Source organism: Somniosus microcephalus, chromosome 4, assembly GCF_052327205.1.
Source record: "Somniosus microcephalus isolate GS21.2 chromosome 4, FLI_Smic_1.0, whole genome shotgun sequence".
In the NCBI taxonomy this organism is placed as follows: Eukaryota; Metazoa; Chordata; class Chondrichthyes; order Squaliformes; family Somniosidae; genus Somniosus; species Somniosus microcephalus.
The window spans coordinates 122378640-122450578 of record NC_140990.1 but is presented as its reverse complement, the minus strand read 5'-3'; the positions used below and the strand labels follow the sequence as shown (position 1 = coordinate 122450578).

Below are 71939 nucleotides of genomic sequence, written 5' to 3'. Positions count from 1 at the left end.
TGTACTGTATCCAAGTTTGCTAATGATACAAAGCTAGGTGGGGCAGTAAGCTGTGAGGACACAAAGAGTCTGCAAAGGGATATAGATAGACTAAGTGAGTGGGCAGTAAGGTGGCAGATGCAGTATAATGTGAGGAAACATGAGGTTATTCACTGGTCGGAACTATAGAAAAACAGAATATATTTTAAATGGTAAGAAACTTTCAAATGTTGGTGTGCAGAGAGATTTGGGTGTCCTTGTGCAAGAAACACAGAAATCTAGCATGCAGGTACAGCAAGCAATAAGGAAGGCAAATGGCATGTTGGCCTTTATTGCAAGGGGGTTGGAGTATAAGAGTAAGGAAGTCTTGCTACAATTGTACAGGGCCTTGGTGAGACCACACCTGGAGTACTGGGCACAGTTTTGGTCTCCTTATCTAAGGAAGGATATACTTGCCTTGGAGGCGGTGCAACGAAGGTTGACTAGATTGATTCCTGGGATGAGAGGGCTGTCCTACGATGAGAGGTTGTGTAGAATGGGCCTATACTCTCTGGAGTTTAGAAGAATGAGAGGTGATCTCATTGAAACATACAAGATTCTGAAGGGGATTGACAGGGTAGATGCTGAGAGGTTGTTTCCCCTGCTGGAGTGTCGAGAACTAGGAGGCATAGTCTCAGGATAAGGGGTAGGCCATTTAAGACTGAGATGAGGAGGAATTTCTTCACTCAGAGGGTGGTGAATCTTTAGAATTCTCTGCCCCAGAGGGCTGTGAATGCTGAGTCGTTGAGTATATTCAAGGCTAAGATAGATTTTTGGACTCTAAGGGAATCAAGGGATATGGAAATCCGGCAGGAAAGTGGAGTTGAGGTGGATGATCAGCCATGATCATATTGAATGGCGGAGCAGGGCCGTATGGCCCACTCCTGCTCTTATTTCCTATGTTCTTCTCTGCTGGGTTTTGACAGGAATCGAGGAAAAAACAGCTGGAAATTCCCTGATCTGCGATTTACAAGGACACTTTCCCTGGTGCATAAGAAATAGGAGCTGGAGTAGGCCATTCGGCACCTTGAGCCTGCTCTGCCATTCAATAAGATCATGGCTGATCTGATCTTGGCAGTGATGCGCCATCAATAACTCCAGAAGACTAAGAGTTAAACTTATAACAAGTAGGCTTTTATTAACAAAAGAATACGAGCATGCCTCTGCTGGTAGATCGATCCTTAAAGCCAGGGGGACTGGAGGTCAATCACCTTTATACCTGGGCTTAGGGGTGGAGCCAGGGGCGGAGCGAGCTGAGGCATGCCCAGACATGTTCTGTACAGGCAGATTAGTGGTTTACCACATTCACCCCTTGTTTAAAATGAGTCCGGCGGGGTGAAGTGTCTCAGAAGTTCGTATAGGCAAGTCTCTCCGGGGGTCTTGTCTGCTGTAGTGATAGTCGTGGTGCCGGCTGCGGCGGTTCTTTTCCCGCGGCCGTTTCCCGCGTGGGCCGGAGCACCGGCGTGTCGTCTTCGTGGGTGCGGGGTCGGTGGGTGTATAAGGGTGGGTCACAGGGCCCTGGCATGCCGTCTACTTGGGTTAGATGTGGATTCCCTTCTAGGGGTGTGTAGTGGGTAATGGTGTTTTCGGTGGCACCTGAGGGTGCGAGGTCTCGTATGGAGACCGTGTCCTCCCGCCCGTCAGGATACGCCACGTATGCATATTGTGGGTTGGCGTGGAGGAGGTGGACCCTTTCGACCAGGGGGTCTGTTTTATGGCTCCTCACGTGCTTCCTGAGCAAGACGGGCCCTGGAGACATCAGCCATGGCGGTAGCGATGTCCCCGAGGTGGATTTCCTAGGGAAGACAAACATTTTCTCATGAGGGGTGGCATTCGTGGCAGTACAGAGTAGTGACCGTATGGAGTGAAGCGCATCGGGGAGGACTTCTTGCCAGCGGGAGGTTGGGAGGCCTCTGGACTTTAAGGCTAGCATGGCGGTTTTCCACACTGTCGCGTTCTCCCTTTCTACTTGTCCGTTACCCCGGGGGTTGTAGCTGGTGGTCCTGCTCGTGGCTATCCCTTTTTCGAGCAGGTACTGGCGCAGCTCGTCGCTCATGAACGACGAGCCCCTGTCACTATGGATGTAGCTGGGAAAACCGAATATGGCGAAGAGGTCATTGAGACATTTGATGACTGTGGCGCTGGTCATGTCCGGGCAGGGGATAGCGAACGGGAGTACTCGTCAATGATGTTGAGGAAGTACGTGTTGCGGTCAGAGGAGGGGAGGGGCCCTTTAAAATCTACGCTTAGGCGCTCGAAGGGGCGGGTGGCTTTTATCAGGTCTATCTGGCCTATAAAAGTGCGGTTTGCATTCGGCACAGACTTGGCAGTTCCTGGTCATGGTCCTGACCTCCTCGATGGAGTAAGGCAGGTTGCGGGCCTTAATGAAGTGGAAAAACCTGGTGACCCCCGGGTGGCAGAGATCGTTGTGGAAGGCCCGTAGCCTATCGACCTGTGCGTTGGCACATGTTCCACGGGATAGGGTGTCCGGGGGCTCATTAAGTTTCCCGGGCCGGTATAAGATATCATAATTGTAGGTGGATAATTCGATCCTCCACCGCAATATCTTGTCGTTTTTGATTTTGCCCCTCTGCTTGTTATTGAACATAAATGCTACTGATCGTTGGTCAGTGAGCAGGGTGAAGCATTTACCGGCCAGGTAATGCCTCCAATGCCGTACAGCCTCCACTATAGCCTGGGCCTCCTTTTCGACTGAGGAGTGTCTAATTTCGGGGCCCTGGAGGGTTCGTGAAAAGAAGGCCACGGGTCTCCCCGCCTGGTTAAGGGTTGCGGCCAGGGCGAAGTCAGACGCATCGCTCTCCACTTGGAAAGGGATGGACTCGTCCACGGCGTGCATTGTAGCCTTTGCAATGTCCTCTTTTATGCGGGTGAAGGCTGCACGGGCCTCTGCCGCCAGGGGGAAGGAGGTTGACTTGATAAGGGGCCGGGCTTTGTCCGCGTAATTGGGCACCCATTGGGCGTAATAAGAGAAAAACCCCAGACATCTCTTCAGGGCTTTGAGGCAGTGAGGCAGGGGTAGTTCCAGAAGGGGGCGCATTCAGTCGGGGTCGGGGCCGATGACTCCGTTTTCCACTACACAGCCAAGGATAGCGAGGCGGGTGGTGCGAAACATACACTTTTCTTTGTTGTATGTCAAATTTAAGCGCTGGGCTGTTCGGAGGAATTTTTCTAGATTGGCGTCATGGCCCTGCTGGTCATGGCCGCAGATGGTGACATTGTCCAGGTAGGGAAAAGTGGCCTGCAGCGCGTTCTGGTCAACCATCCGGTCCATCTCCCTTTGGAAGACTGAGACCCCGTTGGTAACGCCGAAGGGGACTCTGAGGAAGTGGTAGAGGCGGCCGTTTGCCTCGAAGGCAGTATACTGGCGGTCTTCAGGCCTGATAGGGAGTTGGTGGTATGCCGACTTCAGGTCAATGGTAGAGAATACCCGGTACTGTGCAATCTGATTGACCATATCAGATATGCGGGGAAGGGGGTATGCGTCTAATTGGGTATACCTATTGATTGTTTGACTGTAGTCAATGACCAGGCGCTGTTTCTCGCCGGTCTTCACGACCACTACTTGGGCTCGCCATGGGCTGGTGCTGCCCTCGATAATCCCCTCCCGCAGAAGTCTCTCTACTTCTATTTTAATGAAGCTTTTATCCCCGGCACTGTACCGCCTGCTTTTTGTTGCGATGGGCTTGCAGTCGTGGGCAAGATTAGCAAACAACGGGGGGGGGGGCTGACTTTCAGGATGGATAGGCTGCATATTGTGCGCGGCGGTTGTTTTAAATTTTGCCGGCTGCAGACTGTAAGTGGGGGCAGGGGCCTGCCGTACGCCATAGTGACACTCTCTAGGTGGCACTGGAAATCCAGTCCCAGTAGCACAGCAGCGCAGAGCTGTGGCAGGACAAGGAGTTTAAAGTCTTTGTACTCTGTGCCCATTACTGTCAGGGTCGCTACACAGTAGCCGCCGACGTCCGCCGTATGGGACTTGGAGGCCATAGAGACCCGGTGGCGCGTGGGCATGACTGATAGGGAGTAGCGTCGCACCGTGTCGGGGTGGATAAAGCTCTCCGTGCTCCCGCAGTCAAATAGGCAGTTTGTTGCGTGACCGTTTACCTTGATGTCCATCGTGGACCTGGCCAGTTGGTGAGGCCTGGATTGGTCCAGGATGATGGAGGCCATCGTTGAGGTCGGTGGGTTGCTGTTGTACTCGCGCGAGGCAGTGGGGGAGTCAGGGGCCTGGTCCCAAAGTGACGTCCAAGATGGCGGCCCGCACCGCTCACACGCGGCTGGTGATGTCCAAGATGGCGGCCCGCACAGCTCACACGCGGCTGGTGGTGTCCAAGATGGCGACCTGCACGGCTCACACGCGGCGCTGCTGGAGTTGGTCGGTTTCGCCCTGCACACTTTGGCATAGTGCCCCTTCTTTCCGCATTTGGAGCAGATCGCGTCCTTCGCCGGGCAGTGTTGTCTGGGGTGCTTGGCCTGGCCACAGAAATAGCACTTTGAGCCTCTGGACATCGCAGCTGTAGTTGGGCTGCAGGTGGGCCGTGGTGGCGTGGCGCAGGCCTGTGGCCTTACCATGTCCCAAGATGGCGGCCCCTGCGACATCCACGGGGTGGGGAGGGCCGTATGGTCAGGGGGGTAGGCATCCATGTTTTGGAGGGCCACGTCCAGCGAGTTAGCAAGGGCCACAGCCTTCTGCAGGTTAAGCCCACTTTGCTCTAGCAGTCTCTGTCGAGTGTAGCTGGACCTGATGCCGGCGACGTAGGCGTCTCTGATTAGGTCATCAGTATTTTCCGCGGCCGTCACCGATTTGCACTTGCAGTCCCGGCTGAGGACTCTCAGTGCCCGTAGGTATTCATCACCCGATTCCCCGGGTCGCTGTTTGCGGGTAGCCGGGAGGTGTCTAGCGTAGACCTCGTTGACTGGCTTAGTATATTGTTCTTTTAGTATTGTGATAGCGGCCGTGTAGGATACAGCGTCTCGGATAATCGAATATACTTGATGGCTCACCCGTGAGTTCAGTACTAACAGTTTGTCGACTTCGGTCCTGACGGTAGTGCTGGAGGCCTGCAGGAATGCTTCGAAGCAGCTCAGCCAGTGCTCGAAGTTATTTGATGCATCCGCCGTTTGAGGGTCCAGTTCCAGGCGTTCGGGTTTCAGGATTTGCTCCATTTCAAAACCTTTTGTTAATAAAATTGATGCGCCATCAATAACTCCAGAAGACTAAGAGTTAAACTTATAACAAGTAGGCTTTTATTAACAAAAGAATACGAGCATGCCTCTGCTGGTAGACCGATCCTTAAAGCCAGGGGGACTGGAGGTCAATCACCTTTATACCTGGGCTTAGGGGTGGAGCCAGGGGCGGAGCCAGCTGAGGCATGCCCAGACATGTTCTGTACAGGCAGATTAGTGGTTTACCACAGGCCTCAACTCCACTTTCCTGCCCCGCTCCCCATAACCCTCGATTCCCCTGTTTTTCAAAAATCTGTCTATCTCTGCCTTAAATATAATCAATGACCCAGCCTCCACAGCTCTCGGGTAGAGAATTCAAAAGATTCACGACCCTCAGAGAAGAAATTCCTCCTCATCTCCATTTTAAATGGGTGACCCCTTATTCTGAAACTATACCCCCTCGTTCTAGATTCCCTCACGAGGGGAAACATCCTCTCAGCATCTACCTTGTCGAGCCCCCTCAGAATCTTATGTTTCAATAAGATCACCTCTCATTCTTCTGAACTCCAATGAGTATAGGCCCAACCTGCTCAACCTTTCCTCATAAGACAACCCTCTCAACTGAAGAATCAACCAAGTGAAGCTTCTCTGAACTGCCTCCAATGCAAGTATATCCCTCCTTAAATAAGGAGAGCGAAACTGTCCGCAGTACTCCAGGTGTGGTCTCACTAACGCCCTGTACAGTTGTACCCAGCAGTTACTTTTCTTCAGTAATGTTCTCTATCACTAAACTGCCCTGCCTGCTGTTAATGATGTTGTCTCTTATAGTTTCACAATTATAGGTATAAACATCACACGTTATAATGTAATCTATTTTATTACTCACTCTAGTTTAAGCTTATATTGTGGTTCGTAACAGACAAACCCGGTTCTTTCCCCGGATCTGATTACAGTTCCCAACCAGTTGATTCAGTGAATGGAATGTTTTATCTGTGTTGCCATGGCGACCTGTCTTTAAACAGTGAAATGCCTGTTTGAGTTTCTAACTCAGACTAAACTTCTCTCTCCCATAATACACATTATATCAGATATTTAATTCAATGTATTTTAGCCATGTTATCTTAATATCTCTAAAACCTACAGGGAGATCAGATACACAAATCTTTAAAAGTTGGAGGACAAGTTTATAAAGTGGTTTAAAAATGTTACCCGAGGTTTTTTATAAATGGGGAGTAGAAAACAAAATCATCGGTTCGGCTACAGTTAGAATAAGTTTTGGGCATCTTACACTAGGAAGGATGTCGGGGCCACAGAGAGGCTGCAGAATAAATTCACTGAGGTTATACCACGGATGAGAGGCTTTAGTTATCAGAGAATCAGAGAATGATACAGCACAAAAGGTGGCCATTCGGCCCATCATGTTTGTGCCAGCTCTTTGGGAGAGCTATCCAATTAGATCCACTCCCCTGCTCTTTCCCCATATCCCGGTAAATGTTTTCCCTTCAAATATTTATCCAATTCTCTTTTGAAAGTTACTATTGAATCTGCTTCCGCCACCCTTTCAGGCAGTGCATTTCTGATCATAATAACTCGCTGGGTAAAGAAATGTTTCCTCATGATGGCCTGTCTGCAGTGAAGCGTCTGTTTGAGTTTCTAACTGAGGCGAACTTCTCTTTCCCAGGAGGAGAGACGAGAGAAACTGGGGCACTTCTCATTGGAACAAAGCAGGGTGAGAGGAGATGTGAGCAAGGTGTTTAAACTTGTTCAAGGACACCGACCAAAATATCAGAGACACTCCCTGTCCCTCAGGACCTGTGTCCAGGGGAGAAGCCGATGGGTTTATCAGATTATCTTTGGGCTAAATGTTGTGCTCATGGAGCTGAGCCCCTAGTGTCAGCATCAAACACTCTCCAGTCGGGTACAGCACGGATTAGATACAGAATAAACCCATCAGCCGCTCCCCGACACAGATACCGAGGGACAGGGAGTGTCCGGGACAATGATATTTCTCAACAAGGTATAAATTGATCCTGTACCTCTCACCATGAATCCTGGGCTCCACACGGGGTGAATCCTGCTCCTGTTTCCCTTCATGTAACAGCACTGAGCTAAACCCATCCCATAATGAGCAGGGCTCAGGGAGGTTGGTTGCTAGGCACTGCAGTGATGTCATAAAGCAGGGCCATTCAGCCCAGCTGGTCGTCTCCTTGTCCCTTTAAAAGAGGAGAGCGGGGACACCCTGTCTCCAAACACATCCCACCTGTTCACACTGAGAATCCCCGGGCACGGCCCAAGGCCCAGAGTGTGGAACACAACCAAGGGGGAAAGAGGAGGAGAGCGGGGACACCCTGTCTCCAAACACATCCCACCTGTTCACGCTGAGAATCCCCGGGCAAGGCCCAAGGCCCAGAGTGTGGAACACAACCAAGGGGGAAAAGAGGAGAGCGGGGGCACCCTGTCTCCAAACACACCCCACCTGTTCATACTGAGAATCCCCAGACAGGGCCCAAGGCCCAGAGTGTGGAACACAACCAAGGGCAAAAGAGGAGAGCGGGGGCACCCTGTCTCCAAACACATCCCACCTGTTCACACTGAGAATCCCCGGGCAAGGCCCAAGGCCCAGAGTGTGGAACACAACCAAGGGGGAAAAGAGGAGAGCGGGGACACCCTGTCTCCAAACACACCCCACCTGTTCATACTGAGAATCCCCAGGCAGGGCCCAAGGCCCAGAGTGTGGAACACAACCAAGGGCAAAAGAGGAGAGTGGGGACACCCTGTCTCCAAACACATCCCACCTGTTCATACTGAGAATCCCCGGGCACGGCCCAAGGCCCAGAGTGTGGAACACAACCAAGGGGGAAAGAGGAGGAGAGCGGGGACACCCTGTCTCCAAACACATCCCACCTGTTCACGCTGAGAATCCCCGGGCAAGGCCCAAGGCCCAGAGTGTCGAACACAACCAAGGGGGAAAAGAGGAGAGCGGGGGCACCCTGTCTCCAAACACACCCCACCTGTTCATACTGAGAATCCCCAGACAGGGCCCAAGGCCCAGAGTGTGGAACACAACCAAGGGCAAAAGAGGAGAGCGGGGGCACCCTGTCTCCAAACACATCCCACCTGTTCACACTGAGAATCCCCGGGCAAGGCCCAAGGCCCAGAGTGTGGAACACAACCAAGGGGGAAAAGAGGAGAGCGGGGACACCCTGTCTCCAAACACACCCCACCTGTTCATACTGAGAATCCCCAGGCAGGGCCCAAGGCCCAGAGTGTGGAACACAACCAAGGGCAAAAGAGGAGAGTGGGGACACCCTGTCTCCAAACACATCCCACCTGTTCATACTGAGAATCCCCGGGCACAGCCCAAGGCCCAGAGTGTGGAACACAACCAAGGGGGAAAAGAGGAGAGCGGGGACACCCTGTCTCCAAACACACCCCACCTGTTCATACTGAGAATCCCCAGGCAGGGCCCAAGGCCCAGAGTGTGGAACACAACCAAGGGCAAAAGAGGAGAGCGGGGGCACCCTGTCTCCAAACACATCCCACCTGTTCATACTGAGAATCCCCGGGCACAGCCCAAGGCCCAGAGTGTGGAACACAACCAAGGGGGAAAAGAGGAGAGCGGGGACACCCTGTCTCCAAACACACCCCACCTGTTCACACTGAGAATCCCCGGGCAAGGCCTAAGGCCCAGAGTGTGGACACACCCCGGGGAGAAATGGTGCAGTGTGGGGGGTGAGGCAGGAGTCTGCTCATTCCCGTGGGAAGATCAGACAAAGTGCTTTAAGTGGTGGGTCCAGCAGTGAAACTGAAACCAAACCAAAGTGAACAAATGAAGATCCAATCCAAGGGAACAAGCAACGGGACAATGGGGAGAAACCACAACCGGCCCAAAGTTATTCACTGAGCGAGCATTGACTGCTTATTGTGGGAGAGTTCCACACTCCTACCATCCTGTGTGTGGAGAAGTGTTTCCAGCTTCTCTCCTGAAGGGCCTGGCTCGGATTTTAAGGTTCTGGCCCCTCGTCCTAGACTCCTCACCAGCGGGAAATGTTTCTCTCTATCTACCCCAGCAATTGCTTCCAAAATCCTCAAAACCTCAACTTTCTACAATCCATGGAATACAAGCTCAATTGATGTAAACTCTCAATAGTTTAACCCTTGGGGCCCTGGTAACATGCTGGTGAATCTGCGCTGCGCTCCTTCCAAGGTCAATATATTCTTTCTAAGATGCGGGGCCCAGAACTGTGCACAGTGCTCCAGATGTGGTCTAACCAGGGCTTTGTATAGCTGTAGCAAAACTTCCTCCCCTCTATATGCTAGACCTCTAGTCATAGGATTAACACTTCATTAAAATAAGTATAAACAAAAAGGCTAAAAACTCCCAGGGCAGTACAGCACAGGTTAGATACAGCGTAAAGCTCCCTCTACACTGTCCCATCAAACACTCCTAGAGCAGGTACAGCATGGGTTAGATACAGAGTAAAGCTCCCTCTACACTGTCCCATCAAACACTCCCAGGGCAGGTACAGCATGGGTTAGATACAGAGTAAAGCTCCCTCTACACTGTCCCATCAAACACTCCCAGGGCAGGTACAGCATGAGTTAGATACAGAGTAAAGCTCCCTCTACACTGTCCCATCAAACACTCCCAGGGCAGGTACAGCATGGGTTAGATACAGAGTAAAGCTCCCTCTGCACTGTCCCATCAAACACTCCCAGGGCAGATACAGCACGGGTTAGATACAGAGTAAAGCTCCCTCTGCACTGTCCCATCAAACATTCCCAGGGCAGGTACAGCACGGGGTAGATAGAGTAAAGCTCCTTCTACACTGTCCCATCAAACACTCCCAGGGCAGGTACAGCACGGGTGAGATACAGATTAAAGCTCCCTCTACACTGTCCCATCAAACACTCCCAGGGCAGGTACAGCACGGGTTAGTTACAGAGTAAAGCTCCTTCTACACTGTCCCATCAAACACTCCCAGGGCAGGTACAGCACGGGTCAGATACAGATCACAGCTCCCTCTACATTGTCCCATCAAACACTCCCAGGGCAGTTACAGCACAGGTTAGATAGAGTAAAGCTCCCTCTACACTGTCCGAACAAACACTCGCAGGGCAGATACAGCACGGGTTAGGTACAGTGTAAAGCTCCCTCTACACTGTCCCATCAAACACTCCAGGGCAGATACAGCACGGGTTACATACAGAGTAAAGCTCCCTCTACACTGCCCCATCAAACACTCCCAGAGCAGGTAGAGCATGGGTTAGATACAGAGTAAAGCTCCCTCTACACTGTCCCATCAAACACTGCCAGCCCATAATGAGCAAGACTCAGGGAGGTTGGTTGCTAAGCACTGCAGTGATGTCATTAAGCCGGGCCATTCAGCCCAGCTGGTCCTCCTTGTCCCTTTAAAGGAGGAGAGCGGGGACACCCTGTCTCAAAACACATCCCACCTGTTCATACTGAGAATCCCCGGGCAAGGCCCAAGGCCCAGAGTGTGGAACACAACCAAGGGGAAAAGAGGAGGAGAGAAGGGGAGGAGTCGGGACTGAGGGTCACCAAGCTTCAGTTTTAGAGCCTGTAGACATCAGGAGGGAAGACTGAGTTCAGTAGTTTTAGGATCCAGGGAGAGAACAAGGAGCAGATGGGGAGACTGGTTTGGATTCCAGCACAGTGAGGATGTAGGGGGAGGGAGATTGTGTCGGGCCATGTATTAGGGGTGTAGGAGGGACAAGAGAGGAAAGGTCAGAGGAGCAATTACTGCAGCAGTGTCCATGAATAGTGAGAGAGAGAGAAGGTGGGGGGTTAGAGTGGACCATGGGCAGTCTGTTAAACTGTCTGTTTGCTGTGACTACATAGGATTACACAGGATATACGGCACAGAAACAGGCCATTCGGCCCAACCAGTCCATGCCGGCGTTTATGCCCCACTCGAGCCTCCTCCCGTCTTTCCCCATCTAACTCTATCAGCATAACCCTCTGTTCCCTTCTCCCTCATAGGCTTGTCTAGCCTCCCCTTAAGTGTATCTATACTATTCGCCTCAACCACTCCCTGTGGTAGCGAGTTCCACATTCTCACCACTCTCTGGGTAAAGAAGTTTCTCCTGAATTCCCTATTGGATTTCTTGGTGACTATCTTATATTGATGGGCTCTAGTTATGATCTTCCCCACAAGTGGAAACACTCTCTCTGTATCTAATCTATCAAAACCTTTCATGAACTTAAAGACCTTTCATGAAATTAGGTCACCCCTCAGCCTTCTTTTTTCAAGAGAAAAGAGACCCAGCCTGTCCATCCTTTCCTGACAGGTGTACCCTCGTATTTCTGGTATTACCCTTGTAGATCTTCTGTGCACCCTCTCCAGTGCCTCTATATCCCTTTTATAATATGGTGACCAGAATCGCTTCCCTTCTGTGAAACAATCGCTTCCTGTGGCCCATTGACACAAGCAGCCCATTAAACTCCACCAATGGCCTTTATTGCAGGGGGTTGGAGGACAAGTCTGAGGAAGTCTTGCTTTCTTGCTTTCTAACTAATGAAGAATTGTTTGTCTGACTGGAGGGAAGTGTGCAGTGGGGTCCCCCAGGGGTGGGTATTAGGACCAATGCCTTTCCTGTTATATAGAAATAACCTGGAAGGGTATCAGGAGGACAATTCAACATTTGCGGATGATACAAAACTTGGCCACATAGTGTGAGCAGGATAGCAGCAGACTTCAGGAGGACTTCGAGTGGTTGGTGAAATGGGCGGACACATGGCAGATGCAGTTTAATCTGGATCATGGTGAAGAGATGCACTGTGGGAGAACATCATCGAGGGGCAGGAAAATCGAAATGGTTCGACACTGAGGGGAAATATTCACAAATCTGTGAAGGTGGCAAGGCAAGTTGATAAGGCTGTTAAGAAAGCTTATGGGCTACTTGACTTTATACACAGAGGCATTGAGTACACAAACAAGGAAGTCAGACTAAACCTTCGAATTATAGAATCTTACCGCACAGAAAAAGACCATTCAGCCGCTGTGCTTGTGTTGGCCTTTTAATGTCTCCAGGTTTGCTGACGATACAAAGCTAGGTGGGACAGTAAGCTGTGAGGAGGACAGAAAGAGTCTGTAAAGGGATATAGACAGGTTAAGTGAGTGGGCAAGAAGGTGGCAGATGGAGTATAATGTGGAGAAATGTGAGGTTATTCACTGGTAGGAAGAATAGAAAAACAGCATATTTTTTAAATGGTGAGAAATTATTAAATGTTGTTGTTCAGTGGGATTTGGGTTTCCTCGAACACAAATCACAGAGAGTTAGCCTGCAGGTACAGCAAGTAATTAGGAAGGCAAATGGCATGTTGGCCTTTATTGCAAGGGTGTTGGAATAGAAGAGTAAGGAAGTCTTACTACAATTGTACGGGGCTTTGGTGAGACCACACCTGGAGTTCTGTGGACAGTTTTGGTCTCTGTACCTAAGGAAGGATATACAGGCCTTAGAGAGGGTGCAACGAAGGTTGACTAGATTGATTCTGGGATGAGAGGGTTGTCCTATGATGAGAGATTGTCTAGAATGCGCCTAGACTCTCTGGAGTTTAGAAGAATGAGAGGTGATCTCATTGAAACATATACGATTCTGAGAGGGCTTGACAGGGTAAATGCTGAGAGGCTGCTTCCCCTGGCTGGAGAGTCTAGAACTAGGGAGCATAGTCTCAGGATAAGGGTAGGTCATTTAGGACTGAGATGAGAGGGTTGTGAATCTTTGGAATTCTCTACCCCAGAAGGCCGTGGATGCTCAGTCGTTGAGTATATTCATGGCTGAGATCAATAGATTTTTGGATATTAAGGGAATCAAGGGATATGCGGAGCGGGTGGGAAAGTGGAGTTGAGTTCAAAGATCAGCCATGATCTTATTGAATGGTGGAGCAGGATCAAGGGGCCGTATGGCCTACTCCTGCTCCTATCCTGTGTAGTCCCACACTCCAGCTTTTTCCCATATCATTGCAAATTAGTCCTCTTCAAGAATGTGAAAATAGAATGAGAGTAAACTAGCAAGAAATATGAAAACAGATTGTAAGTGCTTCTACAAGTATGTAAAAAGGAAGAGAGAAGCAAAAGTAAACATTGGTCCCTTAGGGGCTGAGACAAGAGAAATTATATTGGGAAACAAGAAAATGGCAGAGATTTTAAACAAATATTGTATATCTGTCTTCATAGTGGAAGACACAAAAAGCAGACCCAAAATAGTGGGGAACCAAGGGGCTAATAAGAGTGAGGAACTTAAAGTAATTAATATCAGTAGAGAAAAAGTACTTGAGAAACTAATGGAACTAAAATCCGACAAATCCCAATGACCTGACGGCCTACATCTGAGGGTTCTAAAAGAGGTGGCTGCAGAGATAGTGGATGCATTGGTTGTGATCTTCTGAAATTCCCCACATTCTAGAACAGCCCCAGTGGATTGGAAGGTAGCAAATGTAACATCGCTATTCAAGAAAGGAGGGAGAGAGAAAACAGGGAACTACAGGCCAGCTAACCTGACATCAGTCATTGGGAAAATGCTGGAATCCACTGTTAAGGAAGTGGTAACAGGACACTGAGAAAATAATAACATGATTAGGCAGAGTCAACATGGTTTTATAAGGTAAATCGTGTTTAATAAATTTATTAGAGTTTTTTGAGGATGTAACTAGCAGGGTAGATAAAGGGGACCCAGTAGATGTAGTATATTTGGATTTCCAAAAGGCATTCGATAAGGTGCCACAAAAAGGGTTCCTATGCAAGATATGGGCTCATGGGCTTGGGGGTAATATATTAGCATGGATAGAGGATTGGTTAATGGGCAGAAATCAGGAAGTGGGGATAAATGGGCCATTTTCCGTTTGGCAGGCTGTAACTAGTGGGGTGCTGCAAGGTTCAGTGCTTGGGCCTCAGCTATTTACAATCTGTATCAATGACTTTGATGAAGGGACCGAGTGCAATGTATCCAAGTTTGCTGATGATACAAAGCTAGGTGGGACAGTAAGCTGTGAGGAGGACACAAAGAGCCTGCAAAGCGATATTGTGTGCAGTTTGGGTCGCCTTATCTGAGGCAGGATGTTCTTGCCATAGAGGGAGTTCAGCGAAGATTCACCAGGCTGATACCTGGGATGGCAGGAATGATGTATGAGGAGAGATTGGGTCTATTGGGCTTATACTCGCTGGAGTTTAGAAGAATGAGAGGGGATCTAATTGAAACTTATAAAATTCTGACAGGACTGGACAGACTAGATGCAGGAAGGATGTTCCCGATGGTCGGGGAGTCCAGAACCAGGGGTCACAGTCTAAGGATAATGGGTAAGCCATTTAGGACAGAAATGAGGAGGAATTTCTTCATAAGAACATAAGAACATAAGAAATAGGAGCAGGAGTAGGCCATACGGCCCCTCGGGCCTGCTCCGCCATTCAATAGGATCATGGCTGATCTGAATCTAGACTCACGTCCACTTCCCTGCCCTCTCCCCGTAACCCCTAATTCCCTTATCTGCTAGGAAAATGTCTATCTCCATTTTAAATTTATTTAATGTTGCAGCTTCCACAGTTCTCTGGGGTAGCAAATTCCATAGATTTACTACCCTCTGAGTGAAGAAGTTTCTCCTCATCTCAGTTTTGAAAGGGCAGCCCCTTATTCTAAGATTATGCCCCCTAGTTCTAGTCTCACCCATCAGTGGAAACATCCTCACCGCATCCACCTGATCAAACCCCCTCACAATCTTATATGTTTCGATAAGATCGCTTTTCATTCTTCTGAACTCCAATGAGTAGAGTCCCAACCTACTCAACCTTTCCTCATACATCAACCCCCTCATCTCTGGAATCAACCGAATGAACCTTCTCTGAACCGCCTCGAGAGCAAGTATATCTTTTCGTAAATATGGAAACCAAAAGTGCACGCAGTATTCCAGGTGTGGCCTCACCAATACCCTGTATAACTGCAGCAAGACTTCCCTGTTTTTATACTCCATCCCCCTTGCAATAAAAGCCAAGATTCCATTGGCCTTCCTGATCACCTGCTGCACCTGCATACTAACATTTTGTGTTTCATGCACCAGGACCCCCAGATCCCTTTGTACTGTAGCACTTTGCAGTTTCTCTCCATTTAGATAATAACTTGCTCTTTGATTTTTTCTGCCAAACTGCATAACCTCACACTTTCCAAAATTATATTGCATCTGCCAAATCTCTGCCCACTCACTTAGCCTGTCTATGTCCTTTTGCAGGTTTTTTATGTCCTCCTCACTCACTGCTTTCCCTCCCATCTTTGTATCGTCGGCAAACTTGGATATGTTGCACTCGGTCCCTTCCTCCAAATCGTTAATATAGATTGTAAAGAGTTGGGGTCCCAGCACTGACCCCTGCGGAACACCACTAGTTACTGATTGCCAGCCTGAGAACGAACTATTTATCCCAACTCTTTTTTCTGTTAGATAGCCAATCTTCCACCCATGCCAATATATTACCCCCAATCACGTGATTTTTTATCTTGATCAGTAATCTTTTGTGTGGAACCTTGTCAAATGCCTTTTGGAAGTCCAAATACACTACATCCACTGGTTCCCCTTTATCCACCCTGTATGTTACATCCTCAAAGAATTCGAGCAGATTTGTCAAACATGACTTCCCCTTCGTAAATCCATGCTGACTCTGTCCTATTAAATTATGTTTATCCAAATGCTCTGTTACTGTTTCCTTAATAATGGACTCCAACATTTTGCCAACCACAGATGTTAGGCTAACTGGTCTATAGTTTCCAGCTTTTTGTCTACTTCCCTTCTTAAATAAGGGTGTTACATTAGCAGTTTTCCAATCTGCCGGGACTTTTCCTGAGTCCAGGGAGTTCTGGAAAATGATCACCAATGCATCCACAATTTCTACCGCCACTTCTCTCAAGACCCTAGGATGTAGGCCATCAGGTCCGGGGGATTTATCCGCCTTAAGTCCCATTATTCTACTGAGTACCATCTCCTTAGTGATTTTAATCATGTTTAGCTCCTCCCCCCCCCATTGCCCCCTGTTTGTCCAGTGTTGGGATATTTTTAGTGTCCTCTACTGTAAAGACTGATACAAAATATTTGTTCAGCGTCTTTGCCATCTCCATGTTCCCCACCACTAGTTTCCTGGTCCCATCCTCTAAGGGACCAATGTTCACTTTAGCCACCCTTTTTCTTTTTATATAGCTGCAGAAACTCTTGCTATCTGTTTTTATATTTTTTGCTCATTTACTTTCATAATCTATCTTCCCTTTCTTAATTAATCTTTTAGTTATTGTTTGCTGGCTTTTAAATGCTTCCCAATCTTCTATCCTCCCACTAGATTTGGCTACTTTATATGCCCTTGTTTTCAGTCGAATACTATCCTTTATTACTTTACTAAGCCACAGATGGCTGTCTTTTCTTTTACTCCCCTTTTTCCTCAGTGGAATATATTTATCTTGAAAGATGTGAAATATCTCCTTGAATGTAGACCACTGCTCATGTACCGTCTTACACTTTAATCTGTTTTCCCAGTCCACTTTAGTCAATTCTAATCTTATGCCTTCATAGTCTCCTTTATTTAAGCTTAGTACACTGGTTTGAGATCCAACTCTCTCACCCTCAAACTGAATTTGGAATTCAACCATATTATGGTCACTCATTCCAAGGGGATCCTTTACTAGGACATTTTTTATTAATCCTCTCTCATTACACAGGACCAGATCTAAGATTGCCTGCCCCCTGGTTGGTTCAGTTACATACTGCTCAAGGAACCCATCCCTAATACACTCTATGAACTCTTCCTCAATGCTGCCATGCCCAATTTAATTAGTCCAGTCAATATGAAAGTTAAAATCCCCCATGATTATAGCTGTTCCCTTATTACAAGCCCCAACTATTTCCTGATTTATACTCCGACCAACAGAGTTGCAACTGTTAGGAGGCCTGTAGACTACGCCCACTAGTGACTTTTTCCCCTTATTATTCCTTATCTCCGCCCAAACTGTTTCACTATCCTGATCCTTTGACCCAATATCATTTCTGACTATTGCAGTGATTCCATCCTTGATTAACATAGCAACCCCACCTCCCTTTCCTTCCTGTCTGTTCTTCCTAATTGTCAAATACCCTTGTATGTTTAGTTCCCAGTCATGATTATCTTGCAGCCATGTTTCCGTAATGGCCACCAGATCATACCCATGTGTAGTTATTTGCACCGTCAACTCATCAATTTTGTTACGAATGCTGCGTGCATTCAGATAAAGAACTTTCAAATATGTTTTCTGACAATTTATTCCTGCTTTTACCTCTTTTACTACTTTACCTTTATCATTATACATTCTGTCCCTTCCTGATATGCTCTGGTTTTTAATTCCCCCACTGCTACCTTGCTCTATTGCCTTCTCCGCTGTCATTTTTATTTTTCGCTCTCTTAAAACCTCCCCCCAACTAATCAGTTTAAAGCCCTCTCTACAGCACTAGTTATTCGATTCGCCAGGATTCTAGTCCCAGCACTGGCCAAGTGAAGTCCGTCCCAACAGAACAGCTCTCTCCTGTCCCAGTGCTGATGCCAGTGTTCCAGGAAGCATAACCCATTTCTCCCACACCAGTCTTTGAGCCACGCATTTAGCTTTCTAATTTTATTTACCCTAGCCAAACCTGCACGTGGCTCAGGTAGTAATCCAGAGATTATTACCCTTGTGGTTCTGCTTTTTAATTTGGCCTCTAGCTGCTCAAACTCCCTCAGCAGAACCTCCTTCCTTGTCCTATCTATGTCGTTGGTACCAACATGGACCATGACAACTGGATCCTCCCTCTCCCACTCCAAGTTTCTCTCCAGCCCAGAGGAGATGTCCTTAACCCTGGCACCGGGCAGGCAACACAGCCTTCGGGACTCTTGCTCTCAGCTGCAAAGAACTCTATCTATCCCCCTAACGATACTATCCCCTACCACGACAACGTTTCTTTTAACTCCCCCCACTTGAATGGCCACCCGCTCCACGGTGCTGTGGCCAGGTTGCTCATCCTCCCCGCAGTCCCTGTTCCCATCCTCACAAGGAGTAAGAGCCTCAAACCTGTTGGACAAGAGCAAGGGCTGCGGCTCCTCCAACACTACCTCCTGGATCCCCGTACCTGCCTCACTTCTAGTCACACCATCCTGACCCTGTCCACGGACTGCATCTGAATTAATTAATCTAATTGGTGTGACTACCTCCTGATACACAGGGTCCAGGTAACTCTCCCCCTCCCTGATGTGTCTCAGTGTTTGAAGCTCGGACTCCAGCTCTTCAACACGGAACCGGAATTCCTCGAGCAGCCAACACTTACTGCAAATGTGATCACCGTGAGCATCAATGGTGTCCAGCAGCTCCCACATATTGCAGCAGCAACACATCACCTGATCTCCCATTCTATGTAATTAATTAAATTTATTAATAATATTTTTAAATACCCTCTGCCCCGATTCTAGATGATGAATATCGCACCTTAGAAACTATAAACCACAGAGTTTAAGCTTAAAAAAAAGAGAAATACTTACCAACCAATCACTTACCCGCTTTCTGGTGACGTCACACTTGGATTACTTTTTACCTCTCTCCTTCCCTCCGAGTTCCGAGTTCTGAGACTGGTAAACCTTACCTGGTCTCTGGGGACTTTTATAGCCCCGCTGCCGCTCGAGATTCCCGCCGACGCTGTGAGGCCTTACCTGGTCTCTGGGGACTTTTATAGCCCCGCTCTGCCGCTCGAGTTTCCCGCCGACGCTGTGAGGCCTTACCAGGTCTCTGGGGCCTTTTATAGCCCCGCACTGCCGCTCGAGTTTCCCGCCGACGCTGTGAGGCCTTACCTGGTCTCTGGGGCCTTTTATAGCCCGGCTCTGCCGCTCGAGATTCCCGCCGACGCTGTGAGGCCTTACCTGGTCTCTGGGGCCTTTTATAGCCCCGCTCTGCCGCTCGAGTTTCCCGCCGACGCTGTGAGGCCTTACCTGGTCTCTGGGGCCTTTTATAGCCCCGCTCTGCTGCTCGAGATTCCCGCCAATGCTGTGAGGCCTTACCTGGTCTCTGGGGCCTTTTATAGCCCCGCTCTGCCGCTCGAGTTTCCCGCCGACGCTGTGAGGCCTTACCTGGTCTCTGGGGCCTTTTATAGCCCCGCACTGCCGCTCGAGTTTCCCGCCGACGCTGTGAGGCCTTACCTGGTCTCTGGGGCCTTTTATAGCCCGGCTCTGCCGCTCGAGATTCCCGCCGACGCTGTGAGGCCTTACCTGGTCTCTGGGGCCTTTTATAGCCCCGCTCTGCCGCTCGAGTTTCCCGCCGACGCTGTGAGGCCTTACCTGGTCTCTGGGGCCTTTTATAGCCCGGCTCTGCCGCTCGAGATTCCCGCCGACGCTGTGAGGCCTTACCTGGTCTCTGGGGCCTTTTATAGCCCCGCTCTGCTGCTCGAGATTCCCGCCAATGCTGTGAGGCCTTACCTGGTCTCTGGGGCCTTTTATAGCCCGGCTCTGCCGCTCGAGATTCCCGCCGACGCTGTGAGGCCTTACCTGGTCTCTGGGGCCTTTTATAGCCCCGCTCTGCCGCTCGAGATTCCCGCCGATGCCGTGAGGCCTTACCTGGTCTCTGGGGCCTTTTATAGCCCCGCTCTGCCGCTCGAGTTTCCCACCGACGCTGTGAGGCCTTACCTGGTGGTGAACCTGTGGAATTCTCTACCACAGAAGGCAGTAGAGGCCAATTCATTAAATATATTCAAGAAGGAGTTGGATATATTTCTTAAGGCTAAAGGGATCAAGGGATATGGGGAGAAGGCAGGGACAGGGTACTGAATTTGGATGATCAGCCATGATCTCATTGAATGGCGGAGCAGGCTCGAGGGGCCGAATGGCCAATCCTGTTCCTATCTTCTATGTTTCTATATAGACAGGATAAGTGAGTGGGCAATAAGTTGGCAGATGCAGTATAATGTGAGGAAATGTGAGGTTATTCACTTTGGTTGGAACTATAGAAAAACAGAGTTTTTTATACCGTGAGAAACTATTAAATGTTAGAGTTCAGAGAGATTTAGTTGTCCTCGTACAGGAAACACAAAGTTAGCATAAAGGTACAGCAAGTAATTAGGAAGGCAAATGGCATGTTGGCCTTTATTGCAAGGGGTTGGAGTACAAGAGTGAGGAAGTCTTGCTACAATTGTACAGGGCCTTGGTGAGACCACACCTGGAGCTTTTGTCTCCTTATCTGAGGAAGGACAGACATGCCTTAGAGACGGCGCACCGAAGGTTCACTAGATTGATCCCTGGGATGAGAGGCTTGTCCTTTGAGGAGAGATTGAGTAGATTGGGCCTATACTCTCTGGAATTTAGAAGAATGAGAGGTGATCTCATTGAAACATAAGATTCTGAGGGGGGATGGAGAGTTTTTTTCCCGCCTGGCTGGAGAGTCGGGAAGTTAGTGCTGTTGGGGAGGGTTTAAATTAATTTGGCAGGGGTTGGGCACCAGGATGTAGCATTCGAAAGGAGAAACAAAGGATTGGGAGAGACAGATAGCATTATAGTAAGACAGAGTAAGGTAATAGATGGGATCAGACTAAGAGAGAATGCGAGAAGGTCTAAGATAGGTTTACAGTGCATGTGTGTAAATGCACGAAGCGTGGTAAATAAGGTTGGTGAGCTGCAGGAGAACATAGCCACATGGAAATATGGTGTCGTGGAGATAACAGAGACCTGGCTTGATGAAGGGAATGCAATGGATGTTGTCTACATGGATTTTAAGAAGGCATTTGACAAAGTACCACATAGAAGGCTGGTTAACAAAATTGAGGCTCATGGAATAGGTGGGTCAGTGGCAGCTTGGATAAGGAATTGGCTTAAGGACAGAAAACAGCGAGTTGTGGTAAATGGCTGTTTTCAGACTGGAGGATGGTAGACAGTGGTGTTCCCCAAGGGTCTGTGCTGGGGCCACTGCTTTTTTTGATATATATAAATGACCTGGATATTGGAATACAAAGTAGAATTTCTAAATTTGCCGATGACACCAAACTTGGGGGTCTGGCAAAGTGAGGATGATACCAATCGACTGCAACAGGACATAGAAAGGCTAGCAGAATGGGCAGACAAGTGGCAGATGGAATTTAATACAGAGAAGTGTGAGGGGATCCATTTTGTCAGAAGGAACAGGGAGAGGCAATATACACTTAATGGCACAGTTTTAAAGAGTGTGCAGGGACAGAGGGCTGCCTTTAAAGAGGAGATGGTTCAGGTACAGTCGAAGTACATTCACACGAGGGGAAAAGGAAGGACAACCAAAGCCAGAGCTCCTTGGATGATGAAAGAGATAGGGAGTAAGATGAAGCAGAACAAGGGGGAGTATGACAGATGTCAGGTTGAGAATACAAGTGAGAATCAGGCTGAATATAGAACATTCAAAGGGGAAGTGATAAAGGAAATAAGAGGGGCAAAGAGAGGGTAGGAGAATGGACTGGCAGCTAACATAAAAGGCAATCCTAAAGTCTTCTATAGTGCATAAATAATAAACGGATAGTAAGAGGAGGGGTGGGGCCGATTAGGGACCAAAAGGAGACCTATGTATTATGTCCGTGTATAATTGAGACACGGACTGCAGGAGTTGATTATAATGAGTCTTTACTGAATGGAGACAACCTGGAAACTGAAACTACAGAAGCCTGCTAGGGCCTTTTATACAGGGGTGGTCACTGCCGGTACTGCAGTCTGAGACCAGTTATTCCCTTAAAGGTACATACACAACAATTCCTCCCCTTTTAGATAAACAGTACATAACATTCATTTAACAACTAAATAATAACTCATTACAATTACGGTTGCTAGATACATTGGTTGAAGTTAAGCAATTATAAGTTCAGTCTTTGAGGAGGCTTCCTGATTCTGTCTGGATGATGCCTCTTTGGGATATCAGGTTCTTCTGGCAAGGTTGAGTTGGGATCAATGTCGTTGTTTGGTTCGTCTGCTTCCAATATCACCGATCCTGCGGTAGATGCAATTGGTACTTCGGTTTCATCGCCAGGTGTATCAGATCGTGGTGTGGAGTTGACGTTTCCCAGTGACTCTAGAATCTGGTCAGCATGGCGTCTTACAATGCTCTCTCCAACGTCCACGGTATACATTAGAGGTCCTTGCCGTGTACAGATCGTTCCTGGCTGCCATTTCTCTGTGCGGTAGTCCCGGGCCAAACCTGGTTGACCTATCTTAAAACTCCTGGTCGGCCTTTCATTCATATTCTGAAACTGACTGTTCTCCACATCTCTTCTGACATTTGGTTTAACCAAATCCAAGCGGCATCGTAGTCTTCGACTGAAGAACATCATGGCTGGAGTTTGGTTGGTAACCGCACGTGTCGCATTCCGGTAGGCAAACAAGAAGTTATCCACCTTGTGTTGTAGGGGTATATCTTCATTACACATTGCCTTGATAGCCTTCTTGAATGTTTGAACAAACCTCTCAGCCAATCCATTAGTGGCTGGATGATATGGGGCGGATGTGTAATGCTTAACATCATTGTTCTTTAAGAACCTCCGGAACTCTTCAGACACAAACTGTGGTCCATTGTCAGAGCAAATCTGTTCAGGCAGCCCATTCCTGGCGAATATGGTTCGTAAGACTGTGATAGTTTTTTCTGTGGTGGTTGAGGACATTTTTATTACCTCTGGCCACTTTGAATGTGCATCCACCGCAATTAAAAACATCGAGTCCATAAAGGGACCAGCAAAATCAATGTGCACCCTTTGCCATGGAGATAAGGGCCACTCCCATGGATGTAGAGGGGCTTGTGGTGGGGCGTTTTGGACCTTCTGGCATCCTGTACAGCTCTTGGTCATCTCTTCGATTTCTGTATCGATTCCCGGCCACCACACAAACGCTCTGGCTAAGTTCTTCATTTTTACCCCTCCCAGATGACCCTCATGAAGCTCATTGAGCACTCTATCCTTCAATTTGGGTGGAATTACTACTCTGGATCCACACATCAAGGTTCCTCTGCACACTGACAGCTGTTCTCTTCTTGGCGAGAATGCTGGCAGCAGTGGTTCGCCATGTGCTGGCCATCCCTTCACCGCTAAATCATAGACCCAGGAGAGTGTTGGGTCATTTCGTGTTTCCTTTTCTATGTTTGCATTCGTCACAGGGAGACATTCGACTATAGTCGAGTGGAATAACTCCACTGGATCCACTGCCAGTTCTTCTTCCACCATCGGCAACGGTAGGCACGACAATCCATCAGCATTCCCATGCTGTTTAGTTCCTTTGTACTCGATGTCATATTGGTGTGCCCCTAGGAAAAGGGACCACCTCTGTAGCCGTTGTGCCATCATTATCGGTACGCTCTTCTGAGGGTTGAAAATGGAGACGAGATGTTGATGATCAGTTAGTAGAGTAAATTTCTGACCGTGCAGGTAGTGATTGAACTTCTTCACCCCCCACACCAGGCTGAGGGCCTCTCTGTCAATCTGGGTGTAGTTACGCTCGGCTGAAGTTAACGAGCGTGATGCAAAAGCTATCGGCCTCTCTGAACCATCAAGGAATTTATGTGACAGTACCGCCCCAACACCGTAGGGAGACGCATCACACGCCAGTCTTATCGGTAGTGATGGGTTGTAGTGTGCCAATACTTCTCTTGAAGTGATTAGGTCCTTACTCTTCTGAAAGGCCCGCTTACATTCATCGCTCCATTTCCATGCTACTCACGTTCGTAGTAGGGCGTTCAGTGGATGCAGAATTGTGGACAAATTCGGCAAAAACTTATGGTAGTAATTCACCAATCCGAGGAATGACCTCAGTTGCGACACATTTTCAGGCGCTGGAGCCTTAACTACCACTTCGATTTTGTCAGGGGACTTATGCAACCCCTCTTCATCAATCACGTGGCCACAATACGATATCTGTTTCTTAAAAAACTCGCACTTAGGGCGATTGGCTCGTAGCCCATGTTCACGTAGTCTAGTGAGCACCTGCTCTAGGTTGGCAAGGTGTTCACTGTCATCTTCACCTGTCACTAGGATGTCGTCCAAGTAACACTGAGTCCCCGGAATCCCTTGCAGGACTTGTTCCATCACTCTTTGCCATATCGCCGGAGCTGATGCTACTCCGAATACCAGTCAATTATACTGGTAAAGACCTTTGTGAGTGTTTATCGTGAGATACTTCCTAGAGGATTCTTCAACCTCCATCTGCAAATATGCTTGTGCTAGGTCAATTTTTGTAAAACGCTTCCCTCCAGATAGTGAGGCGAAGATATCTTCTATCCTTGGAAGAGGATATTGTACTGTGTGAAGGACTGGGTTCACCGTCACCTTGAAGTCCCCACAGATGCGAACCTTCCTTGGCTCCTCAGACTTATTGTTTAACGTTTTCTTCATGACAGGAACGATGGGTGTCACCTACTCGCTCCAGTCTACCTTAGATAACATGCCTGCCTTCTCCAGATTCTCCAGCTCTGCCTCGACGGCTGGGCGAATTGCATATGGTACCGGTCTGGCTTTGAAGAACTTGGGAATTGCATTCTCCTCTATTTTTATCGAGGCGGTTACGCCTTTAAGAGTGCCCAGTTCTTGTTGAAATACCTCTTTGGCGTCAGCTAAGATTGTTGACAATCGTCCAGGAGTGACGTCGTCATCCTTTTTACCAGCCACCGTCAGTGCCTGAATGGAGTGCCAGTCTAAACTTATCTTTCTGATCCATTCACGTCCCAATAACGGTGGTCCACCATCTTGCAGAATGTAGAGATACAATTTCCGTATTTTCTTGCCGTTGTATTTGACAGGCACCCTTATTTTTCCTCTGGGGTATACTTTTTGCCCCGTATACATCCTCAAGACAATGGATGTCTCTCTCAAGGGTATGTGTGAGAATAGCCGCTCGTAGTCTCATCGATTCATGATGGTTAGAGCTGATCCTGTATCCAATTCCATTTTGACTTGGGACCCTGCTATCATGAGGGTGACCCAAATGGTTCGGTGATCCTCTTTTGCGATTACGTTGTGAAGTTTGAGACAGATTAGTCTCTTGTTCCCGGATTCACTATCACTCACCTGGTCTTCGGAACTACTGTCCGTCATCTTTTGTACTTTCCTGTACGGTTCCGTAGTAGCCTTTTTGTTGTCGTTGGTCTTCTTCCCAGACCTGCAAACTCGTGCAATGTGTCCCATCTTTCCGCATTGCCTGCATATTTTGTCCTTGGACCAGCAGTCCTTCTGGTCATGGTTTGTTCTGCCGCAGCGATAACATTTTGCAAATCCCCGTGTCATTTTGTGGGTGCCGTATTCCTGTGGCTTTTGTTGTATTTCCGCAGCTCCCCTTGCTGCTGCTTCGTACGATACTGCCACGCTGAAAGCCTTATCTAGCGTCAGCTCTTTCTCTGAGAGTAACCTCTTCTGGGTTCCTTCACTCAGGAGTCCACAGACAAATTTGTCCCGTAAGGTATCTGCCAGTCCTGCTCCGAACTGGCAGTGCTTTGATAGCTTGCGTAGTTCCGTAAGGTAATCAGCATTGCTCTCATTTTTATGCTGATTTCTCCTGTGGAATTTAAATCTTTCTGCTATCAGCAGCGGTGTAGGATTTAAGTGTTCCTGTAGGATAGCAACAATTTCGTTAAAACTCTTCGCCTTCGGTTTGGCTGGAGTAATCAGGTCCCGCAATAGGCCATACGTTCTTGCGCCCATTAAATTAACAATACCGATGCCTTTTTCTCATCGGCTATTTCGTTTGCCTCGCAATATACCTTGACTCTTTCTACATGCGTGGTCCAGTCTTCTATTGCATTATCAAAGGCAGTGATATCGCCAGTCTTTGGTATCTTGAAAATCTAAGATGGTGCCTCCCGTGCTTTGCCTTCATCCCCGATGGATCAAAATGGCACCTCCCGTGCTTTTCCTTCTTCCCCGCCGAGTTAAGATGGCGCCTCCCGCACTTTCCCGCCGCTGCCACTGCTGCCAACGCCGCTCTCCGCGGTATTTTTATTTTTCTATCGCGCTTCACTATTTGCTCCGTTAATTGAAGAACTGTTCCTGTCGTGGAGCGGACCCTCTGGGACACTTCCCTCCCTCTGCTTAGGTCCGAACGCTGCCCGGCTGCGAAGCACCTGCGCGCCCTGTGTGCTCCACCCTCTCTCTCTCTCTTTGCTTCCTGACTCGCTGCCCGGCCCCGTTGCAGAGCCACCCGATTGCGCTCTAGCCCGCCGCAGCCCAGGAAGGATCAGTGCACTACCTGGCACCAGCCCGATTAGCTGGGAAACCACAGACTGGAGACCAAGCCTGGCTCTCGACAGTCTCTCCTGCACTTTTCAATTCGATGATTTGGAGGGCGGTTGCCCACGGTCGACGCCCGTTTCTCGAGTTTCTTTGGATTATTTTTATTTTTTTCTTTCTTCTGGCTTCGACCTTCAATAACGTCGTCTGAGGCGCTGCCGAGTTGCAGGTAAGTTCGTTTCTTACTCGTCGCCAGTATTATGTCCGTGTATAATTGAGACACGGACTGCAGGAGTTGATTATAACAAGTCTTTACTGAATGGAGACAACCTGGAAACTGAAACTACAGAAGCCTGCTAGGGCCTTTTATACAGGGGTGGTCACTGCCAGTACTGCAGTCTGAGACCAGTTATTCCCTTAAAGGTACATACACAACACTATACATGGAGGCAGATGACATGGCTGAGATATTAAATGAGTACTTTGCATCTGTCTTTGCCAAGGAAGAAGATGCTGCCAAAGTCACAGTGAAAGAGGAGGTAGTTGAGATACTGGATGGGAGAAAAATCGATAAAGAGGAGGTACTAGAAAGGCTGGCTGTACTTAAAAGTAGATAAGTCACCAGGACCAGATGGGATGCATCCCAGGATGCTGAAGAAGGTAAGGGTGAAAATTGCAGAGGTACTGGCCACAATCTTCCAATCCTCCTTGGATACGGGGGTGGTGCCAGAGTACTGGAGAATTGCAAATGTTGCATCCTTGTTCAAAAAAAGGTGTAAGGATAAACCCAGCAAATACAGGCCAGTCAGTTTAACATCGATGGTGGGGAATCTTTTCGAAATGATAATCCGGGACAAAATTAACAGTCACTTGGACAAGTGTGGATTAATTAAGGAAAGCCAGCATGCATTTGTCAAAGGCAAATCGTGTTTAACTAACTTGTTTGAGTTGTTTGATGAGGTAACAGAAAGAGTTGATGAGGGCAATGCGGTTGACGTAGTGAACATGGACTTCCAAAAGACGTTTGATAAAGTGCCACATAATAAGCTTGCCAGCAAAGTTGAAGCCCATGGAATAAAAGGAACAGTGGCAGCATGGATAGGAAACTGGCTAAGTGACAGGAAACAGAGAGTAGTGGTGAACGGTTGTTTTTCGGACTGGAGGAAGGTATAAAGTGGTGTTCCCCAGGGGTCGGTTCTAGGACCACTGCTTTTCTTGATATATATTAACAATTTGGACATGGGTGTACAGAGCACAATTTCAACATTTGCAGATGACACAAAACTTGGAAGTATAGTGAACAGTGAGGAGGAGAGTGATAGACTTCAGGAAGACAGAGACAGGCTGGTGAAATGGGCGGACACGTGGCAGATGAAATTTAACGCAGAAAAGTGTGAAGTGATACATTATGGTGCAAACTATGAGGAGAGGACATGTAAACTAAATGGTACAATCCTAAAGTGGGTGCACAAACAGAGAGGTATGTGTGCACAAATCCTTGAAGGTGGGAGGGCAGGTTGAGAAAGCAGCTAAAAAGGCTTACGGGACCCTGGACTTAATAAATAGAGGTATAAAGTACAAAAGTGTGGAAATGATGATGAAACACTGGTTCGGCCCTAACTGGAGTACCGTGTCCAATTCTGGGCACCACACCAGGGAGGATGTGAAGGCCTTAGAGAAGGTGCAGAAAAGATTTACGAGAATGATTCCAAGGATGAGGGACTTCAGTTACCTTGATAGACTGGAGAAGCTGGGGTTGTTCTCCTTGGAGCAGAGAAGGCTAAGAGGAGATTTGATAGAGGTGTTCAAAATCATGGTTGTCTGGACAGAGTAGATAGACAGAAACTGTTCCCATTGGCGGAAGGGTCAAGAACCAGAGGAGACAGATTTAAGGCAGAAGAACCAAAGGTGACATGGGGAAAAACTTTTTACGCAGGGAGTGGTTAGGATCGGGAATGCACTGCCTGAAAGAGTGGTGGAGGCAGATTCAATCGTGGCTTTCAAAAGGGAATTGGATGAGTACTTGAAGGACAAAAATTTGCAAGGGTACAAGGGAAGGGTGGGGGAGTGGGACTAGCTGAAGTGCTCTTGCAGAGAGCCAGCACGGGCTTGACTGGCCGAATGGCCTCCTTCTGTGCTGTAACCATTCTATGAACACGTTAAACCTTCATAGAATAATTACCAGTCATTTTTAGACTGGAAACTTTACCAGGTAAACTGGAATCAAAGATTAGCAGCAAAACTGTAATGGAACAATGGGCTGCCTTTAAAGAGGAAATAGTTCAGGTACAGTTGAGGTACATTCTCACTTTCAGGCAGGAACAGATCGCAGTTTGACACCAATTTCTGATTTGACAGCACGTTTCCAGCATTCACTGTTGTTCTTCCTGACTCTAAACACAGTTGTAAAGGAGCCTTCTGTTCTGTGCCCAGGAGCTCTGACCCATGTAAGAGTGCGGCTGGGACACGTTCCTTACAGGCGTCAAGATTATCCTGCACGGGGACATTGCTGTCAGTGAAGAGAGGCGAGAAAGACCAAAGTGCCATTTGCCCCTCTCAGTGTGGCCCTGACGGACTGTGTCCAGGCTGTAGTTCTGTTCCCGCCGTAAGATCCTCCCCCAGATTGTCCTTTCTGAGCTCCAGCCAGGTGATGCTAAACACTCATGGGAATGACAAAAATCCACAACAATGTGTTTAAAGCAAAGCTGATTTATTTGATATATATCCAGAATATTAAACTCCAGCCCAGTTACAGGGGTTATTAACATCAGCAGAAACAAACTCCAGCTGTCAGAATGAACATGATTCAGTCCAGGATGTGATTAACAGCAGCAACAACAGCAGAATCCAACCTCTGCAGTCACTTGTGAACTCGCTGGTGTGTCAGCAGGTGGGAAGCCTGAGTGACTCCCTTCTCACACTCCGAGCAGGTGAACCGCCTCTCCCCAGTGTGAACTCGCTGGTGTGTCAGCAGGTGGGAAGCCTGAGTGACTCCCTTCTCACACTCAGAGCAGGTGAACCGCCTCTCCCCAGTGTGAACTCGCTGGCATGTCAGCAGATACTTTTTGCTTTTAAATCTCTTCTCACAGTCAGAACATTTAAGAGGTCTATCATCAGTGTGAACTCGCTGGTGTGGCAACAGGTGGGATGACTGAGTGAATCCCTTCCCACAATCAGAGCAGGTGAAAGGCCTCTCCCGAGTGTGAACTCGCTGGTGTGTCAGAAGGTCGGATGAACACCTGAATCTCTTCCCACACTCAGAGCAGGGGAACGGCCTCTCCCCGCTGTGAACTCGCTGGTGTGTCAGCAGGTGCTGTTTGCTTTTAAATCTCTTCTCGCGGTCAGAACATTTAAAAGGTCTGTCATCAGTGTGAACTCGCTGGTGTGTCAGCAGGCTGGATGATGAAGTGAATCCCTTCCCACAATCGGAGCAGGTGAACGGCCTCTCCCCAGTGTGAACTCGCTGGTGTGTCAGCGGGTTTGATGAATTAGTGATTCCCTTCCCACACTCGGAGCAGGTGAATGGCCTCTTCCCGGTGTGACTGCGCTTGTGTCTCGACAGGCCAGACGATCGGTTGAAGCCTCGTCCACACACAGAACACTTGTACAGTTTCTCCCCGCTCTGAACGCTGCTTTCTGCTTCCATGTTCAAAGGTCCTGATGGATCGAGCGACTCTGTCAGATCCTGAAGTGATGTTTGGTTTGAGCTTCCCGTCTGCAAATCCTCCCCTTCTAACACCCTGTAAAATTAATTTAAAACAGGAACAAGGGAGGGTGAGAGAGAACCCACAAAAACACAAAGACAGGTTGTGAAATTGAGCTGAATGAACCTGGAAATTTGTGGGGCCGGCACTAGAAAAAAGTGACCATGGAAGCTGCCGGATTGTCGTAAAAACCCAACTGCTTCACAAATGTCCTTCAGGGAAGGAAACCTGCCACCCAGTCTGGGCCTACACAAGACTCTGGCCTCTTTGGGAGGAGAGAGAGTGAGGTGGGAGGGGGAGGGGTGAAGGAGTGACTTTATACATCTGCAACTTGACTAGTACTTTGACAGCACCTCCCAAACATGTGACCTCCACCACCTAGAAAGACAAGGGCAGCAGGTGCATGGGAACACCATCACCTCCAAGTCACACACTATCCTGACTTGGGCATATATCGCCGTTCCTACATCGTCGCTGGGTGAAAATCCTGGAACTCCTCACCAAACAGCATTCTGAGTACCTTCACCACACGGACTGCAGAGGTTCAAGAAGAAGGCCCAGCGTCACCTTATCAATGGGCAACTGGGGACTGACAATATAAGATGGCCTTGCTAGAGATACCCACATGGAATGAATTTTAAAAATCTGTATATATAAAATGGATTGAAAGCCTCTACAGAAATCTTTGTTCCTAAGATGATCATCTTTTACACTGTACAGACAGTTTCTGTTTAGCAACTTAATCTCCCCTAGAATCCACTTCCCTTCACAGTCCCACATTGGAAATTGTTGGGTCCCACTGGGCTCAGAAGTACTGGGGGTTAAACCCAGCAGCTTCTCCCCCCTCTCCACTCCAGTACAAACTGATACAACAAGAAAGCCCTACACAGGAAGCCAGGGACCGAGTTCCACATCCACCGCCCACCCTGATGCTAACTGGCTCTGAATTGCTCCCTCTGCTGTATAAATGCAAGTTGTTGTGTTTCTTGTCTGGGGGAGGCGCTGCACCCTGGGGTTAATGGTGCCGGGGTCCTGGCCGCACGTCCACCGGCTCTGACTCGGGGCCTGAGAACCGCACTCGGTGTTGCTGAGGGATTCCAACCCTGGGACTGTACATGGGGATTCCAACCCTGGGACTGTACATGGGGATTCTAACCCTAGGAATGTACATGGGGATTCCAACCCTGGGACTGTACATGGGGATTCCAACCCTGGGACTGTACATGGGGATTCCAACCCTGGGACTGTACATGGGGATTCTAACCCTAGGAATGTACATGGGGATTCCAACCCTGGGACTGTACATGGGGATTCCAACCCTGGGACTGTACATGGGGATTCCAACCCTGGGACTGTACATGGGGATTCCAAACCTTGACCGTACATGGGGATTCCAGCCCTGGGACTGTACATGGGGATTCCAGCCCTGGGACTGTACATGGGGATTCTAACCCTAGGAATGTACATGGGGATTCCAACCCTGGGACTGTTCATGCGGATTCCAAACCTTGACCGTACATGGGGATCCCAACCCTGGGACTGTACATGGGGATTCCAACCCTGGGACTGTACATGGCTTTTCCAACCCTGGGACTGTTAATGGGGATTCCAACCCTAGGACTGCACATGGGGATTCCAGCCCTGGGACTGTACATGGGGATTCCAGCCCTGGGACTGTACATGGTGATTCCAACCCTGGGACTGTACATGGGGATTCTTACCCTGTGGCTGTACATGGGGATTCCAACCCTGAGACTGTAAATGGGGATTCCAACCTTGGGGCTGTACATGGGGATTCTAACCCTGGGACTGTACATGGTGATTCCAACCGTGGGACTGTACATGGGGATTCCAACCCTGGAACTGTACATGGGGATTCCAACCCTGGGACTGTGCATGGGGATTCCAACCCTGGGACCGTACATGGGGATTCCAACCCTGGGACTGTGCATGGGGATTCCAACCCTGGAACTGTACATGGGGATTCCAACCCTGGGACTGTACATCGGGATTCTAACCCTGGGACACTACATGGGGATTCGAACCCTGGGACTGTACATGGGGATTCCAACCCTGGGATTGTACATGGGGATTCCAGCCTAGGGACTGTACGTGGGGATTCCAGCCCTGGGGTTGTACATGGGGATTCTAACCCTGGGACTGTACATGGGGATTCCAGCCCTGGGACTGTACATGGGGATTCCAATCCTGGGAATGTACATGGGGATTCTAACCCTGCGCTGCACATGGGGATTCTACCCCTGGGACTCTACATGGGGATTCTAAACCTGGGAATGTACATGGGGATTCTAACCCTGGGACTGTACATGGGGATTCCAACTCTGGGACTGTACATGGGGATTCTAACCCTGGGACTGTACATGGGGGTTCTAACCCTGGGACTGTACATGGGGATTCTAACCCTGGGACTGTACATGGGGATTCCAGCCCTGGGACTGGACATGGGGATTCTGGCCCTGGGACTGTACATGGGGATTCCTATCCTGGGACTGTAAATGGGGATTCTAACCCTGGGACTCTACATAGGGATTCCAGCCCTGGGATTGTACATGGTGATTCTAACATTGGGAATGTACATGGGGATTCTAACCCTGGGACTGTACACGGGGATTCTAACCCTGGGACTGTACATGGGGATTCCAACCCTGGGAATGTACATGGGGATTCCAACCCTGTGGCTGCACATGATGATTCTAACATTGGGAATGTACATGGCGATTCCAACTCTTTGGTTGTACATGGTGATTCTAACATTGGGAATGTACATGGGGATTCTAACCCTGGGAATGTACATGGGGATTCTAACCCAGGGACTGTACATGGGGATTCTAACCCTGGGACTGTACATGGGGATTCCTAACATGGGACTGGACATGGGGATTCCAGACCTGGGACTGGACATGGGGATTCCAGCCCTGGGACTGTACATGGGGATTCCAACTGTGGGACTGTACATGGAGATTCCAAATCTTGGACTGTACATGGGGATTCCAACTCTGGGACTGTACATGGGGATTCCAACCCAGGGACTGTACATGGGGATTCCAACCCTGGGACTGCACATGGGGATTCCAACCCTGGGACTGTACATGGGGATTCCAACCCTGGGACTGTACATGGGGATTCCAGCCCTGGGACTGGACATGGGGATTCCAGCCCTGGGACTGTACATGGGGATTCCAGCCCTGGGACTGTACATGGGGATTCTAACCCTGGGACTGTACATGGGGATTCTAAACCTGGGAATGTACATGGGGATTCTAACCCTGGGACTGTACATGGGGATTCCAACCCTGGGAGTGTACATGGGGATTCCAACCCTGGGGCTGCACATGATGATTCTAACATTGGGAATGTACATGGCGATTCCAACCCTGGGACTCTATATGGGGATTCCAACCCTGGGACTGTTCATGCGGATTCCAAACCTTGACCGTACATGGGGATCCCAACCCTGGGACTGTACATGGGGATTCCAACCCTGGGATTGTACATGGGGATTCCAACCCTGGGACTGCAAATGGGGATTCCGACCCTGGGACTGTACATGTGGTTTCTAACCATGGGACTGACAATGGGGATTGCAACTCTGGGATTGTACATGTGGATTCCAACCCTGGGACTGCAAATGGGGATTCCAACCCTGGGATGGTGCATGGGGATTCCAACCCTGGGACTGTACATGGCTTTTCCAACCCTGGGACTGTTAATGGGGATTCCAACCCTAGGACTGCACATGGGGATTCCAATCCTGTGACTGTGCATGGGGATTCCAGCCCTGGGACTGTACATGGGGATTCCAGCCCTGGGTCTGTACATGGGGATTCCAACCCTGGGACTGTACATGGGGATTCTTACCCTGTGGCTGTACATGGGGATTCCAACCCTGAGACTGTACATGGGGATTCCAACCTTGGGACTGTACATGGGGATTCTAACCCTGGGACTGTACATGGTGATTCCAACCGTGGGACTGTGCATCGGGATTCAAACCCTGGGACACTACATGGGGATTCTAACCCTGGGACTGTACATGGGGATTCCAACCCTGGGATTGTACATGGGGATTCCAGCCTAGGGACTGTACGTGGGGATTCCAGCCCTGGGGTTGTACATGGGGATTCTAACCCTGCGCTGCACATTGGGATTCTACCCCTGGGACTCTACATGGGGATTCTAAACCTGGGAATGTACATGGGGATTCCTAACATGGGACTGGACATGGGGATTCCAGCCCTGGGACTGGACATAGGGATTCCAGCCCTGGGACTGTACATGGGGATTCCAACTGTGGGACTGTACATGGAGATTCCAAACCTTGGGCTGTACATGGGGATTCCAAATCTGGGACTGTACATGGGGATTCCAACCCTGGGACTGCACATGGGGATTCCAACCCTGGGACTGTACATGGGGATTCCAACCCTGGGACTGTACATGGGGATTCTACCCCTGGGACTCTACATGGGGATTCTAAACCTGGGAATGTATATGGGGATTCCAACCCTGGGACTGTAGATGGGGATTCTACCCCTGGGACTCTACATGGGGATTCTAAACCTGGGACTGTACATGGGGATTCCAACCCTGGGACTGTACATGGGGATTCTAACCCTGGGACTGTACATGGGGATTCTAACCCTGGGACTGTACATGGGGATTCTAACCCTGGGACTGTACATGGGGATTCCAGCCCTGGGACTGGACATGGGGATTCCAGCCCTGGGACTGTACATGGGGATTCCTATCCTGGGATTGTAAATGGGGATTCTAACCCTGGGACTCTACATAGGGATTCCAGCCCTGGGATTGTACATGGTGATTCTAACATTGGGAATGTACATGGGGATTCTAACCCTGGGACTGTACACGGGGATTCTAACCCTGGGACTGTACATGGAGATTCCAGCCCTGGGATTGTACATGGGGATTCCAGCCCTGGGACTGTACATGGGGATTCCAACCCTGGGAGTGTACATGGGCATTCCAACCCTGGGGCTGCACATGATGATTCTAACATTGGGAATGTACATGGCGATTCCAAGTCTTTGATTGTACATGGTGATTCTAACATTGCGAATGTACATGGGGATTCTAACCCTGGGACTGTACATGGGGATTCTAACCCAGGGACTGTACATGGGGATTCTAACCCTGGGACTGTACATGGGGATTCCTAACATGGGACTGGACATGGGATTCCAGCCCTGGGACTGGACATGGGGATTCCAGCCCTGGGACTGTACATGGGGATTCCAACTGTGGGACTGTACATGGAGATTCCAAACCTTGGACTGTACATGGGGATTCCAACTCTGGGACTGTACATGGGGATTCCAACCCAGGGACTGTACATGGGGATTCCAACCCTGGGACTGCACATGGGGATTCCAACCCTGGGACTGTACATGGGGATTTCAACCCTTGGACTGTACATGGGGATTCCAACCCTGGGACTGTACAAGGGGATTCCAACCCTGGGACTGCACATGGGGATTCTAACCCTGGGACTGTACATGGGGATTCCAGCCCTGGGACTGTACATGGGGATTTGTTTATGAAGTCTCCCCCCCCCGAACCATAGCTCATATCCGCCCGCTCGTCTCTTACATCCTGGATGGAGCCCGTCTTTAACATGTGCCTCCGCTGTTACACGCACCGCGCATGCTTAAATGCCAGGTCGTTCCGCGCCTGCGCACTGGCTCCTGTAGTCTGGTTGCAGCACATTCTCCTCCGCGGTGAATGCTGGGTAATATCCCCGCCATTGAAAGGCCACATTCGTGAATAGAACAGGATTTACTGGGATTGCATTGAGCACTGAACCATGTTCATTCTGGCAGTTGGAGTGTGTTTCTGTTGATCTTAGTAACCCCTATACCTGGGCTGGAGATTAATATTCTGTATAAATATTGAATAAATAGCTTTGTTTCAAACACACAGTGTCGAATATTTGATTTCTCCATGATCAGAGGAGACGAATCTTCTGTTATGTTCTGTTACTGACTTTTTCATTTTTGCGCCCTTTCTTACTCTAACTTATATCACTTCTCACCTAGTTCGCCTTCTACCACATCTATCCCAAAGCTTGTTCAGTTTGAGTACATGGCTTGTGGGTGTCATGGACTGAACTGCAGTGTCTCACTTTACACTCATCTGAAGATCTGGCCAAAGTGGCCATTAATTGGTCCAGGCAGCAGGCGGTTTAGGGGGTCGTTCGGCTCGATTGCCTCCCCCTCTTCCGCGGCCATGTTTGCACCTGGGTGGCCCTGGAGATGGAGCAGGCGGTGTCCGCCGGCACGCTTGAGGCCTTCCGCGACCAGTGGGCACCACGGGGACTGGAGTGCATCATCACCCCCGACAACCAAATTTCAATTTAATTTATTAAGTTTTCTTTAATGTTTTAAGTTTAGTTACAGTTTATTTGGTGTAGTGTGCACCCAGAAGAGTACACTCATCTGAAATTCCTTTGAACCACCCTAGAGAGGACTATCTTGCATAAGGTTTGAAATCTGTTATTTTCTGTATCATTTATCCCTTTTTGGATCCAATTTAATTGAATAAAAATCTCCTCCACACCTACTGCATGTGATAGCCTTTGAAATGTTCAAAAAAATCAAATCAACTTTTATTGTCATTGTTAGTGCACAAGTGCAGTACAACGAAATGTAGGCTTGCGGCTCCCGAGAGTGTACATTTGGATTAAGACATTTAAACATTCAACATACATTTGGCTTGTAGTATATTAACATAAATATGACCATAATAAAGTGCATTGGCAGATGTGCAGGCTTTAGAGTTTATTTGTGGAGTTCAGTAGGATGACAGCCCTGGGAAAGAAGCTGTTCCTAAATCTGGTCGTACGGGTGCGAATGCATCTGTAGCGTCTCCCAGATGGCAGGAGGGCGAACAGACTGTGGCTGGGGTGGGTAGGGTCTTTGAAGATGGACCGTGACCTCCGTAGACAACGTTTCTGGTATATGTGCTCTATGGTCGGTAGCCGGGTGCCGGTAATGCGTTGGGCAGTTTTGACTACCCGCTGCAGGGCTTTCCGGTCATAGTAGCTACAGCTGCCATACCATACTGTGATACAGTTTGTCAGGATGCTCTCTATAGTGCAGCGGTAAAAGTTAGAGAGGATCAGGGGTGACAGGTTACATCCCTTCAGCCTCCTTAAGAAATATAGGCGCTGCTGGGCCTTCTTCACCAGAGAGGAGGTGTTGAGGGACCAGGAGAGGTCTTCCGTGATGTGGACTCCGAGGAACTTAAAGCTGTCCACCCTTTCCACCACAGCCCCATTGATGTGGATGGGGGTGTGACTTCCGCCTTTGGACTTCCTGAAGTCCACAATGATTTCTTTTGTTTTCTTGGTGTTAAGGGCCAGGTTGTTATCGGCGCACCACTTCCCGAGATGCTGGGCCTCCTCCCTGTAGGCTGACTCATCGTTGTTGGTGATCTGGCCTACTACCGTGGTGTCATCCGCAAACTTGATGATGGTGTTGGAACCATGAACAGCCACACAGTCGTGGGGGAAGAGGGAGTAGAGGAGGGGGCTCAGCACACATCCTGTGGGGCCCCCGTGTTCCGGGTCGGCGGGGGGGGGGGAGGTGTGGTTACCTAATTTGACAGACTGGGGTCTGTTTGTTAGGAAGTCCAGGGTCCAGTTGCAGAGGGAAGTGTTCAGGCCAAGAGTTTGGAGTTTGGTGGCCAGCTTGTTGGGGACGATAGTGTTGAATGCTGAGCTGTAGTCTATAAACAGCATTCTGATGTAGGTCTCCTTACCATCTAGGTGATTCAGTGCCGAGTGTAGAGCAGTTGTGATTGCATCCTCCGTTGATCTGTTTGCACGATAGGCAAACTGGTGTTGGTCAAGGGAGGCAGGAACACTGGCTTTGATGTGAGCCAGGACCAGTCTCTCGAACTGTTTGTAATTGTCATTGCTGATTTTGATGGTCTCGTTGGTTTAATCTCTTGTTACTGACATACCTTGCACTATTTCTTTAATCGAGGTAATTGTTTCAAATACTTCCTTTATCACCTGATCTAATATGACACATTGGGCCAGAAATTCGCGGCCAGAAGCGTGAGTACGGTCGGGGTACTCACGCATCTGGCCGTTGGAAATGCCGGCGTTCAGCAGGAACAGCGCATGCGGGGAACGCCGGCATTTCCAGACCCGAGGTCTATTCACAGCGCGTGCGACTGCACAGGCAGCGCTTGCGCAGTGAACTTTGTGGATTTCAATGATGGATTCAGTGAGGGTAAGTCCTTAGAAGTTACACTTGAAAAAAGCAAGTGTAAAGTTGTTCATTGGCTGCGGAGGAAGATATATTTTATCGTGGAGCTTCTGAAATGCAATATTTTTGTTTGGGAAAGGGAGGGAAGTTATTTTAAGAAATTTTAAGTAAGTTTTAAAGTTTAAATTTTTTTTTTTTTAAAAAGGATTTTCAGAACGGTAGGTAGAAGGAGCAATTGTGGCTGTGTGAATGGAATGTGAGAATGAGTTATGTATGTATGTCCACATATATTCCTTTACGTATATGTATGTATGTTTTATATTCCTTTACTAATGTGTATGAATGTATGTTTTTAATTATGATTTTCCAATAAGTTACTTTCTCTGAAAGTCATAATTAAATAATACATTCATACACATATGTAAAGGAATATATACATAACACGCAAAGGAATATATACAGACATACATACTTTCAGAAGCTCCACGATAATAAATATCTTCCTCCGCAGCCTCTGGAGCAACTGTACCCATGCTTTTTTCATGTGTAAGTTGTAAGGACTTGACCTCACTGAAAGCATTAATGAAAGCGGCGAATTATACTGCGCACACGCTGCCTGTGCAGTCGCACGCGTTCTGCCTCTGAACCCCTTCGTTCAGAGGACAGGAAATGCCGGTTTTCCCCACATGCACTGTGCATGCTGAAAACCGGCATTTCATCCGGCCAGATGCGTAAGTACCCCGACCGTACTCGCGCATTTGGAAGGGAATTACTGGGCCAACATTTTACATGTCAATAAAATGAAAAATTTAACAATTGCACGACTTGCCCCCTCGCATCTGCGACTGAGGGTCCAAGGAGGTGCATTGCGCAAGAGGTCAACATCGTACGTATCCTCACACTGTTCCCTTTGGGGAACTGTATGAAGTGGTGGAAGGATTTATGGCCGTGATTAACGCTCATTCCGTGACCGTAACCATCTTTGAACCAGCCATTAGGGTGGTTAGTCCTATGGCGGGAGGGTTTTACGGGCTCCCACAACCCATCTGAGGGGGGGGGGGGCCACCAACACCCACGGACGCAAGTATCCCGCTGGATGTCCACCCAGAATTTAAAGTTGGAGCTCCGACTCCACTTGCCGGGACTGTCTGGAGTGGGGTTCAAAACCCTACTCCTTCTGGCCCAGCGGCGGGGATGCTTACTGCTACGCAAAAGGCCCACTCCGCACAAAAGGTGACACCCATACGTTTCCTGCACCTTTCCCCTCCCCGTGACTGGAGCCCTATGCTGCCATTTCACGTTGCTAATCGGATTGGGCCTTTGTCATAGCGGTAGGATCCCCGCCGCTGGGCCAGATCAGGGTAGGGTTTCGAACCCCGCTCCAGACAGTCCCGGCAAGTGGAGTCGGAGTTCCGGCTCTAAATTCTGGGTTGACATCCAGTGGGATATTTGCGTCCGTGGGTGTGGGTGGCCCCCCCTCCTTGTATAGCTTGTGGGAGCCCGTAAAACCCTCCCGCCATAGGACTAACCGCCATAATGGCTGGTTCAAAGATGGTTACGGTCACGGAATGAGCGTTAATCATGGCCATAAATCCTTCCACCACTTCATACAGTTCCCCAAAGGGAACAGTGTGAAGACACGTATGACGACGACATTGCTAAATAAATAAATGGAATTTAAAAAATTCTTTTAGGGCTTTTAAAAGTCTTTAAATTGCTTTACTTCTCTTTAAAACTACTTCAGATTACTCAAAATAATGTAAACATTTTAAAAAGTTTATAAAAGTTACCAAAATCTTCAAAAAACTTCCAAAAACCTATTTAAACTGCTGCTTTGCATGTAAAAATGCTTAGCAGCTTGACAGAAACATTGGGGGCGTGTCCAGTGAAACTGAGACCTCAAGGGGCGTGTCTCACTTGCACTGCACGCTCCTGGCTTCGCGCTGGCTGCACTCCTGGGCGGCGTGACGTCATACGCTGCCCGGGATTCTTCTTTTTCAAACACCAAGTCCAGGCGTCCCTGGAGCTGATCGGCAGTAGCGCGGGGTAAGTGCATATACGGGGCTTGCACGCGCGGCAAGCCCCGTTCACCAATTTCTGGCCCAATGTTCGCATTTGTTCTGTGTCAGGTGTCCCATCAAAGTTCAATGCTCGTAGCTCAGGGTCATTGTCCAATTAGGAGATGCTGATAGTGGAGATCAGTCAGGACAATGGGGGAGTGGGGGAGGTGCTACTGTCAGATTGGCCATTTTTCCTTAACAAAGGCAAGACCAATCCCACTGGTCTAATATCATCATTTAAATCCCCTTCCCTCGGGGCCAGAAACACCATTCCCATTTCCTGCATCACAACATAGTCTATGTCTTGGTTCCTTCAAACCACTGAGAATCATGGCCCCTGGTAGGTAAAAATGGCGCAGATTAAAAAAGGAAAAAAGTGGGACATGTTTGAACATGGTGGAGGAAGAGACAGAGAGGCTGATGGGAAGACGCAGTAACTGGTTCAGCAGGAAAACAGGTGGAAGATTGAATCGAGGCTCTTGCAGCTAAAGCGTGCAATAGTTAAAGTGACCCTGCTACGTGTTAGTTTTGGTGCCCCAAATTTTCTCTGTTGTTCTTCATGAATAAACAAAGGGATTTGAACTAACTTGGCAGGGAGATGGGATACGGAGTGGAGCTATAGTAGGGGGTGATGCACAGCCAAATATAGAGGAAAAAACAAGTCAGCCGGGAAAGCAGAGCAAATATGTAACGGCACAAGGGTGTATGGCAAGGCTGGATGGCATTTATTTTAATGCAAGGAGTCTTGCGAGTAAGGCAGATGAATTGAAGGTGTTGATGAACACATGGGAGTATAGAAACATAGAAGATAGGAGCAGGAGTAGGCCATTCGGCCCCTCGAGCCTGTTCCGCTATTTAATGAGATCATGGCTGATCATCCAAATTCAGTACCCTGTTCCTGCTTTCTCCCCATATCCCTTGATCCCTTTTAGCCTTTAGAAATATATCTAACTCCTTCTTGAATATATTTAATGAATTGGCCTCAACTGCCTTGTGTGGTAGAGAATTCCACAGATTCACCACTGGGTGAAGAAATTCCTCCTCATCTCTGTCATAAATGGCTTACCCCTTATCCTTAGACTGTGACCCCTGGTTCTGGACTACCCCGCCATCAGGAACATCCTTCCTGCATCTAGTCTGTCTAGTCCTGTTAGAATTTTATAAGTTTCAATGAGATCCCCTCTCATTCTTCTAAACTCTAGTGAATATAAGCCTAATTGACCCAATCTCTCATCATACGTCATTCCTGCCATCCCAGGTATCAGCCTGGTGAATCTTCGCTGCACTCCCTCCATGGCAAGAACATCCTTCCTCAGATAAGGTGACCAAAACTGCACACAATACTCAAGGTGTGGTCTCACCAAGGCCCTGTACAACTGCAGCAAGACATCCTTGCTCCTGTACTCGAATCCTCTCGCTATGAAGGCCAACATACCATTTGCCTTCTTAACTGCCTGCTGCACCTGCATGCTTACCTTCAGCGACTGGTGCACAAGGACGCCCAGGTCTCGTTGCACTTCCCCTTCTCCCAATCTATTGCCGTTCAGATAATAATCTGCCTTCCTGTTTTTGCCACCAAAGTGGATAACCTCGCATTTATCCACATTATACTGCATCTGCCATACATCTGCCCAATCACCCAACCTGTCCAAATCAGACTGGAGTTTCTCTGCATCCTCCTCACAGCACACCGCCCACCCAGCTTTGTGTCGTCTGCAAACTTGGATATATTACATCTAGTTCCCTCGTCTATATCATTAATATGTATTGTGAATAGCTGGGGTCCAAGGACCGATCCCTGCGGTACCCCACTAGTCACTGCCTGCCACTCGAAAAAAGACCTGTTTATTCCAGCTCTTTGCTTCCTGTCTGCCAACCAATTCTCTATCCAAGTCAGTACCTTACCCCCAATCCCATGTGCTTTAACTTTGCACGCTAATCTCTTATGCGGGACCTTATCGTCAGCCTTCTGAAAGTCCCAATACACCACATCCACTGGTTCTCCCTTATCTATTCTACGTTACATCCTCAAAAAATGGCTGAGGGGGGACCTGATTGAGGTGTACAAAATTATGAGGGGCATAGATAGGATAGATTGAAAGGAACTTTTCCCCTTAGTAGAGGGGTCAATAACCAGGGGGCATAGTTTCAAGGTAAGGGGCAGGAAGTTTAGAGGGGATTTGAGGAAAAACTTTTTCACCCAGAGGGTGGTTGGAATCTGGAACTCACTGCCTGAAAGGGTGGTAGAGGCAGGAACCCTCAACATTCAAGAAGCATTTAGATGAGCACTTGAAACGCCATAGCATACAAGGCTACGGACCAAGTGCTGGAAAATGTGATTAAAATAGACAGGGCTTGATGGCCGGCGCGGACACGATGGGCCGAAGGGCCTCTTTCTGTGCTGTATAACTCTATGACTCTACCCTCGATGTTGTCCAGTCCCTTCTGTACCACATTCATCACAAATGTCACACAGAGGCTGCACACGATGGCTCGAGTAAGGCCTTGATTCTGGTTAGCCTCATTGTTTGACAATAATCTGTTTAATTGCCTCTTCATTACCCCATCGTGTTCCCCCATACTTTCTATAACTATTCTGTTTACTCCTGCTAACCTTGCCGAGGCTCCTATTCCCAGCGATCCTGTCAGCTCTCCCGTTCATTGCGATTTAATCAGATTCTCCTTCTGTTCCCCATCTTCCTCATCCCTTGGTTCCTGTTTTCTATTCTTTACTAACACATCCTTTACTAATTCTCCGACCATGTTGTCTATTAATTGCGAATCTCTCCCTTCACATAATCTAGTTGACAGATTCAAGCTCATGTTTAACACTTTTGATTTCAATTAACAATTTCAAAACGCACATCATTCTATAATACATTTCCTGATTCAATTACTTCTAGTCCATATCATCAATTTTAATTTCACAAACAAATTATGCCCAGACTTTGTGATTTTACAAAGAAGACAAAAGTAACAATTGTGTTTGGATGCGAGTCATTTATCCTCCCCTTCGAGCAATGTGTCTTGGAAAATAGGATTACACAGGATATACGGCACAGAAACACACCATTCGGCCCAACCAGTCCATGACGGCGTTTATGCTCCACTCGAGCCTCCTCCCGTCTTTCCCCATCTAACTCGATCAGCATAACCCTCTATTCCCTTCTCCCTCATATGCTTGTCTAGCCTCCCCTTAAATGTATCGATACTATTCGCTTCAACCACTCCCTGTGGTAGCGAGTTCCACATTCTCACCACTCTCTGGGTAAAGAAGTTTCTCCTGAATTCCCTATTTGATTTCTTGGTGACTATCTTATATTGATGGCCTCTAGTTATGCTCTTCCCCACAAGTGGAAACACTCTCTCTGTATCTACTCTAGCAAAACCTTTCATAATTTTAAAGACCTTTCATGAAATTAGGTCACCCCTCAGCCTTTTTTCAAGAGAAAAGAGACCCAGCCTGTCCATCCTTTCCTGATAGGTATACCCTCTCATTTCTGGTATTACCCTTGTAAATCTTCTCTGCACCCTCTCCAGTGCCTCTATATCCTTTTTATAATATGGCGACCAGAATTGTACGCAGTGCTCCAAGTGTGGTCTAACCAAGGTTCGATACAAGTTTAGCATAACTTCACTACTTTTCCATTCTATAACAATTCAATTCTATAACAATCGATCCCAATAATTTAACCCAATAGATTAAAGTCTTAAGTCCAATTTTGTCAGCACGCTGCGACATTCGATGTCTGCAGATAACAGGAGATAAATTCTTAAAACTGCTGGATCTCTTGCTCTGCCATCAACCTCTTATCAAACTGGAGCTGGCATTGCCTAATATGGTCATCTCTGGCTACTGCACAGTCCAGAGACACAAGTCTGCATTTTCTTCAACACACGTCAACAACATTAGAAGCAGGTAAAAACACTGTGGCCTTCCTGGGGCAGCACAAACCACTAGTCTCCAGACTTTTCTTATCCCAACATCATATTTCTGATCGAAACATTCTATGATGAAAATATCCAAGGCCAGTTGGTTGCAAACACCAGCTGTTGCTCAGTGAAATCTCTCTCTCTCTAATGATACCAACCACATTTTCCCCGATATCGAATGAACTAAACATGAACACCTTTCAGAAGCTGAATTAACCGAGGTCCATATGCCAACACCCCTCTCATCTTCCATTCACTTCAATTGAAAGGAAACCGACGGATTGGACCAGTCAGGATTTGAAAGATATTTACAACAGATTCTAGATGTTCTTAGAGTTGGGATCTTTCTCTATTCTGTCCACTCAAGGAGTTAGATAACAGACTTTCTCCTGTGAATACAGAGCTGGGGTATTGGGCCATGATGTGCTCACTTGTTCATCTTGTTGACTCTAAACCTTTGCCAATTATTTGATGTGATCTGTTTGCTTGTTCGTCTGTTTTGAAATACACTTGCTGAGTGGATTCAAATTTAAATTGAAAGCAGGTTTGCAGGTGTGATGCTCTATTTACACATCGAAGGTGAGAGAGATGCTGTGGGACACATGCTAAGTCCAGTAGCTGAAAGTGATTAACAGACTGGGTTTTGTGTTTAGTGATTCCGGGCATGTTACCAAGACCTTCCCTGAATACCAAGGCTAGGAGAGGCACTCTGGAAGGTATGGGGAGCTGGGACTTGTCCATGAGAGTAACCGAAGGTATGAGAACTGAAATAATCTCGAGTTAGAAAGGAGAAAAGGCCCAAAAATGGAGCAGTCAGTAACAGGACATCAATTCATAAGAACATAAGAAATAAGAGCAGGAGTAGGCCAATCGGCCCCTCGAGCCCGCTCCGCCATTCAATAAGATCATGGCTGATCTGATCCTAACCGCCAATCCACTATCACAGAACCATCTCCTGAATCTAACAGAATTAGACACACGAAATAGGAGCAGGATCAGGCTACACGGCCCCTGGGCCCGCTCCGCTACCCACAGGGCCATGACCGATCCGAACCTAGACTCATGTCCAAATTCCTGCCCGCTCCCCGTAACCCTTAATTCCCTTTACTTCTAGGAAACTGTCTATTTCTGTTTTAAATTTATGTAATGATGTAGCTTCTACAGCTTTTTGGGGCAGCATATTCCATGGACCTACCACCCTCTGAGTGAAGTAGTTCCTCCTCATCTCAGTTTTGAAAGAGCAGCCCCTTATTCTAAGACTATGCCCCCTAGTTCTAGTTTCACCCATCATCGGGAACATCTTCCCTGCATCCACCCGATCCAACCCCTTCACAATCTTATATGTTTCAATAAGATCGCCTCTCATTCTTCTGAACTCCAATGAGTAGAGTCCCAATCTACTCAACCTCTCCTCATATGTCCATCCCCTCATCCCCAGGATTAACCGAGTGAACCTTCTTTGTACTGACTCGAGAGCAAGTATGTCCTTTCTTAAGTATGGACACCAAAACTGTACGCAGTATTCCAGGTGCGGTCTCACCAATACCTTGTACAACTGAAGCAATACCTCCCTATTTTTATATTCTATCCCCCTAGCAATGAAAGCCAACATTCCATTGGCCTTCTTAATCACTTGCTGCACCTGCATACTAACCTTTTGAGTTTCGTGCACCAGGACCCCCAGATCCCTTTGTACTTCAGTACTTTCCAGTTTCTTGCCATTAAGATAATAACTTGCTCTACGATTTTTCCTGCCGAAGTGCATAACCTCACACTTTCCAGTATTGTATTCCATCTGCCAAATCTCTGCCCACTTACTTAGCCTGTCTATGTCCCCTTGAAGGTTTTTTATGTCCTCCTCACTCACTACTTTCCCCCCCATCTTAGTATCATCTGCAAAGTTTGATATGTTACACTCGGTCCCCTCCTCCAAATCGTTAATATAGATTGTAAAGAGTTGGGGACCCAGCACTGACCCCTGCGGAACACCACTAGTTACTGATTGCCAGTCTGAGAATGAACCATTTATCCCAACTCTCTGCCTTCTGTTAGATAGCCAATCCTCTATCCATGCCAGAATATTACCGCCAATCCCGTGATTTTTTATCTTAAGCAATTCGTCTCCTCTTATCTTGGAGACTTCAAATATCGACACTGTGTGATTTGATATATCACAATATTAAACTCCAGCCCAGTTATAGGGTTTATTAACATCAGCAGAAAGAAACTCCACCTGTCAGAATGAAGACGATTCAGTCCGGGATGCAATTAATAGCAGCAATAACAGCAGAATCCAACCCCTGCAGTCACTTGTGAACTCGCTGAAGTCTCAGCAGGTTGGATGACCGAGTGAAGCCCTTCCCACACTCAGACCAGGTGAACGGCCTCTCCCCAGTGTGAACTTGCTGGTGTTTCAGCAGGCTGGATGAATCAGTGAATCCCTTCCCACACAGAGCAAGTCAACAGTCTCTCCACTGTGTGAAGTTGCTGGTAGGTTACAAGCTGGAATGACTCAGTAAATCCCTTCCCACACACGGAGCAGGTGAAGGGCCTCTCCCTGGTGTGAACTTGCTGGTGTTTCAGCAGCCTGGATGAGGAAGGGAATCCCTTCCCACACAGGGAGCAGGTGAACAGCCTCTCCCCAGTGTGAACTCGGTGGTGTATCAGCAAGTCGGATGATCGAGTGAATCCCTTCCCACACTCAGAGCAGGTGAACGTCCTCTCCCCAGTGTGAACTCGCTGGTGTGTCAGCAGGGTGGATGACTGAATGAATCCCTTCCCACACACGGAGCAGGTGAATGGTCTCTCCCCAGTGTGAATTCGCTGGTGCATCAGCAGGTCGGATGACCGAGTGAATCACTTCACACACACGGAGCAGGTGAACGCTCTCTACCCAGTGTGACCTCGCTCATGTTTCAGCAGGTTGGATGACTGACTGAATTCCTTTCCACACATGGTGCAGGTGAATCTCCTCTCCCCAGTGTGAACTCGCTGGTGTATCAGCAGGCTGGATAATGAAGGGAATCCCTTCCCACACTCAGAGCAGGTGAACAGTCTCTCCCGAGTGTGAATTCGCTGGTGTTTCAGCAAGTGGGATGACAAAGGGAATCCCTTCCCACATTCAGAGCAGGTGAATGGTCTTTCCCCAGTGTGAACTTGCTGGTGTATCAGCAGGTCGGATGACTGAGTGAATCCCTTCCCACACATGGAGCAGGTGAACGGTCTCTCCCCAGTGTGAACTCGTTGGTGTTTCAGCAGGGTGGATGACCGAGTGAATCCCTTCCCACACTCGGAGCAGGTGAACGGCCTCTCCCCAGTGTGAGTGCAATGATGAATTTCCAGCTCAGATGGGTAATTGAATCCCTTCCCACAATCCCCACATTTCCACGGTTTCTCCGTGGTGCGGGTGTCTTTGTATCTTTCCAGGTTGGACGATCAGTTGAAGCCTCGTCACACGCAGAACACGTGTACGGTTTGTCCCCGCTGTGAATGGTGCGATGTCTTTTCAGACTGTGTAACTGGTTAAAGCTCTTTCCACAGTCAGTGCACTGGAACACTCTCACTCGGGTGTGTGTCTCGATGCTTTTCCAGTCACACTGATCTTTGAAATCTTTTCCCACAGACAGAACAGACAAACATTTCTCCTTCCACATTCAAAGGCCGATGATATTCAGGTCCTGAGTAAACGAGTGACTTGTCAGATTTTGACATAATGTTTGGCTTGAGTTTCCCATCTTCAAATCCTCCCCTTCTAATACCCTGTAAAAGGAGTTTACAAAACTCATTACTTTAAGTATAGGACAGAAATTCAGAACAGACAATTTTAGTTTCTATGGAACATTCTTTCCTCTCTTCTTCCTCCGAAGCTGTAAATCCCTGTCCCACATATTGTCCCTCCTCCCTGTGCTAAAATCCAAACACATTGCACGTCTCAAGATAATTTGTCCTTCGCTCCCAGTTTTCAGTATGATCACTGGCTGTGTTCAGTTCTACACTCACTGGTTCTCCTCCCCCGAAGGTGCTGACTCTGGCTGGGTTCCGTTATACACTCACTGGTTCCCCTCCCTCTCCTCCCCTGAAGGTGCTGACTCTGGCTGGGTTCCGTTATACACTCACGGGTTCCCCTCCCTCTCCTCCCCTGAAGGTGCTGACTCTGGCTGAGTTCCGTTATACACTCACTGGTTCCCCTCCTCCCCTGAAGGTGCTGACAATGGCTGGGTTCAGTTCTACACTCACTGGTTCACCTCCCTCTCCTCCCCTGAAGGTGCTGACTCTGGCTGGGTTCAGTTCCACACTCACTTGGACTCCGAGGTCCCGCCCATTCTTGGGTCCTTTACAAAGATGGCCTCTCGAAGCAAGATGGCGGAGAACAAAGCCGCTGCGTTCCTTTACAAAGATGGCCACCCTTAGCCTTGGCCTGTTCCCGGGAAAAAACACCGAAACTGCAAACGCGGAACCTGTAGGCTCTCATTCGGGGCTTGAGGCCTATACCATGTATTTATGAAGCTCACCCGCCGGGTGCGTTACCTCCCTGCGCCCCGCTGATTCGTAATCAGCCCAAAAACCGCGCCCCCCAACTCAGCCCGCTCCCTGCACTCGCCTGCCTCTGATCACAGTGACACTGCGCATGCTCTAAATATAGGCGGGCACTGCACCTGCGCACTGGGCTCCTCCAGTGTGAATCGGGCATTCTCCCCCGCGGGGCATGCTGGGGAATGGCCCACCATTGAAAGCCCCGATTTGTGAATGGAGAATGAGTTTCTGTGATCCCATTGATAGAGAATTCATCAGTAATTCATACAGGAACCCAAGTGCACGGGCACTCTGCCATGGTTCAGTCCTGGATGTGATTAATAACAGAATCCAAACCCCTGCAATCACATGTGAACTCACTGAAGTCTCAGCAGGTGGGGTGAATTTCTTTCCTCACACAGGATATTGAAACAGCCTCTCTCCAGTGTCAATGCGCTGCTTTGAGCTTTGAAAGCTTCTCTCACAGTCAGAGTATATAAAGCAACTATACAAAGTTCTGACGAAGTGTCACAGACCTGAAACGTTAACTCTGTTTCTCTCTCCACAAATGCTGCCTGGCCTGCTGAGTGTTTCCAGCATTTTCTGTTGTTACATAAAGTAATTGTTCTCAATTTGGATACTCTGGCGTCTCAACAGTTGGGACAATGGAGCAAATCGCTTCCAACACGTGAAGTATCAAAACGGTCTCACATACAGAGCAGCAAACATATTCTCCCCATTACAAACATGCTGGTGTGTCAGTAAGTGAGATGACCGAGTGAATCTCCTTCCACGCTCAGCAGGTGAATGGCCTCTCTCCAGTGTGAATGCACTGGTGTGGCCGGAGGTTGGATGACCGAGCAAATCTCTTCCCACATACAGAACAAATGAATGGCCTCACCCCAGTGTGAACTCGCTGGTGTGCCTTCAGCTCCCAGGAACCTTTAGAGCTCTTCCCACAGTCAGAACATTTAAACGGTCTCTCATCAGTGTGAACTCGCTGGTGTATCAATGAATCGTGCACCGTGAAACTGAGTGAATCCCTTCGCACAAATGGAGCAGGGAAATGGCCTCTCTCCAGTGTTTAGCATGTTGCTGATTCATCAGATTCTCAGGGATTTTAAAGCTTTTCCCACAGTCAGAATATTTACACAGTCTCTCATCAATGTGAACAAGTGGATGTGTCAGCAGGTTTGATGTCTGACTGAATCCACCACACGAAGCAGAACGGATTGTTCCCTGTGTGACTGCGCCGGTGGATGTCCAACCTAGACGGGGAAGTGAACCCCTTCCCACTGTCCCCACCTTTACCCAGTTTCTCCTCAGTTTGACGGTACACATGCCTCACCGGCAGAATCCCCGTCCACACACGGAACATCTGTGCAGTTTGTCGGTGCTGCGATCGCTGCTCTCTCCTACCATGGGCAAAGACCGATGATGTTCAGGTCCTGATTAATGGAGCAACTCTGTCAGAATCATGACCTGATATTTGGTTTGAGCTTCCTGTCTGTAAACGCTCCACATCTAACACCCTATAAACGGAGTGTAGAAAGGGGTAAGAGGGAGAATGTTGTCTCATGTCCCCCTTTCCCAGCCCAGGGCCAGTGAAGCTGATTTTCAGGCCCAGCTGCTGCCCAGGTTGGTTGAAATACCCACAAGCCCCCGCGCTCCGGCTGGCACTGCGTATACTCTACATGGCCACGCCCACTCCCTGGTCCACGCATGCTCACTGCACCCGCTCGGGAGCCCGCCGCCTGAGAGCCCGGATCACCGGCGGAACGTGAGTTTTATGAGTTTTCTTTTAATATACCACGGAGAGAAACGCGGGCGGGCAGATAAATCAAGATAAGATCCAACCCGGAGCGTTCCCTCCCACCCCGGCACCGAGCGGGCGGATCGAGCGGCCGCAGCCCGACTGGGCCACGTGACAAATTTCGCCGGCATGACTGACATGACCTCTGACCAATAGGGAGAGAGTGGGCGGGGCCTGGAGGACTGAGGCGGCGGCGGGTTCTCCAACCAATCGCGGTGCCCGAGGGGCGGGGCTTCCGCCGCCTGCTCAGGCAGGTTGGAGCAGACGCAGGGAACTGGGCTTTGCACTGGCATGGAGCAGAGCAGAGGGAACTGGACACTGCACTGGGCTTCACTCTGGCATGGAGCAGAGCAGAGGGAACTGGGCTTTACTCTGGCAGCTTGGAGCAGAGCAGAGGGAACTGGACTCTGCACTGGGCTTCACTCTGGCATGTTGGAGCAGAGCAGAGGGAACTGGACTCTGCACTGGGCTTCACTCTGGCATGTTGGAGCAGAGGGAACTGGACTCTGCACTGGGCTTCACTTTGGCATGTTGGAGCAGAGCAGAGGGAACTGGACTCTGCACTGGGCTTCACTCTGGCATGTTGGAGCAGAGGGAATTGGACTCTGCACTGGGCTTCATTCTGGCATGTTGGAGCAGAGCAGAGGGAACTGGACTCTGCACTGGGCTTCACTCTGGTATGTTGGAGCAGAGCAGAGGGAACTGGACTCTGCACTGGGCTTCACTCTGACATAGAGCAGAGCAGAGGGAACTGGACTCTGCACTGGGCTTTACTCTGGCATAGAGCAGAGCAGAGGGAACTGGACTCTGCACTGGGCTTCACTCTGGCATAGAGCAGAGGGAACTGGGCTTCACTCTGGCAGGTTGGAGCAGAGTAGAGGGAACTGGGCTCTGTACTGGGCTTCACTCTGGCATGGAGCAGAGCAGAGGGAACTGGACTCTGCACTGGGCTTCACTCTGGCATGGAGCAGAGCAGAGGGAACTGGACTCTGCACCGGGCTTCACTCTGGTATGTTGGAGCAGAGGGAAGTGGGCTCTGCACTGGGATTCACTCTGGTATGTTGGAGCAGAGCAGAGGGAACTGGACTCTGCACTGGGCTTCACTCTGGCATGTTGGAGCAGAGCAGAGGGAACTGGATTCTGCACTGGGCTTCACTCTGGCATGTTGGAGCAGAGCAGAGGGAACTGGACTCTGCACTGGGCTTCACTCTGGCATGTTAGAGCAGAGGGAACGGGGCTCTGCACTGGGCTTCACTGGCATGGAGCAGAACAGAGGGAACTGGGCTCTGCACTGGGCTGGACTGCGCGCCGGGCCGGACTGCGCGCCGGGCCTCACTCTGCGCCGGGCCTCACTCCGCGCCGGGCCGGACTCCGCACTGGGCTTCACTCCCTCAGCACTGCACTGGAGTGGCAGCCTAGAGTTTGTGCTCAAGCCTCTGGAGTGGGACTTCCACCCACAACTCTCTGACTCAGAGGCGAGAGTGCTGCCCCTTGAGCCATGTCTGACACTCTGTATCTAACCCGTGCTGTAATTTGCCCTGGGCGTGTTTGAATCATAGAACAATTACAACAGAGAAGGAGGCCGTTCAGCCCATCTTGTCTGTGCTGGCCGACAAAGCGCTATCCACCCTAATCCCACTTTCCAGCACTTGGTCCGTAGCCTTGTAGGTTACGACACTTCAAGAGCATATCCAAGTACTTTTTAAATGTGATGAGGGTCTCTGCCTCCACCACCCTTTCAGGCAGTGAGCTCCAGACTCCCACCACCCTCTGGGTGAAATTTTTTTCCTCACCTCCCCTCTAATCCTTCTACCAATTACTTTAAATCTATGACCCCTGGTTCTTGACCCCTCTGCTAAAGGAAATAGGTCCTTCCTATCCACCCTATCTAGGCCCTTCATAATTTTATACACCTCAATTAAATCTCCCCTCAGCCTCCTCTGTTCCAAGGAAAACAACCCCAGCCTATCCAATCTTACCTCATAGCTAAAGTTTTCCAGTCTTGGCACCATCCTTGTAAATCTCCTCTGCACCCTCTCCCGTGCAATCACATCCTTCCTGTAATGTGGTGACCAGAACAGCACGCAGTACTCAAGCTGTGGCCTAACCAGTGTTGTATACAGTTCTAGCATAACCTCCCTGCTCTTATATTCTAGGCCTCGGCTAATAAAGGAAGGGAGAGAAGCAATGCTGAAAATGGAGGGCTTGTTGCCCCTCCCCAAATGCATTACCTCACACTTTTCCGGATTGAATTCCATTTGCCACTTTTCTGCCCAACTGACCAGTTCATCGATATCTTCCTGCAGTCTAAAGCTTTCCTCCTCACTGTCAACCACACGGCCAATTTTTGTATCATCAGCAAATGTCTTTATCATGCCCCCTACATTTAAGTCTAAATCATTATTATATACTTCAAAAAGTATGGGACCCAGTACTGAGCCCTGTGGAACCCCACTGGAAACAGCCTTCCAGTCGCAAAATCTCCTCAACCATTACCCTTTGCTTCCTGCCACTGAGCCAATACTGGATCCAATTTGCCACTCTCCCTTCGATCCCATGGGCTTTTACTTTTTTGATCAGTCTGCCATGTGGGACCTTGCCAAAAGCCTTGTTAAAATCAATGTAGAATACATCAAATGCACTACCCTCATCGACCCTCCTTGTTACCTCCTCAAAGAATTCAATCAAGTTAGTCAGATACGACCTTCCCTTAACAAACCATGCTGACTGTCCTTGATTAATCCGTGTCTTTCTAATTGAAGGTTTATACCGTCCCTCAGAATTGCCCACCACCGAGGTTAAAGTAACTGGCCTGTATTTGCTCGGTTTATCCCTTCCTCCCTTTTTAAACAATGGTACAACGTTAGCAGTTCTCCAATCCTCTGGCACCGCTCCTGTAGCCAGGGAGGATTGGAAAATGATGGTCAGAGCCTCCGCAATTTCCTTCCTTGTTTCCTTTAATAGCCTCGGATATATTGCATCTGGCCCTGGCGATTTATCTACTTTCAAGGATGCTAAATCCCTTAATACTTCCTCTCTTACTATGTTTATCCCGTCCAATATTTCACTCTCTTCCTCCTTAAATTCAATGTTGGCATCGTTCCCCTCTTCTGTGAACACAGCTACAAAGTATTCATTAACACCTTCCCCACATCCTCCACCTCCACACATACATCACCATTTTGTTCCCTGATAGGCCCTACTCTTTCCTTAGTTATCCTCTTGCTCTTTATGTAATTATAAAAGATCTTTGGGTTTTCTTTGATTCTACTTGCCAGTATTTTTTTCATGCCCTCTTTTTGCTTTCCTAATGTCCTTCTCAATTTCACCCCTACAGTTTCTATACTCTTCTAGGCTTTCTGCTGTATTGAGCTCACCATATCTGATATAGGCTTCCCTTTTTTTGCCTTATCTTACCCTGTGTGCACCTTGTCATCCAGGGGGCTCTAAATTTGGCAGTTCTAGCCATTTTCTTTGTGGGAACATGTTTACCCTGAACTCCATGTATCTCCCTTTTGAATGCCTCCCACTGCCCTGACACTGATTTACCTTCAAGTAACTGTTTCCAGTCCACTTTTGCTAAATCACTTCTCAACCTCGTAAAATTGGCCTTCCCCTAATTTAGAACTCTTCCTCCTGATTTTTCTTTTTCCTTATGAATGATTATGCTAAAACTAACGGAATTATGATCACTACCACCAATATGCTCCCCCACTGATACTCCTTCCACCTGCCCAGCTTCATTCCCTAAAACCAAATCCAGAACTCTTGTTGGGCTTGCTATGTATTGGCTAAAAAGTTCTCCAGAATGCAATTTTGGAATTCTGTGCCCTCTATCCCTTTTCCACTGGTAGTATCCCAGTTAATATTGGGGTAATTGAAATCTCCCACTATTACTGCCCTATTGTTTTTGCACTTGTCAGAAATGTGCCCAAAAATTTGCTCTTCTATCTCCCTCGGACTGTTTGGGGGATAGCGTACACTCCCAGCAGTGTGAGTGTCCCTTTTTCGTTCTTTAGTTCACCCATATGGCCTCATTTGATGATCCTTCGAACATATCATCCCTCCTCACAGCTGTAATTTTCTCTTTAATCAATACTGCGACCCCCCCATCTTTTTTTACCCCCTCTCTATCTCGTCTGAAAACCCTGTAACCAGGAATGCTGAGCTGCCATTCCTGCCCTTCTCTCAGCCATGTCTCAGTAATGGCTATAATACCATACTCCCATGTGTCTATCTGTGCCCTCAGCGCACCTCCCTTATTTCCTAGACTCCTTGCATTAAAGTATACACCATTTAGCATTGCCAAACTGCCTTCTTGTCTATTTCTTAGCCCTTGTTTCCTCTGCCTTCCAAACTCACTAATTTTCTGGGCCTCGCTCTCTTTCCTGCTGCTTAAATCCTCGGTGTCCTCGCTCAATCTCCACCCAGGGCTGCTGGTGAGTTTGGGCCTCGCTCTCTCTCCCGCTGCTGAAATCCTCGGTATCCTCGGTCAATCTCCACCCAGGGCTGCTGGTGAGTTTGGGCCTCGCTCTCTCTCCTGCTGCTGAAATCCTCGGTGTCCTCGCTCAGACTCCACCCAGGGCTGCCGGTGAGTCTGGGCCTCGCTCGCTCTCCCGCTGCTTAAATCCTCGGTGTCCTCGCTCAGGCTCCACCCAGGGCCGCCGCTGCTGCCGCCGGTGAGTTTGTACAGGCTTTTCATCCATTTTATGTACACAATTTTGAAAAAATACATTCTTTGGATGTGGGTGTCACTAGCAAGGCCAGCATATATTGCCAGTCCCCAGTTGCCCGTTGAAAAGGTGATGCTGGGCCTTCTTCTTGAACCTCTGCAGTCCGTGTGGTGAAGGTACTCTCAGAATGCTGTTAGGTGAGGAGTTCCAGGATTTTCACCCAGCGACGATGTAGGAACGGCGATATATGCCCAAGTCAGGATAGTGTGTGACTTGGAGGGGAACTGGGAGGTGATGATGTTCCCATGCACCTGCTGCCCTTGTCCTTCTAGCTGGTGGAGGTCGCGTGTTTGGGAGGTGCTGTCAAAGTTCTAGTCGAGTTACAGATGTATAAAGTCATTCCTTCACCCCTCCCCTTCCCACCTCACTCTCCTCCCATTGAGACCAGAGTCTTGTGTAGGCCCAGACCGGGTGGCAGGTTCCCTTCCCTGAAGGACATTAGTGAACCAGTTGGGTTTTTATGAAAATCTGGCAGCTTTCATGGTCACTTTTTACCAGTGCCGGCCCCACAAATTCCCAGATTCATTCAGCTCAATTTTACAACCTGCCTTTGTGTTTTTGTGGGTTCTCTCTCACCCTCCCCTTTTCCTGTTTTAATTTCATTTTGCAGGGTGTTAGAAGGGGAGGACTTGCAGATGGGAAACTCAAACCAAACATCACTTCAAGATCTGAGAGAGTCACTCGATTCATCAGGACCTTTGAACTTGGAAGCAGAAAGCACCATTCAGAGCGGGGAGAAACCGTACACGTGTTCTGTGTGTGGACGAAGCTTCAGCCGATCATTCAACCTGGAAAGACATAAGCGCAGTCACACTGGGGAGAGGCCATTCACCTGCTCTGAGTGTGGGAAAGGATTCACTCAGTCATCCAACCTGCTGATACACCAGCGAGTTCATACTGGGGAAAGGCCATTCACCTGCTCCGTGTGTGGGGAGGGATTCACTCAGTCATCCACCCTGCCAAAACACCAGCAAGATCACACTGGGGAGGAGTCGTTCACCTGCTCTGAGTGTGGGAAGGGATTCACTCAGTCATCCGACCTTCTGAAACACCAGCATGTTCACACTGATGGGAGACCTTTTAAATGTTCCGACTGTGAGAAGAGATTTAAAAGCAAAAGCATCTGCTGAGACACCAGCGAGTTCACACTGGGGAGCGGCAATTCACCTGCTCCATGTGTGGGAAGGGATTCCCTTCATCATCCGACCTGCTGAGACACCAGCGAGTTCACACTGGGGAGAGGCCATTTACCTGCTCCACGTGTGGGAAGGGATTCACTCAGTCATCCAGCCACCAGTGAGTCGCTGCTGAGACACCAGTGAGTTCACAAGTGACACCAGGGGTTTGATTCTGCTGTTATTGCTGCTGTTAATCGCAGCCTGGATTGAATCGTGTTCATTCTGACAGTTGGAGTTTTGGATATTGTTGAGGGAGATGGCTTATCAGAGGAAGGCAGCAGCAGCCAACTTCCTGGCACCGTGGGTGGTTCTGCTGCACAGGACGGGAGGAAAAAGAGTGGGAGAGCTATAGCAATAGGGGATTCTATTGTAAGGTGAATAGATGGGTGTTTCTGCGGCCGCAAACAAGACTCCAGGATGGTATGTTGCCTCCCTGTTGGACGGGATAAACATAGTATGATATGATTGGGATTACGGAAACATGGCTCCAGAGTGACCAAGGCTGGGAACTCAACATCCAGGGGTATTCAATATTCAGGAAAGACAGGCAAAAAGGAAAAGGAGGTGGGGTAGCATTGCTGGCTAAAGAGGAGACTAACACAATAGTAAGGAAGGATATTAGCTCTGATGATGCATTGCTGGTCATCTTCCAAAATTCTATAGACTCTGGAACAGTTCCCATGGATTGGAGAAGCTAATGTTACCCCACTATTCAAAAAAGGTGGTAGAGAGAAAACGGGGAATTATAGACCGGTAAGCCTGACATCGGTCGTGGGGGAAATGCTAGAGTCCATTATAATAGCAAAGCACTTGGAAAACAGTGACAGGATCAGACAAAGTCAACATGGATTTACAAAAGGTAAATTGTGCTTGACTAATCTACTGGAATTTTTTGAGGATGTAACTGGTAAAATAGATAAGGGAGAACCAGTGGATGTGGTGTATTTGGACTTTCAGAAGGCTTTCGATAAGGTCCCGCATAAGAGATTAGCGTGTAAAGTTAAGGCACATGGGATTGAGGGCAAGGTACTGACTTGGATAGAGAACTGGTTGGCAGACAGGAAGCAAAGAGTTGGAATAAACAGGTCTTTTTCCGAGTGGCAGGCAGTGACTAGTGAGGTACCGCAGGGATCGGTCCAAGGACCCCAGCTATTCACAATATATATTCATGATCTAGACATGGGAACTAGATGTAATATCTCGAAGTTTGCAGATGACACAAAGCTGGGTGGGCATGTGTGCTGTGAGGAGGATGCCGAGAAACTCCAGTATGATTTGGACAGGTTGGATGATTGGGCAGATGCATAGCAGATGCAGTATAATGTGGATAAATGCGAGGTTATCCACATTGGTGGCAAAAATAGGAAGGCAGATTATTATCTGAACGGCAATAGATTGGGAGAAGGGGAAGTGCAACGAGACCTGTGTGTCCTTGTGCACCAGTCGCTGAAGGTAAGCATGCAGATGCAGCACGCGGTTAAGAAGGCAAATGGTATGTTGGCCTTCATCGTGAGAGGATTCGAGTACAGGAATAAGGATGTCTTGCTGCAGTTGTACAGGGCCTTGGTGAAACCACACCTTGAGTATTGTGTGCAGTTTTGGTCGCCTTATCTGAGGATGGATGTTCTTGCCATGGAGGGAGTGCAGCGAAGATTCACCAGACATACCTGGGACGTATGAGGAGAGATTGGGTCGATTACATAAGAACATAAGAAGTAGGAGCAGGAGTAGGCCATACGGCCCCTCGGGCCTGCTCCGCCATTCAATAGGATCATGACTGATCCGAATCTAGACTCACGTCCACTTCCCTGCCCTCTCCCTGTAACCCCTAATTCCCTTATCTGCTAGGAAACTGTCTATCTCCATTTTAAATTTATTTAATGTTGCAGCTTCCGCAGCTCTCTGGGGTAGCAAATTCCATAGATTTACTACCCTCTGAGTGAAGAAGTTCCTCCTCATCTCAGTTTTGAAAGGGCAGCCCCTTATTCTTAGATTATGCCCCCTAGTTTTAGTCTCACCCATCAGTGGAAACATCCTCACCGCATCCACCCGATCAAGCCCCCTCACAATCTTATATGTTTCTAAGATCGCCTCTCATTCTTCTGAACTCCAATGAGTAGAGTCCCAACCTACTCAACCTTTCCTCATACGTCAACCCCCTCATCTACGGAATCAACCGAGTGAACCTTCTCTGAACCGCCTCGAGAGCAAGTATATCCTTTCTTAAATATGGAAACCAAAACTGCACGCAGTATTCCAGGTGTGGCCTCACCAATATCCTGTATAACTGCAGCAAGACTTCCCTGTTTTTATACTCCATCCCCCTTGCAATAAAAGCCAAGAATCCATTGGCCTTCCTGATCACCTGCTGCACCTGCATACAAACTTTTGTGTTTCATGCACCAGGACCCCCAGATCCCTTTGTACGGTAGCACTTTGCAGTTTCTCTCCATTTAGATAATAACTTGCTCTTTGATTTTTTCTGCCAAAGTGCATAACCTCACACTTTCCAACATTATATTGCATCTGCCAAATCTCTGCCCACTCACTTAGCCTGTCTATGTCCTTTTGCAGGTTTTTTATGTCCACCTCACTCACTGCTTTCCCTCCCATCTTTGTATCGTCAGCAAACTTGGATATGTTGCACTCGGTCCCTTCCTCCAAATCGTTAATATAGATTGTAAAGAGTTGGGGTCCCAGCACTGACCCCTGCGGAACACCACTAGTTACTGATTGCCAGCCCGAAAATGAACCATTTATCCCAACTTTGTTTTCTGTTAGATAGCCAATCTTCCACCCATGCCAGTATATTACCCCCAATCCCGTGATTTCTTATCTTGATCAGTAATATTTTGTGTGGAACCTTGTCAAATGCCTTTTGGAAGTCCAAATACACTACATCCACTGGTTCCCCTTTATCCACCCTGTATGTTACATCCTCAAAGAATTCGAGCAAATTTGTCAAACATGACTTCCCCTTCGTAAATCCATGCTGACTCTGTCCTATTAAATTATGTTTATCCAAATGCTCTGTTACTGTTTCCTTAATAATAGACTCCAACATTTTGCCAACCACAGATGTTAGGCTAATTGGTCTATCGTTTCCAGCTTTTTGTCTACTTCCCTTCTTAAATAAGGGTGTTACATTAGCAGTTTTTCAATCTGCCGGGACCTTTCCTGAGTCCAAGGAGTTCGGGAAAATAATCACCAATGCATCCACAATCCCTACCGCCACTTCTCTCAAGACCCTAGGATGTAGGCCATCAGGTCCGGGGGATTTATCCGCCTTAACTCCCATTATTTTACTGAGTACCATCTCCTTAGTGATTTTAATCGTGTTTAGCTCCTCCCCCCCCCCCCCCCCCCCATTGCCCCCTGTTTGTCCAGTGTTGGGATATTTTTAGTGTACTGTAAAGACTGATACAAAATATTTGTTCAGCATCTTTGCCATCTCCATGTTCCCCACCACTAGTTTCCCGGTCCCATCCTCTAAGGGACCAACGTTCACTTTAGCCATCCTTTTTCTTTTTATATAGCTGTAGAAACTCTTGCTATCTGTTTTTATATTTTTTGCTAGTTTACTTTCATAATCTAGCTTCCCTTTCTTAATTAATCTTTTAGTTATTGTTTGCTGGCTTTTAAATGCTTCCCAATCTTCTATCCTCCCACTAGATTTGGCTACTTTATATGCCCTTGTTTTCAGTCGGATACTATCCTTTATTACTTTACTAAGCCACGGATTGGGCTTATACTCACTGGAGTTTAGAAGAATGAGAGGGGATCTCATTGAAACTTATAAACTTCTAACAGGACTAGACAGTCTAGATGCAGGAAGGAAGTTCCTGATGGTGGGGGAGTCCAGAACCAGGGGTCACAGTCTAAGGATAAGGGGTAAGCCATTTAGGACAGAGATGAGGAATTTCTTCACCCAGAGAGTGGTGAACCTGTGGAATTCTCGACCACAGAAGGCAGTTGAGGCCAATTCATTAAGTATATTCAAGAAGGAGTTAGATATATTTCTTAAGGCTAAAGGGATCAAGGGATATGGGGAGAAGGCAGGGACAGGGTACTGAGTTTGGATGATCAGCCATGATCTCATTGAATGGCGGAGCAGGCTCGAGGGGCCGAATGGCCTACTCCTGCACCTATCTTCTATGTTTCTATATTGAGTTTGTTTCTGCTGATGTTAATAACTTCTGTAACTGGGCTGGAGTTTAATATTCTCATTATATATCAAATTAATCAGTTTGCCTTAAACACGTTGTTGTAGATTTTTGTCTTTCCCACCTGAGTGTTTAGCATCACCTGGCTGGAGCTCAGAAAGGACAATCTGGGGGAGGATCGTACAGCAGGAACAGAACTACAGCCTGGACACAGTCCTTCAGGGCCACACTGAGAGGGGCAAACGGCACTTTGGTCTTTCTCGTCTCTCTTCACTGACAGCAATGTCCCCGTGCAGGTTAATCTTTAGGCCTGTCAGGAACGTGTCCCAGCCGTTCTCTTCCATGGGTTAGAGCTCCTGGGCATGGAACAGAAGGTTCCTTTACAACTGTGTTTAGAGTCAGGAAGAACAACGGTGAATGCTGGAAACGTGCTGTCAAATCAGAGATTGGTGTCAAACTGGGATCTGTTCCTGACTGAAAGTGAAACGGCAGGGTTAAGGTTCCAGTCTAAAAATGACTGGTAATTATTGCACGAAGATTTAATGTGTGTGTGTGACAGTCCTGAGTCTACCATTCTAAGGCAGGTGTTAGCTCATTTAAAATAAACCCGTTTGAAATAAATTGATTGAAGTCTGCCTTAAAATATTACAGGAGGAGTTCACAGGAGCCTGATCAGATGATTAGATAATCAGAATTTAGTGATGTCGATTGAGTGATAACTATTGACTAGGACACCAGGGATAACTCCCCGTCTCCTCTTCAAAATAGTGCCACGGGACCTTTTACATCCACCTGCGAGGGCATCAGGGCCTTGGTTTAATGTCTAAATCGAAAGACGGCACCTCTGACAGTTCAGCAATCCCTCAGTACTGCCCTGGAGTGTCAGTCTAGATTTTTGTGCTCAAGTTCATAGAGTGGGACTTGAACCCACATCCTTCTGAACCCTTAGAAGCTAAGAGATCTTTGGAAAAGAAGGTGGTGCACAATTGTTGTAATAAAAGCAAATGCTTTTCCAACTACGTCAGAAGCCTGTTAAAGATGGTTTAGTGCCACAGTTCAGGGCAGATTGAAACAGATGCCCAAGCTGTGGCAGAGCTGTGAAATGACTTTCACATCAGTCTACACTCCTGTGGATGATGCTCAGATTCTAGCTGTGAGATGTGCTGTCGACAATAACATCAGCAATGTTAAAATAGAAAGAGATTGTCATAGAATCAGCAAATAGTACAGCACAGAAGGAGGCCATTCGGCCCATCGAGTATGCGCCGGCTCTTTCGAAGAGCAATCCAGTTAGTCCCACTCCCCACCCCCGGCTCTTGCCCCATATCCCTGCAATTATTTTCCTTCAAGTATTTATCCAATTCCCTTTTGAAGGCTGCTATTGAATCTTATCCACCTCCCTATCAGGCAGTGTATTCCAAACCACTCGTTACATAAACAGGTTTTTCCTCTATCAATCTCAGTTTGTTGCCCCACCTCACCAAACCCGCTTCTTCCGAGCCCAAGATCTATCTCATCAGAGAGACTGACTTTCCAATCGGCGAATGAAGTCAATGGCGGAGTGCCGCACCCAGCATGCACCACGGGGCAGAAAGCGCCCTATCTGATCAGCGGAGATCAGCGCGCAGGTGCGGGAGAGGCCGATTGTCGGACCGTGAGAGCTGAGCATGCGCGGCTTCAGCGGGGAAAGCGAGGCGGGTCAATAAACCCCAGGAGAAAGAGTGAGTGATCAGGGAGCGTCTGTAAATGGAGGAGGAAGAGTGAGTGGTCAGGGAGCATCTGTAAATGGAGGAGAAATGATGACTGGTCCGGGAGTGTCTGTAAATGAAGGAGAAATGGAGATTGGTCAGGGAGCATCTGTAAATGAAGGAGAAATGGAGACTGGTCAGGGAGTGTCTGTAAATGAAGGAGAAATGGTGACTGGTCAGTGAGAGAGACCGTTCACTTGCTCCATGTGTGGGAAGGGATTAATTCAGTGATCCCACTTGGTGAGTCACCAGCGTATTAACACTGATCAGAGCCAGTTCGTTTGTTTACAACATAGCTGATTACCTGACCATGGTAAAGGATAACAAACTGAGAAGAACCTTGACAAGGTACAGACTTAGCGAACATAGCCTAGCGATCGAAAAAGGCAGACACAGGCAGACCAGGCTGCCAAGAGAAGACAGGATATGCTCTCACTGCAGTCAGGGAGTAGTTGAGACAGAGATGCACTTCCTCACAGCCTGTGGAAAATATCAGGGCATCAGAGAGAATTTCTACCAAAAATTCTCACAAATATGCCCTGAATTCAGAAATCTGACTGACAACCAAAAACTCCCATTCCTACTGGGGGAGGAGAGAAGCTGTGTAACACTGGCGGCACACTATGTTACAGCTTGCCATGAACAGAGGGACAACCAGTAAACTAAGACAAGAGTATATATAAACAAGGCGAATGTATATTTATAAACTCAGGGATATACCTGTTTATACACTGTATGAATGGAACCGCGTTTATGTGTTCAACCATAAATGTATTTTGATGCTTTGGCAACATAAGATGTACCTTATCATGCCAATAAAGCGATTTGTATTGTATTGTATTGTGAAGAGGTTTACAAACTCATCCCACCCGATGAGGCCCCTGCATAGTCACACTGGGGAGAGGCCGTTCATCTGCTCCGTGTGTGGGAAGGGATTTAACCAGTCCTCTCACCTGCTGACACACCAGCGTATTCACACTGGGGAGAGACCATTCACCTGCTTCGTGTGTAGGAAGGGATTTAACCATTCCACTCACCTGCTGGCACACCAGCGTATTCACACTGGGGAGAATCAATTTAAATGTTCCGTGTGTGGGAAGGGATTTATCCATTCATCCTACCTGCTGACACACCAGTGAGTTCACAAGTGACTACAGGGGTTGGATTCTGCTGTTATTGCTGCTGTTAATTACATCCTGAACTGAATCGTGTTCATTCTGACAGTTGGGGTTTGTTTCTGCTGATGTTAATAATCCCTATAACTGGGCTGGAGTTTATTGTTACTTTTGCCAAATACTCTTTAAATGATCTCCCAAATACTGACAACTATCTCAAATGGAGCTAAAATGTGTAGGTTTTGGGGCAATAATGTTCAGAGATGCACATGTTTTAACATAAAATGGTTAAAATACATTGCCATTAAAAGTCTGATATAATGTGTATTATGGGAGAGAGAAGTTTAGTCTGAGGTAGAAACTCAAACAGGCGCTTCACTGCAGACAGGTCGCCATGGCAACACTGATAAGACATTCCATTCCACTGAATCCACTGGGTGGAAACTCTAATCAGATCAGGGGAAAAAACGGGTCTGTCTGTTAATATAAGCTTAAACCACAGTGAGTAAAAGAATACATTAGATTAAAATGTGTGATGTTTATATACCTATAAATGTGAAGCTGTAAAATAACATCATTAACAGCAGGCAGGGTAGTTTAGGGATAATGAGAACATTACTGAAGAAAAGTAACTGATGGGAACCAGGGAAAGTGTCCTTGTAAACCGCAGATTAGAGAAGTTCCTGTTGTCTTTCCCTCGCTTCCTGCCAAAACCCAGCAGAGAAGACAAAGAGGAGTCAGGTGCCAGAGATGGATCACTACAGGGTATAAAAGTGAGGGGATCCTGATGTAAGGGGGCAGTCGGGACTGGAGACACCGGAGATCAAGCTCAGGGTGCCCGAGGTTCCATCCAGCGGGCTGACCTCGTGTAAGTTACTGTGGACACGCGGGACTTGCAAGTTTACTCTGATTGATGGATCAATGTAAGGTACGGTAGAGGACAGAGAATCTGCTCATCTTATATTTCTAATAAGGTATTAAAGTTGCTGACACGAGACTCTCGAACCTGCTAATGAATAAGACAAGGCATCAGCTAGAATCTTAAAACTCTTTACTGTTCTGTCCCTCTACTCCTTTTAAACTTTTACCATTTAATGGTGATTTCCTACTTTTTTCTTCCTCCCAAAATGCATCACCTCATAATTCTCTGCATGAAATTTCAGCTGACATCTACCGGCCCCATTTACTAACCTGTGTATTCACACTGAAGTCACTTACAGTCCTCTTCACAGTTGGCCAGGGTCCCTATTTTAGTCTCATGTGGAGTTTTTGATCTTGTGCCTCACATACCCAAGCCCAGATCATTTCTCTATATTGAGAAGAGCAGTGGTCCCAACACTGACCCTGGGGGACACCACTGTGTACATCCCTCCAGTCTGAAGGACATCCATTAACCACTACTCTCTGTTTTCTGCCCTTTACCCAACTTCCTATCCATGCTGCCCCACTCCCTTTAATGCCGTCAGCCTTAATTTGATCAACAAGCCTCCTATCCGGCACCTTATCAAACAGCTTTTGACAATCCATCTACACAACATCCACTGCATTTCCTTTCTCACTACACTGTTATTTCCTGAAATAATCCCTGCTGTCTGTCCTGAGTGAATCCATTTCACTGCCAAATGTTGCAATGTTTGCTCCACCCCACAGGGTTCCATCTGTGGTGTGGAGCAAAAAACAGAAAGTCCACAAAGCAGCCCCACGGCAAACTCCGGGACAGGAAGTGAGTCAGGGAGCATCTCGAAATGGAGGAGCAAAGGTGACAGGTCAGGGAGCATCTGTAAATAGAGGAGTAAAGGAGACTGGTCAGGGAGCGTCTGTAAATGAAGGAGAAATGGAGACTGGTCAGGGAGCGTCAGTAAATGGAAGAGAAATGGAGACTGGTCAGGGAGTGTCAGTAAATGGAAGATAAATGGAGTCTGGTCAGGGAGCGTCTAAATGGAGGAGAAATGGAGACAGCTCAAGGAGCATCTGTAAATGGAGGAGAAATGGAGACTGGTCAGGGAGCGTCTGTAAATGGAGGAGAAATGGAGACTGGTCAGGGAGCGTCTGTAAATGGAGGAGAAATGGAGACTGGTCAGGGAGCGTCTGCAAATGGAGGAGAAATGGAGACTGGTCAGGGAGCGTCTGTAAATGGAAGAGAAATGGAGACTGGTCAGGGAGCATCTATAAATGGAGGAGAAATGGAGTCTGGTCAGGGAGCGTCTGTAAATGGAGGAGAAATGGAGACTGGTCAGGGAGCGTCTGTAAATGGAGGAGAAATGGAGCCTGTCAGGGAGCGTCTGTAAATGGAGGAGAAATGGAGATTGGTCAGGGAGTGTCTGTAAATAGAGGAGAAATGGTCAGGAAGCGTCTGTAAATGGAGGAGAAATGGTGACGGGTCAGGGAGTGTCTGTAAATGAAGGAGAAATTACTATTTTTAGTTAAAAAACATACGACTGATTTTAATCAGGCTCTTTTCCGTGTCCTAGCTCCTGTAAATACTGGCTATAAAGTGGCCAGACTTTCAGGAGGCTCCACACCACTGGCTGCTCGTGTGTAAGTGATCTATCATCAGATTAATGTGCTTTTGCTGTATGTGTGTTTGCCATAGTCAGCACCTTCAGGGGACGAGAAGGAGGGGAACCAGTGAGTGTAGAACTGAACCCAGCCAGTGTCAGCACCTTCAGGGGTGGAGAGGGAGGGGAACCAGTGAGTGTAGAACTGAACCCAGGCAGAGTCAGCACCTTCAGGGGAGGAGAGAGAGGGGAACCAGTGAGTGTAGAACTGAACCCAGCCAAAGTCAGCACCTTCAGGGGAGGAGAGGGAGGGGAGCCAGTGAGTGTAGAACTGAACCCAGCCAAAGTCAGCACTTTCAGGGGAGGAGAGGGAGGGGAACCAGTGAGTGTAGAACTGAACCCAGCCAGAGTCAGCACCTTCAGGGGAGGAGAGGGAGGGGAGCCAGTGAGTGTAGAACTGAACCCAGCCCAGAGTCAGCACCTTCAGGGGAGGGGAGGGAGGGGAACCAGTGAGTGTGGAACTGAACCCAGCCAGAGTCAGCACCTTCAGGGATGAAGATAACTGGGAGCAGAGGAAAACGTTTGGTGATGGTGCGATGGGTTTGGATTTTAGCACAGGGAGGAGGGACAATGTGTGGGCGGGGATTTGGAGGAACAAGAGAGGAAATAATGTTCCATAGGAACTAGAATTGTCTGTTCTGACTTTCTGTCCTGTACTACAGTGATGAGTTTTGTAAACTCCTTTTACAGGGTATTAGAAGGGGAGGCTTTGAAGATGGGAAACTGAAACCAAACATCATGTCAGGATCTGACAGTCAGCCGTTTCCTCATGAATCAAGGGACACGTGGATAATACGCGAAGGGACGAATTTTCTTATTTTTTCTTAATTAATGGGTGTGGTCATTGCTGGCAAGGCCAGCAGTTATTGCCCATCCCTAATTGCCCTTGAGAAGATGGTGGTGAGCCGCCGCCTTGAACCGCAGTAGTCCATGTGGTGAAGGTACTCCCACAGTGCTGTTAGGGAGGCAGTTCTAGGATTTTGACCCAGCGACGATGAAGGATCGGTGATATACTTCTAAGTCAGGATGGTGTGTGACTTGGAGGGGAACTTGGAGGTGGTGTTGTTCCCATGCACCTGCTGCCCTTGTCCTTCTAGGTGGAAGAGGTCGCGGGTTTGGGAGGTGCTGCTGGAGAAGGGTAGATGGTACACACTGCAGCCACGGTACGCCGGTGGTGGAGGGAGTGAATGTTTAAGGTGGTGGATGGGGTGCCATTCAACCGGGCTGTTTTGTCCTGGATGGTGTCAAGCTTCTTGAGTGTTGTTGGAGCTGCACTCATCCAGGCAAGTGGAGAGTATTCCATCACACTCCTGACTTGTGCCTTGTAGATGGTGGAAAAGCTTTTGGGAGTGAGGAGGTGAGACACTCACCACAGAATACCTAGCCTCTGACCTGCTCTTGTTGCCACAGTGTTTATGTGGCTGGTCCAGTTAAGTTTCTGGTCAATGGTGACCCCCATGATGTTGATGGTGGGGGATTCGGCGATGGTAATGCCATTGAATTTGAGGAGGCAGTGGTTAGATTCTCTCTTGCTGGTGATGGTCATTGCCTGGTACTTGTGTGTCACGAATGTTACTTGCCATTTATCAGCCCAAGCCTGAATATTGTCCAGGTCTTGCTGCATGCGGGCATGGACTGCTTCAATATCTGAGGAGTTGTGTATGGAACTGAAAACTGTGCAATCATCAGCGAACATCCCCACTTCTGACCTTATGTTGTAGGGAAGGTAATTGGTGAAGCAGCTGAAGATGGTTGTGTCAAGGGCACTGCCCTGAGGAACTCCTGAAGCGATGTCCTGGGGCCGGGTTTATAAATAGAGGAACAGAATATAAAAGCAAAGAGATCACGCTCGAACTTTATAAATCACTGGTTAGGCCTCAGCTGGAGTATTGTGGACAATTGGGGTAACCACACTTCAGGAAAGATGCAAGGGCCTTAGGAAGGGCCCAGAGGAATTTACCAGGATGTTACCAGGGATGAGGGACCTCAGTTATGAGGAGAGGTTGGAAAAGTTAGGACTGTTCTCCTTGGAACAGAGAAGGTTAAGAGGTGACCTAATCGAGTTTTCAAGGTGATGAGAGGTTTGATAGAATAGAAAGAGAAAAATTATTCCCTCTGGAAAGTGGATCAATAACTAAAGGTCATAGATTCAAAATCATTGGCAGAAGATCTAGAGGGAGGATCTAGAGGGGAGAGGAGAGGGATTTTTCTCACTTAGCGAGTGGTCAGGATCTCAACTCCTCGAACTGAAAAGGTGGTGGAAGCTGATTCCATAAAGAATTTTAAATGAGTGTTGGACAGGAACTTGAGAACGAGGAACTTAGCGAGATGGTGTGTGACTTGGAGGGGAACTTGGAGGTGGCGGTGTTCCCATGCGTCTGCTGCCCTTGTCCTTCTAGGTGGAAGAGGTTGCGGGTTTGGGAGGTACTGCTGAAGAAGCCTTGGCGAGTTGCTGGTAACTCAGTTAATTCACTGAATTCCTCGCCAGCACGTGTTTTCCCTTTGGGTGAATGAGATCGGTATCAGTCCCTGGTTCATTATCTTATTGCACATTTCACTCTCTTGTCATTTCATTGTTATTCCACAAGTGAAACATTTAATTCTGAGCCTGTCTTTGATTCTGTGCCAGTCAGAGCTTCACTGCCCTTGTTCTAAACTCTAATTAGAAAGATAATGTTGCTCACAGTTGTCCTGTCCTTACAATTATCTCACAGCTCTCTCGAGCTCGCTCACTGGTCGTTTCTAATTAACTTATCCAATTGAGCAGGTGGTGATGGCATGTTCGAAGCTGCTGGTTCTGTAAGGGTCAGTCTTAGTTCAAAGGTTCAGTGGTCCCTGACAGGGAACCTCAGAGAGAAGGGAAAAAAGTTGAAGATAATGTGATATGTTTGGATTTCAGCATAGGGCGGAGGGAGAGTGTGTGGGACGGGGATTTACAGCTTTGGGGGAACAAGAGAGGAAAGAATGTCCCACAGACACGTGGACTCAGAGTCTCAGAATAAGGGGTCGGTCATTTAAGACTGAGATGAGGAGACATTTCTTCACTCAGGGTGGTGAATCTTTGGAATTCCCTACCCCAGAGGGCTGTAGCTGCTCAGGTCTTGAGTATAATCAAGACAGGGCTCGACAGATTTTAGGATACTAAGGGAATCAACGGATGTGGGGATAGTTTGGGAAGGTGGAGTTTAGGTAGAAGATCAGCCATGATCTTATTGAATGGTGGAGCAGACTCAAGGGACTGAATGGCCCACTCCTGCTCCTATTTCTTATGCTTTTAATTGTCTATTTTGAATTTCTGTCCTGTATTAACAGTGATGACTTTTGTAAACTCCTTTTACAGGGTATTAGAAGGGGAGGATTTGCAGACGGGAAACTCAAACCAAACATCACATCAAGATCTGACAGAGACACTCGATTCCTCAGGACCTGAATATCATCAGATTTTGAATATGAAAGGAAAAAGCACCAATCACAGTGTGCAGAAACTAGACATGTGCTCGGTGTGTGGACGAGGCTTCAACCAATCATCTGGCCTGTCAAGACACAAATGCAGTCACTCCAGGGAGAAACCATGTAAATGTGGGACTGTGGGAAGGGATTCAGTTCCCCGTCCCAGCTGGAAACTCATTGGCGCTGTCACACTGGGGAGAGGCTGTTCACCTGCTCCATGTGTGGGAAGGGATTCACTCAATCATCCCACCTTCTGACACACAAGCGAGTTCACTCTGGGGAGAGACTGTTCACCTGCTCCGTGTGTGGGAAGGGATTCCCTCAGTCATCCACCATGCTGATACACCAGCGAGTTCACTGGGGAGAGATCGTTCACCTGCTCTGAGTGTGGGAAGGGGTTTATTCAGTCATCCACCCTTCTGAGACACCAGCGAGTTCACACTGGGGAGAGGCCATTCACCTGCTCCGTGTGTGGGAAGGGATTCACTCAGTCATGCCACCTTCTGACACACCAGCGAGTTCACACTGGGGAGAGGGCGTTCAACTGCTCCATGTGTGGGAAGGGATTCAATAATTCATCCCACCTGTTGACACACCAGCGAATTCACACTGGTGAGAGGCCGTTCACCTGCTCCGTATGTTGGAATGATTCACTCAGTCATCCCACCTGCTGAGACACCAGCGAGTTCACACTGGAGAAGGACCGTTCACCTGCACTGAGTGTGCGAAGGGATTCACTCGGTCATCCCACCTGCAGACACACAAGGGAGAGGCGGTTCACCTGCTCTGTGTGTGACAAGGGATTCACTCAGTCCACTAACCTGGTGGAACACTAGTGGGTTCACAGGGGAGAGAAACCAATTAAATGTCCCGTGTGTGGGAATCGATTCACACATTCCTCCCGCTTGATGGTGCATCAGCGAGTTCACACTGAGTAGACAGCGTTCACTTGCTCCGTGTGTGGGAAGGGTTTCACTCGGTCCTCCTACTTGCTGAAACACCAGCGATTTCACAAGTGACTGCAGGGGTTGGATTCTGCTGTTATTGCTGCTGTTAATCACATCCCGGACTGAATCGTGTTCATTCTGACAGTTGAGGTTTGTTTCTGCTGATGTTAATAACCCCTGTAACTGGGCTGGAGTTTAATATTCTGGATATATGTCAAATAAATCAGCTTTGCTTTAAACACATTGTTGTGGATTTTTGTCGTTCCCACCTGAGTGTTTAGCATCACCTGGCTGGAGCTCAGAAAGGACAATCTGGGGGAGGATCGTATGGCGGGAACTGAACTACAGCCTGGACACAGTCCGTCAGGGCCACACTGAGAGGGGCAAACGGCACTTGGGTCTTTCTTGTCTCTCTTCTCTGACAGCAAAGTTGCCGTGCGGTTAATCTTGAGGCCTGTAAGGAATGTGTCCCAGCCGCTCTCTCCCATGGGTCACAGCTCCTAGGCATGGAACAGAAGGCTCCTTTACAACTGTGTTTAGAGTCAGGAAGAACAATGGTGAATGCTGGAAACGTGTTGTCAAATCAGAGATTGGTGTCAAACTGCAATCTGTTCCTGACTGAAAGTGAAACGACAGGGTTAAGTTTCCAGTCTAAAAATGATTGGTAATTATTCCACGAAGATTTAATATGTGTGTGTGACAGTCCTGAGTCTCCCATTTTAAGGCAGGTGTTAGCTCATTTAAAATAAACCCGTTTAAATTAAATTGATTGAAGTCTGCATTAAAATAGCAGAGGGGGGAGTTCACAGGAGCCTGTTAACTGCTGGTACAATTACACAACAGACATTTGATCTCCAGATAAAGAAGGACCTGCAGCGTGTGTCCAGGAATTCCCTGTTTTATTGATGTGTACGTGTTAGACACCAGGATACCTAAAAATACATGACCCGGAACATCCATGGGGTTACTCCTGGATCACTCCTGCTGTGGAACTCCACCACTGACCCTGCACCAATCATCACACACTGGAGGTTTATATCAGGAGCTTCTGTGTGATGGTGAGGTGCTCACTGGACAATAAAGTGCAGAGACTGGTGGGTGGCTGCTCATTATCCTCGGTGTGATTTAATCCCCTTTCCCACTGAATACTGCGGACAGACAGGCTCACCTTGGGAACGGAATGGTCATTGTGACATCACTTTCTAAACAGGAGCCCACAAGACAATGGGTTATCAATAACTGCTAGGTGGCAGTATCAGTTGTGAAGAGGATGTGAAGAGGCTTCAAGGGGAACTCGACAGGCTCAGTGAGTGGGCGAGAACATGGCAGATGTAATATAATGAGGATAAATGTGAAGTTATCCACTTTG

At 48.2% G+C, this 71939-nt stretch overlaps 2 protein-coding genes, 1 long non-coding RNA gene and 1 pseudogene across 3 annotated transcripts; 2 read left to right on the top strand and 2 right to left on the bottom strand.

Annotated features, from left to right (window-relative positions):
• Positions 1-29100: 29100 nt before the first annotated feature.
• LOC147119722 (uncharacterized) lies at positions 29101-35826 on the bottom strand. The gene is made up of 2 exons (XM_085985239.1): positions 35737-35826; positions 29101-30141 (listed from the first exon to the last, which is right to left on the bottom strand). Coding segments are annotated over exons 1-2 (882 nt in total). The 5' UTR covers positions 35739-35826; the 3' UTR covers positions 29101-29261.
• A 10894-nt stretch (positions 35827-46720) lies between these two features.
• LOC147119721 (uncharacterized) lies at positions 46721-48129 on the bottom strand (annotated as a pseudogene).
• A 2430-nt stretch (positions 48130-50559) lies between these two features.
• Positions 50560-63639, top strand: LOC147119720 (uncharacterized). Its single transcript, XM_085984138.1, has 4 exons — positions 50560-50645; positions 56022-56465; positions 56543-56707; positions 63351-63639. Exons 1-4 carry the CDS (start codon positions 50560-50562, stop codon positions 63637-63639), a joined length of 984 nt encoding a protein of 327 aa, XP_085840264.1.
• A 647-nt stretch (positions 63640-64286) lies between these two features.
• LOC147119719 (uncharacterized) lies at positions 64287-70809 on the top strand. The gene is made up of 3 exons (XR_015078068.1): positions 64287-64483; positions 66087-66153; positions 69514-70809. It is a non-coding gene; the product is annotated as an uncharacterized LOC147119719 (long non-coding RNA).
• The last annotated feature ends 1130 nt before the right edge of the window (positions 70810-71939 follow it).

Bases quoted from the DNA above. Each gene is read 5' to 3' on its own strand.
- LOC147119720 (XM_085984138.1), top strand. From the start codon at position 50,560: ATGGCCACGCCCACTCCCTGGTCCACGCATGCTCACTGCACCCGCTCG. The intron at 56,466-56,542 runs GCATGTTCACAC...GCATCTGCTGAG, and splicing joins TCCGACCTTCTGAAACACCA to ACACCAGCGAGTTCACACTG. The intron at 56,708-63,350 runs GTGAGTCGCTGC...TATTGTGAAGAG, and splicing joins ACTCAGTCATCCAGCCACCA to GTTTACAAACTCATCCCACC.